Consider the following 72,089-nt stretch of genomic DNA (forward strand, 5'->3'; position numbering starts at 1 on the left):
AAAATTATTTTAATTTTTTTAAATTATAATAATATATAAATAGATTTTTATAATTCTATTTAATTTTATTTTATTTTTAAAAATTTTTCAAAATATTTCATTTAATATATTTAAAACAAGTATAATTAAAAAAATAATAAAAAATAATATTTTTATATAAAAATAAAATAAATAAAAATTATAAAATAAGAAAAGTAATTTACAATCTTGTCTATCTTCTTAACAATTATTATAATAAAGCACCAACTAGACTCTATAAAAATTTTTGATTAATATCCTTTAATTAAGACGATATAAAAAAAAATAATAGAATAAAAATTAAAAAATTTTAACGAAATATTTTAAAAATTAAAAAAGAGAGTTTTAAATAGTTAAAAAAAATTATTTATAATAATAATAAAAAAAATTAATATATAAAATTATAAAAATATTTAAAAATATAATTAAAATACAAAAGTGACAGTTATACCGTTCTCGTTATATATTTTAAAGTCATACATTTTAAATTTTTTTTTTTAAATTATCATAAATCTTCATGTCAACAATAAAAATTAAGTTGAATTTAAATTTATTATAAAATTTAAAATTAATTATTTCATTTTTTATTATAATTGCTTTGTGGCAAATCAATGAGCGATTATCAAACAGCTGACCTACGAATGTGCATCTGGCACTTCCATTGAAATTATTAGTATGAGATAATACCAATATCCATTATTAGTGTAAATTTAATAAAATAATAAATTAGGATAGAGATGGCACCAATATCTTTTTGTAGCTAGCTAGTTGCTAGATGTATAGATGTAATAATAAGACCAATTGACTATTATATATTGAAACTTTGAATGAACATTAATTTGATTAAGTAGCTTAGTGTGCAAAATTGAGAAATAAACTATGTTATATTATTATTTTTATAATATTAAGACAATAATTTTACAACCCGCAATACGCTGCTCTTCGGTTCAAATTGAAAAAACCGATCGAATCGAATTGATTTGAAAATTTAATTTGATTTTTTATACATTTCAGTTCGGTTTAATTTTTAATTTCAGAAATTTTGATTATTTCGGTTCGGTTTGATTTTACTCAGAAAAAAACTGAAAAAACCGAACCGAATCGATTAGTGATAATAATATATTTTTTCAATAATATAGAGAAATTAAATCATATTAAAATTAAAATATTTTAATTAAAATTTAAAATACTAAAAATAAAGTAAAAAAATAAAAAAATTATTAAAAATCAAAACCGATCAAACCGAACCGAATTAAACTGAATCATACCGGTTCAATTCGATTAGATTTTTAACTAAAATCGATTCGATTCAATTTTTATAAACACTAAAATTTTAATTTTTAATTTATTCGATTTAATTTAATTTTAAACCAAACCGACCGAATGATCACCTAACTACTCTGCAAAAGAAACAATTATTTCCCCACTTGAAACAATAATAATTGAGTCAAAGTATTACCATTCATACATGACAATTTTCTTTTTTTTTTTTTTAATAAAGAAAAGAAAAAAGGAGCTTAAATTGAAGAGTTTGGTCATAGTGATGCAACATTTTTCTTTATTTTATTAACTTTAGAATGTCTTGTCATTTTCCTCCTTCCTTGCATGGTCCAACTCCAAAATCATCCACAGTATTGGTCCTTTGTAGGGGACTTTGGCAGATGGAACAAACTTATGGGCCTAACCCATTACAATTTTCTGATGAACACCCATGAAATTAGCAATCTTTCATTTGATTTTGGAAGATCTTGTTTCACTTTTGAAAAGTTTTAGTTGAATTAGAAAGTTGATAAATATAAATAAGAAACTTTCTTGTTATTTTTTTCTTAAGGCCTTTGCATTTGTGAGAAATGCATGGATATTTTAGTTTTAAAAATATTATCTTTAATTTGTTCGAATTTATTTGAAATTTGATTATTTTAATTTTAATTATGATTAATTACATGAAAATCAATTCTAAAATTCAATCATATTTTACAAGAAATTCAATTACATTTCACATGTGAAATTAATTTGATCAAATATCCCTTTACTCGTTTCATGATTCTTTGTTATTCCAATTCCCTTCACAACAGAATCTTAAATACTCTCACCAAAAACTGAACAATCTCAGTTAAAACATTACCAATTTGCCACTATAATATTAAAAAAATACTATTTAATCCTTATGATATAAAAAAATTTATTAATTAGTCTATCAATTTTAAAAAATATATTAAAACATCTCAACGTTTTAAAAAGTTTATAAGTGAGTCTCTAGGTTGATTTTACCGTTAAATATTTTACTATTTAGTCCATATAATTTTAAAAAATTTATTAATTAGTTCTTCAAATTTTTAAAAAATTTATTAATTAATCTCTCTATATAAGGAGCATTTTAAACTTTTTTACAATATTTAACGGCTAAAAATTACGAAAAGACTAATTAGTATATTTTTTAAAATGCTAAAAATATTTTAATACATATTTTTAAACTTGAGAGATTAATTAGTGAATTTTTTCATATTATAAAGATTAAATAACATTTTTTTTTAAAATATCTCAATTAAAATTATAATTTATTAATGCTTGAATTTATAATAATTAAATATAAATTAATTTTATCATTTGATGACTTATAAAAAGGTCAAAAATAGTTTTAATTATACTATAGAGTAATGATAAAATTAATCTTGTATAACTTTATTAATTTATAAAAATATAAAATATATTCAACAAAATTTATAGTACAGTCAATAATATATATAATCAATTTTTTATTTTTTATTCTCAATAATAAAATTATTTTAATGCTTATAAATTCAAGCATTTAATTAATATATTACTATTTTAATTCAACTATTTGATAGGTTAATTTTAATTAATATAAGAATATAAATATGAATTTAATTTCAATCAATATATATTAATTTTAATTTTGATTATTATATAAATTCTATCATTTAAAAAAAATAAAAATCCGTCAGTTTTATATTATTATATTAAATTATTACATAAAATCTTTTATTAAAAAACTAAAATTTATAATTAAATATTTAAAATTAAGAGAAGAGAAAACAATTTCAAATCCAAAGTGAAAATATGTCTTACTCGAACTGTCTCGTGATGTGATGAGTTGGCATGGTAAAATTTCGTAATGTGATGAGTTGGCATGTTAAAGGGTTGAATATGTCAATTTATATAACAACCTTTGAATTATAGGCCATATGTTAACCGCTATAATTTTAATTGTCAAACATGGCTATGTTAAAAGCCCTAAATTCGTACAAAATTTTTATTTATAAAAAAATATTTGACATATAAGAAGAGATAAAACAATTTCAAATTCAAGATAAAAATTAGTCTTATTCGAACTGTCATGTCTGTCGAATATGACTCGTAATGTGATGAGTTGGCATGTTAAAGTGTTGAATATATAAATTTATATAACAACTTTTGAATTATAGGGTATACTAACTGCTATAATTTTAATTGTTAAATATGGTCATGTTAAAAATCCTAAATTCGTACAAGATCTTCGTTTATAAAAAAATATTTGACATTTAAGAGGAGAGAAAATAATTTCAAATTCAAAGTAAAAATTAATCTTATTCAAACTATCATGTCTGTCGATAATAAACTATCATGTCTGTCCAATCTGGCCAGTGATATGATAAATTGGCATGTTAAAATGTTGAATATGTGAATTTATATAACCACCTTGAATTGATAAGCCATGTTAACTGCCAAAATTTTAATTGTCAAATATGGACATGGCAAAAGCTATAATGTCAAAAGCCATAAAACGTACAAGATTTCCATTTATAAAAAAAATCTTTTTTAAAAATAAATTATTTTAAAAATATTGCATAATCATTATTAAAATGATTGATTAAAGATAGATAAATTCAATTACTTTAAAATTATTTTTATTTTTAAATGTATATAAATATAAAAAAATAAAATATTTAGTAAAATATAATTTTTAAAGAAAAAATATAAAAAAATTATATATTTTTAGAATTTATATTAATTATTTTAAATTGTGAATTAATAATTGTTTTAGAATTTCTAAAAATACTTTAAACTTTTGGAATATTATATTTATGAAAATAATAGAATAGATTTCTCGAAGTATATGAAAAAAAATTGCATAAAAATTATAAGAAAAATTGCATAAGAATTGCTAAGAACTTTTACTCGTACAAATTAACACAATTAAAAAAAATGATAAGAACTTTTGAAATTCTAAAAAAAAAAAATCATTCACAATTTAAAATTATTAATAAAAGTTTCAAAAATATATAATATCATTATAACAAATTCTTTTTTTCTCTCTATTTGCATATATCATTCACCATTTCTCTTCCTCTCCCTTATTTTTTATTTTTTTCCTAATTTTTACATGTATTTTGAAATTTTAGTAGTTTTCGTATTCAAGACTTGAACTTTATTTTATAGAAAATTTAAGAAATACATATTTTTAAGTTTTTGCACTCAAATATCATAAAACAATTAATATCATAACATATGATATGGAGTATATATAAAATAATGAAGCTAATATGGTATGTCAACATTATCAATAAATATTATATCAACGTCATCAAATAAAACTTATATTAATATGTCACATCATTAAAATTTAATATTCTTATTTATTAATTTTCATAGTTAGTTTTGTCAAAATGGATTGTCTAATTTGATTTGTGCAGACTCGATTTTAAAATGAATCAAACTAAAAAACTCGTTAAAAAATAGACTTTTAATATTTAGATTTGGCTCAACTCAGCAGGTCCAACAGAACGCATACAGCCCATTTTTTTCTAAAAAATGTATTAAAATTAAAAAAACTAATTAAATTCAAACTATTCATTAAAGTTACATATTATCCCAAACACAATTAATAAATAAAAAAAATATTATAATCAATAAATAAGTTTCAACTCTATGTTTTTTCTCTAAAATCTAAATAAAACCTATTAAAATAGTCTAAATAATAAAATAAATTTATTAAAAACTATACAAAATAAAGAATATCGATCAATAACGTCTTTCTCTTTCTCTGTATCAACGACATTTAAATATTATTTGAAAATTGATACATCTTCTCTATTTACCATTTTATTATCATCCATATTTTGATCTTTATCTATTGATAAATAAAACAATATTGTTTTGGTATTTCTAAAACAGACCGCACGAATTTGATCCAATGAGTCTCAAATCTCTGTTCAAATATAAAAAAATACAGATGATCCCAAACTGTTTTTGGATTCAAAAACATTTTGACAGTACTACTATTCATAGTATTAATGAACAAAATTACATACCTATTTACAACCTTGTTGGGAATAACAGAACGGTCGGATTACATTGATGAATGATAAAAAAAAAAAAAAGACATAAACATCCTAGGCTTACTAGATCAACTTAATGATTATAATTCTTCAACTAAACTACATAGACATCCTAGGCTTACTAGATCAACTTAATGATTATCATTCTTCAACTAAACTCAGGTGCCTAAACTCACTATAATTAACAAAAAAAAAAAAAAAAGAAAATTACTATGTAGTCCCCATGTCATGTAAAAATTTACTATTTGGTCCATCGATTTTGAAAAACACATTAAAAATCTATTACTTAATCTCTCTATTAATTTTAACCGTTAAATATTATAAAAAAAAATCTAAAATACCATCAACACGAAGGGATTAATTAGTAGACTTCTTATAAAATTGAGGGATCAACTAATAAGTTTTTTCAAACTATAGAGATTAAATAATAAAATACATAACAGTTAAAAAACCAACAGAAGCACTAACTAGTAGATCTTTTAAAATGTTAGAGATATTTTAATATATTTTTCAAAATCGAAAAATCAATTAGTGAGTTTCGTCATAATATAAAAGTTAAATAGTAAATTTTTCTTAAGAAAATAACTAATTAAACTCTAAGGATTTTCTATAAATTAAGTACCAAGCTAAGATGGCAACTTTAAGTTCAATATTATTGATGTTGTCGAATGTCCAGCTTGTACAGAAAAAAGAGGTGAAGTGGCTAATGCCTAAAGATAACCATTGCGGAAAAAAGAGGTGAAGTGGCTAATGCCTAAAGGTAACCATTGCGACATTCAAGTCAGTAAAATTGCTTAAATGGGCGAGTGAGTTTGTAAGCAAAAAGTAATATAAGTGAGTAATAGAATGTATACCTTGAACCAATATTCTGACTGGCTTTTATATGATAAGAAGATTAAGTTAGTTAGTGACTTTTCCTAAGAATCTAGTTTAAAAAGCTAAGGATGAGGAATCCCTCCATAATTGGGATTTTGCGGATTACTTTGTAACGTCTTACAATGGTAACAAGCTGTCCCTAAAGACTCAACCAACTCTCCTAGGTGAGTCTTTGTTAAACCGCACCTCTTAGATACGTTGCTTTTACTCCATGTGTTTAAGCGATCAATCCGGATCATCCGAGTATCTTAGTTATAAGGATGTCACCAAGTGGACCAATAGTAAGTCGCCGACATGTAATATATTTTGGGCGAGTATTGTGTTAGAAGTGCCCCAAAAAGTTTTTGATTCTTCAGATTCGAAAGTCTATAATTGACATACACTATCTAGACACAATGCCATCAGATTGGCTTCCTGTCCTACATCGCCTCACATGCCTAAGACGTGTTGTTTCTCGAGACTTATTAAAACTAGCTATCACATTGACAATATAAATCCTACCTTTTCCTAGGGATACCAAAGCAAGTGAAAATATTTTTGCTCATGAAGGAGATGGTTTGCTAAGTTGTGATGGACTGTACCGTTTCTACCTCTACCCACTTGCTAAAGTGGTCTACTGCAACGATTACATATTTTCTTAACCTGGCATTTTTTGAAATAGGCCAAGAATATCCAACTCCCACTAAAAGAAAGGCCAATGGCTACTTACATTTCTCTTGGTGTAGTAACCCTATCTAAAAGCCTTCCGGGAGATCATCCGAGCTCCTTGGCTTCCACAATCACCTTTATGAATGTCTTTGAGAATGCCTTTATCTTCATTTTTCACAACACATTATAACCATTGATTGGACGTAGATCACCTGTACAACTAACTATTTATTATTGCATATTTTTACGATTTTCTTATTACCTATTTGGCTGCCAAGTTGTCTACAGGTAGCTCATCCTCCATTAGGAACTTGTATATTAGAGTCATCCATGATCGACAATGCCTCTTCTTTCTCAGTTGCTAAGGCATGCAACACTTTAAACAGAACTAGATGAGTCAGATGTTCTCCTACTGCAGCCATTTTTGCCAACAAACTAGCTTTTTCATTGTCCTCTCTTGCCACACAGCAAAGTTCACAATTGCCCTGCATTCCTTTGATTTCTATCATTAGGGCTTGGACCTTCTCGTCGTACTTAGCTAGGATCGGGTGCTGAAAAATTTGAGAGGAATTTTTTATTCTATTCTTATTGAATTGATCTTTACAAGATTTGAGTATTTATACATAAAAAAATCAACCTAAATTAGGAATATTTACAATAATAATAAAATCAAGCCTCCTAATTAAGAACATTTTATGTTGGGTCAACACTCCCCCTCAAGTTGGTGTATAGATATCACATATGCCCAACTTACAAATCAAGTTGTGATAGGTCTTATTGCTAAGCCCTTTAGTAAATATATCAGCTAGTTGAAAATCACATGATCTAATCTCAAGACACCATTTATTAACTTCTCTTTAATGAAGTGTTGATCAATCTCTATGTGCTTCGTTCAGTCACATTGAACCAGATTGTGAGCTATACTGATCAGTACAATAGAAGTTTTTCCCTCTCTAACCGTTTCAATTCCTCCAACAATCTCTACAACCATAGGAGTTCACAAACACCTAGTGTCATTACTCTATATTCCACATCAACACTTAATCGAGTAATAACACTTTGCTTTTTGTTTCTCCAAGTAACAAGATTTCCTCCTACAAGTGTGTTGTAATTAGAAATAAATATAAAGATCACCGATCGCAATGAAGGTCGTACAGACCGAGCAATACTAGGTGAGACCAGAGCCAAACAACTGACCTTCCTGTGATAGTTAGCCCCTCTAACCTTCTCCGAGATATTAAATGTGTATGCGGAAAGACCGCTTAGCCGCCTGACACGCCTAACAAAAGGTACGGGCTCAACTGCTCCACATTGATTAGTCGCCTGCCAGTAACCTAACATACTTGCCGCACCATCAAATCCGATGAGACATAAAGCAAGGAATCAGAATACAAATATCTCTGAACCAATCTCGCCAAGTGGATCCATCGCTGATGGGAAAAAAAACCCTCTTTTCTCTACAACTCTCACTAGAGTTTCAGTCTCCTTGAGACAGAAAGCTCTCTAAAAGAACTAAGGCCCAAATATACCAATCACTCTTATACTCACAGAAGAACCCTCAAAATAAAGGCAATCTAGAGATTCCTCATGCTCCCTTCCTCATAATTAAATAAGGAGAGATCTAACAGAATCAATTATGGATTAATGGTCAACTCACTGAATTGAATTTCTGTCTAAGTGTCTACATCAAAACATTCCGCTGAATCTCAAATTATCAAATAAATAAGAAAGAAATTAACAGAATCAACTATAGATTAATGGTTAATCCACTTAATTAAACCGCTCTCTAAATATCTATGTGAAGACTTCTCGCTAGATTTGAGATCATCACTCATCAAATAATATCAGCGACATAATTTTAGTAATTATTGCCGTAGTAATTATTGCCGCTTGTCACTTGGTGCTATCGATGGCGAGAGCTCATACTAGGGGTGGCGGGAAAATGACAAAAGTTCTGGTCATATGATGACGGTGGTGATAATAATGTTGTCTTATATTAATTTTATTAGTCGGTAATATTGATGATAGGAAGATAATATTTGGATAAAGCGAATGTGATAAAAAAAAATTCTAGCAATAAAAAATAAATATTACAATTACATGTTTTGTTTGTATTTTTATGATAATCACATTAATTAGTAACAATATAATTAATTATGTAATATAATTATTACTTTACTATATTAAATATGTGGAGTTTCATATTTTCAAAAAATTAATATGTATTATTTTTTAATAATTGAGAAGTAATATGCGGATTTTTTAAATTTTAATTTAATTATATTTATTATTAATTTTATGGATACTTTATTAGTTTTAATTATTTATAATTATTTTATTTAATTAGAAATAAAAATACACAATTTAAATTATCATTACTAATATTTATTTATAATAAATATTTTAAATTTATAATTATAAATATAAATTTAATATATTTATATTATAAAATATTAATTTTATATTTATCCTAAATTTTCAATGGGTGCTTAGTTATGTTTGATATTTAAAAATAATAATATATGAATGCATATATTAGAAATTTTTAAGTTTGAAAAATATTTGTTTTCACCTATAAAAAAAATAATTTTTAAAACATCTCATAAAAGAATAATTTTCAGTAATTTAAAAATGAAAAAAAGTTTTTTAAATGAAAAAAATATTTCAATAGTGATCAATAAAAAACCTTCACATTTTCCCTTTTCTTTTTAATTTATTTAAATATTTTTATCAATTTACATTTATATTCTATATATTTAATTTTAAATAATTAAACTAAACTTTTAAAATTTATAACAAAATTTAATTAAGAATTTAACACTACACCAAAATTATTATACTAAAATATAAAATTTTATCTCAAAAAGTCATTTATTTGTCTCTATATTTATTTAAAAATAAATAAATATTTATTCTTCTTACCCCTATACTTAAATATAGTTAGTGACAAATATGAAGATAAATTTATATTAGTGTAAATTTAATAAAATAATGAATTAGGATAGTCTTTTTGTAGCTAGCTAGATGTATAGATGTAATAATAAGACCAATTGACTATTATATATTGAAACTTTTTTTTGAATATTAATTTGATTCAAGTAGCTTAGTATGCAATTCAGAAATAAATTATATTAAAACTAATCCCTCAAATTTTTAAAAAAATTATTAATTAATTTCTTTATATAAAAGGTATTTTATCCTTTTTTATAATATTTAACAGCTAAAAATCACGGAAGAACTAATTTATAAATTTTTTAAAACGCTAAAAATGTTTTAATGCATTTTTTAAAACTGAAATACCAACTAATAAATTTTTCTATATCATAAGAATTAAACAGTAATTTTTTCTTAAATATTTCAATTAAAATTATAACCTATTAATGTTTAAATTTATAAAAATTATAATAATTAAATATAAATTAATTTTATCATTTGACTTATAAAAAATCAAAAATAGTTTTAATTATTACTAATTATACTCTAAATTTTATTGATTGTAACATTAATCTTGTATAACTTTATTAATTTATAAAAATATAAAACATATTCAGCAAATGCAGTTAATAATATATATAATTAATTTTTTATTTTTTATTATCGATAATAAAATTAATATGTATTTAATTGTTTTAATGCTTATAAATTTAAGCATTTAATTAATATGTTACTATTTTAATTCAACTATTTGATAGGTTAATTTTAGTTAATATAAGAATATAAGTTTGTATTTAATTTCAATCAATATATATTAATTTTGATTTTAATTATTATATAAATTCTATGATTTAAAAGAAATAAAAACCTGTGGATTTCATATTATTATATTAAATTATTGCTTAAAACTTTAGATAAAAAATTAAAAATTTATAATTAAATATTTAAAATTAAAAGACAAAAAAACAATTTTAAATTCAAGGTGAAAATTGATTTTGTTCAAACGGTCATATCCGTCGAATATGAATTGTGATGAGTTGGCATGTTCAAGTGTTGAATATGTCAATTTATATAGCAACCATTAAATTGATAGGCAATGTCAACTACTCTAGCTTTAATTCAAATATAGCTATATCAAAAGTCATAAATTCGTACAAAGATTTTGATTTATAAAAAAATATTTGAAATTCAAGAGATAATACAATTTTGAATTTAAAATGAAAATTGATCTTGTTCAAACTATCATATCTGTCGAATATGACTTAGGACGATAAAAATTAATCTTGTTCGAACTGTCATCTCTGTCAAACGTGACTTACCATAAAAATTAATTTTATTCGAACTATCATGTCTGTTGAATACAGCTCGTGATGTAATGTTCGAACTGTCATTTCTGTCAAACGTGACTTACGATAAAAATTAATTTTATTCGAACTATCATATCCGTTAATCACAGCTCGTGATGTAATGAGTTAGGATGTTTAAATATCAATTTATATAACAACCATTGAATTAATAGGCCATATCAACTGCCATAATTTTAATTGTCAAATATGGCAGTGTCAAAAGCCATCAATTCGTACAAGATTTTTATTTATACAAAAATATTTTTTAAAAATAAATTATTTTAAAAATATTTCATGATCATTATTAAAATTATTGATTAAAGATAGATAAATTCAATTATTTTAAAATTATTTTTATTTTTAAATGTATATAAATATGGAAAAAAAATAAATATTTAGTGAAATATAATTTAAAAAATATAAAAAAATTATTATAATAAAATTATATATTTATAGAATTTATATTCATTATTTTAAATTGTGAACTAATATATGTTTTAGAATTTAATGATAGTAAAATATGAAAAAAAATTGCATAAAAATTATAAGAAAAATTGCATAAGAATTGCTAAGAACTTTTACTCGTACAAATAAATATAATTAAAAAAAATTGATTAGAACTTTTTAAATTCTAAAAAAAAAAATATTCATTCCCAATTTAAAATTATTAATAAAAGTTTCAAAAATATAATGTCATTATAACAAATTTTTATGCATTTTTAATTTTTTTTTTCGAATTAAATAAATTTATGTCAAATAATATTTTTTTAACATTGATTGCTCCAAATCATTAATTATTATTTATTTATTTTTATTTTATTTCATCATTAAATTTAATTTAAATAAAACTTAAATTAAAATTTACTTAAAATATTATTTAAATTTAGAAATAATAATAAAACTTATAAAAAGGAAAATGCTTCTCTACTTGAAGAGTTTTTAATATGAAATAAGGAGAGTTTTCATTTTCCTTATTAAAAGAAAATGAGGAAGTCTTTTTCATTTTTTATAGGGAGGCAAATGCCTCCTTATTTCTTTTGGAAACGATGTGGGACTTCAATCCCACTTAGTCCCAAATCGTTTCCTTTTTTATAATTTTTTATTTTAATTTATAATTTTATATTTCAATTCTTAAAATAAATTAATGATATATTAAAATTTATAAATTTTTAAGTATAATTTTAATTAAAAATATTTTTATGATATAAATTTAAGTAGCCATCTAATGAAACTAAAATATTTTAAAATTTTAAATTTATTATTATATATACCGATAACCGCTGGATTTCTCCACCCCATTATGAGGCCGGACCGATAGTAGCAGTCCACAATCAGGAGGCTTCTAAGCCCCTGAATAAGACAGACCCAACCCGTTCATCCTCCTGATCGGACTCCTATTTGAGTCACTCAATCAGACCGGCCCAGTCCATTTCAGTCTAAAGCCAGTCCTTTCCTAGGTTCCGGTCCTTTTCCCTTAAACCCGGTCATAAGAAGAAAAGACTGCGAGTCCAATTATTTCGCAGCCCTATCCACTCGCGTGCCGAAGGAAATTAAAATGCTTGCCTGACACAGGGAGGGTCCAGGGGTTATCCGTATGTACGAACCTGTACCAAGGGGTAGGTGGTCCTATCGCGGAGAGGCCATCTTGCGTGAGGGAGAAGGAAGAGGATAAAAAGGAGGAAACACTCTCCTCAAGGGCTAAACTTTTTCTAAGTTGACAGAACTCTTATAAAACCCTATTTTTTGAATTTTAAATCATCATATATATATATATTTTTTTGAAATGGATTATATATACATATCTGATTAGTTAAAATTTTATTTACCAGCAATAAATTAACTTTATTAATATAAATTTAATTATAATATAATTATAATAATTTATTTTAATATATATAAATAAAATGTCATAGAAGTATATATATATATATAACATACATATATGTGCATGTATAGATATATATTTGTATTGTATATTTAATTTTTTAAAATTAAAAAAAAACCTTTCTTATTTATTTTTTTTATAGTATATACATATTCAATACATTGTTGAATTTAATTCATTTATACATTAATTAGTTAACAATATATTTTTTAATGGGAAAGATGAATATTTTAATAATAAATTTAAAAGTGGCTTTATTTTAAAAATTTACTATTAAAAATAAATAATAAAACATTTTTAGACATTAATATATTTTTATTATAAAAAATTTATTATTAGAAACAGATAAGATAATATATAAAAATAAATTAATATATGTCTTAAAAAGTTAATAATTAGAAGTAAATAATATATAATATTTAGAGACTAATAATTATTTGTCTCCAAAAATTTATTATAAAAAACAAATAAAATAACTTTTAGGACAAATAAATTTTTAACTTAGATAAAAATATTTAGGACAAATAAAATTTTAATATTTAGATAAAAAAAATAAATCAAATTGATATATTTTTTTGAAAAAGGAAAAAATTTTAAATTCAGCTAGTCCCGGTCATAATTCAAAGGAATGAAGGGAAGCTTGTAAGCTGTTGTTTATTAATTCTCACTATAATAGAATTAAAATTAATAGTAAAAAAATTTATAATAATATTAATTTTTTTACTATATTAATTAGTATATAACAGCAATATAAATAATTAACTACTAATAATACATTAACAATATAATAATAATAAAAATTATAGACATTAATAAAGAGTTTTTTATCAATAATATTTATTATTATTATTATTAATTATTTTTTAATAACTATTATAATTTTATTATAAAATATGTATAATATCAATTTTATAATAATAATATGTCACAATTAAATATTATTACTATAAATTTAGCAGTAAACTTTATATTTTTTAACCAAAAAAGTTCTTATAGTTGATTTTAATATTTTCTGTAGTATGATTTTTGCCTAATTTATAAACCGAAATCATTTGACCGGTTTTAATTTTAGATTTGATTGATCAATTTTCAAGTTAATCTATAGTTTCAATCGGACCGCCTTCAGGTGTTATTATTATTATTATGGAAAAGAAGAAATTGAAATTTGGAATGTAGCGAGTGAGGATTATGATTACCTTAGATGACATAATTATTATTTTAAAATAATTAATTCCTGCATGGTCCCATTCCCAAAATAATTACAAATACTTACAGCCAACCAAAAAATCCAATTATTTGATATAAAACCTTTACATTATCCACTTGATGATTAAAAAATAAAATGAAAAATAATGAAGTTGGAGACTTCATCAGATTGCCAAGGCAAAGCTTGGGAACATGAGTTTAATAAAATATAAAATTAAAATTAAAATAAAAAGATTAAACTATTATAAAAATTAAAATTTGAAAATTAAATTATTATAATTTAATAGTAAATTTTAACAAAAAAACTTAATAGCAGAATGCAATTTTAGCTATTAAAATTAAGATGGTAAAAACTAAATTAGAGTTTTATTAAATTTTAGAAATTATATTATAAATTATCCTAAAAATTAATGGTATCATTCATTTTAAATGTTTTAACATATAATTTATTTGAAATTTAATTCAATTAAATTTTAATACTTTTATTTAAAAGTTAATAAATTTTTAATATTTTAAATTACAAAATATAATATTTATTATTAAAAATATTATATTAAGTTTAAATTTGTTTAACCATTAATAAAAATATATAAATTTAATAAATAAAAATAAATAAATTGGAGTACGACCGTTTAACTGGATATATATCCATTTTTATTTTGTAAAATTCATAATTAAGTTGTCATTTATTCACAGTTTTTCTTAAATTTTTAATATAAACTCTTAGTATGATTTATAATTACTTTTAGAAAAAAAATAGAAAATAAAGATTATTTTTATTTTCTAAATATTCTTCTTTACTAAAAGTATATAAGTGTAAGTCTTACCATCATTAAAACTTTGATAATTGTATTTTAAAAAATAAAATGATTCATCCATTTCATTAATTTTTACTGAATTCGGAATGTTATATCAATATTATCATTAAACTATAATTAATAATATAAAATCTTTCAATTTTAATTTAACAAATATATTAATTTCTCTTATCTATAGTAATTGATTTTTTAACATTTAATTTATAAAAATATTGAAATAAATATTAATGTGATATAATAATCATTCAAATAAGTCATATTTTTTATCATTCAAATGAGTCATCGGACAGGACTTATTCATAGAAAATAAAATCAGAACACTCAATTAGGGGTGAGCATTTGGTCGGTTTGATTTAAAATCGAACCGAACCGAATAAATTAAAAACCGAAATTTTAGTGTTTATGAAAATCAAACCGAATCGATTTTGGTCAGAAACCGAATCGAACTGAACCGATCTGATTCAGTTCGATTCGGTTCGTTTGATCGGTTTTAATTTTTAATAATTTTTTTTTATTTTTTACACTTTATTTTTAGTACTTTAAAATTTAATTAAAATATTTTAATCTTAATATGATTTAATTTCTCTATATTATTGAAAAAACATATTATTATCACTAATCGGTTCGATTCGATTTTTTCGGTTTTTTTATCAAAATCGAACCGAACCGAAATAACCGAAATTTTTAAAATTAAAAACCGAACCGAACTGAAATATATAAAAAATCGAACTAAATTTTTAAATTAATTCGATTCGATCAATTTTTTCGATTTGAACCGAATACTGCTCAGGCCTACCCTCAATCAGTAAATAAATATTTTCTAAATAGAAATCAACTCAAATCCATAAATAAACATCTTCTAAGTAGAGAATACCTCCACGTGGTAAAAGTAGATCTCAAGTCAATGAAGCACGTCTCCCTTCCTTGCAAACAGAGAAAGTCGAAAAGCATTTAGTTGAGCACCCAACCATTAGATGCAAAAACAAACACAACATGCTAAAATAAAAAACAAAAGTCAAAAGACCTCCTCTAGTTTATATTAGATTTACTATTTCAAAAAAAGAAAAATAATGGAAAAGAAATCCATCCCCTTCTTGCTGTCCAGATGGAGCATAGGAATATCGCTAAATGACAAAAGCTCTGGCTAAACTAAATTAGAGTATTGAGAATACAATTTACCATTTAACCTATATTTTTTCATGCATTTGAACCTTTTATATCTATTGGTTTGTATATTTAAAAAAAAAAATGATATTCTATCTATTCCATAAAAATATATTTATATTTATTTTTATATGGGTTAAAAATATAATTAACATATTTAAATTAATTAATTTTATATTATATGTTCTAATATATCATTTACTTATATTATTCTCTTACTATATTATTCTTAAAACTAAGAAATCTTATTTTTAGTACATATTAAATAGGATATAATAAAAAAGCTAATAGTAAATTACTCTTTTAAAAGGAAAAATGTTTTATAATTTGAGCTGAACAGAAAAAGAAAGTAAGCTTTAATTTATGGAAGAGAAGAAATATGTACTAATTTTTTATATTATAAGGTTTTTTTGGTCAATGTAATTTCACTATACGCAAGATTTTAGAATTAATAAAATTTATTATTAAAAAGTAAAATTTAGTAAATTAATTGTTACTGCAATTTTCTTTACTTTTTGTTCGTAATTTTTGGAGAGCAAAATATTTTCTTAGGTTGTCCAAAAAATAATTGAATTCGGTTGGGTCCAAAAATGGGACCAAATTTTCATAAAAACTAAAATTAAATCATTAAAAATTATAATAAAAATCATCAATGAACTGAATCAGAATTCGAAATCGAACCTTCTTAATCATTTAGCCTCCCTTTCGGCCCCTGAATTGTCGATTTCGGCCTGACTTGACTGGGGTGGTGGCCACTGGGCAGACCCTGTCTGAAAGAAGGCTAAAACCACAGAATTTACAGAAACAGCCATGCTATTTGCATCTTTATAGGGCTATTTCTGTCTTTGGACGTCGGGATCCCAGTATCGTAAACGTCACTTATTAGAGGCAACTTGGACTCCTCACGCTCACCCAGGGCCCAAATCCCCCCCAAAACAAATTAATTTTGTTTTCAATATTTGCCCTCGCTTTGTTATATTATTTCCAACTCATGCCCTCTATACTGTTTTCTCCTTCTATTCTACTCGTAATAAATTCAATGGTTAAGGGTATTTCTGTAATTGAAACCATCAGCGATGCCGCCAATTTCCTTCATCGTTCCTTCAATTCGCTGATTTCTAACTGAAAAACAGTTGACGCCTGAGTGAGAGTGCGAGTGAGTGTGAGATAGAGAGAGAGAGAGAGAGAGAGAGTGAGAGAGGGGGGGAGGAGGAGGAGGAGGAGGAGGAGAGGAGGAGCACCGTCGCGACACCAGAGAAAGAGTTATCATAGTATAGAATCTAGAGATAGTGAGTTTTGGTGCTTGTGCTTGTTTATTTCGAGAAGGTGATGGCAATCCCACAGGCGGAGTCACACCGAGCCAGGGCTCGCCCACCGGTGGTCCGGAGAGTCCCGTTGCGTCAGCTACTGCGCGTGACTTCAATCGCGGGTGGAATACAATTCGGATGGGCTCTACAGCTCTCTCTCTTGACACCTTACGTTCAGGAACTAGGAATTCCGCACGCGTGGGCCAGCGTTATATGGCTTTGCGGGCCATTATCGGGCCTGGTGGTGCAGCCCCTCGTTGGCCACATGAGTGATCGCTGCGCTAGCCGGTTCGGACGCCGCAGGCCGTTTATTTTAACAGGTGCAATTTTAATTGTTGTTGCCGTTTTAATCATCGGCCACTCGGCCGATATCGGATGGTTGCTAGGAGACAGGGGAAACACCAGACCAAGAGCTATTGGAGTTTTTGTGTTCGGATTCTGGGTTCTGGACGTGGCTAACAACACGACTCAGGGTCCCTGTAGAGCGCTTCTTGCTGATCTTACTGGTAATTATAGAGCTCAAATCCACTGTAAAATTTTCCCTTATTTGTGGAATGCTTTTTTCTCTTCCTTTTGAATTTAGATTGAGTTTGTCTGGAATAAAATCAAACCCTAATCGAGATCGTGATTTCGTTAAGATCATTTATTTCTTTATTTGTTTAGATTTGGTACTGAAATGGTGAAGTGTGGTTTTCACATAATTTGGCATTAATTTTCTTTATGAAAGATAAAGCAAAGGTTCAATGTGGGATGTTTATTATTATTTTATTTGTTTATTTTAATTTTGATTGATGTTACTTTATCATTTGTTTAAGGTCCTATTATTGCCTAACTAGTGGTTTGGCTGAAGGGAACCTTTCTAATTAAACGGACAATTATTTTTGGGTGTGATGTTTTATTTGTCTTGGAGTTTTTGAGTGGAAGGTGGGCTCGAGACTGATTGGTGAGCAATTGGTGTCTCCATCAGGATTTTCCGTGCTGGGTTTGGCCTACGTATAGACTAATGCGTTAACTTAGGTGGGATCCAGTTTAATCTTAAGATCGGTGCTTTTTAGGATAATAATTTGTGAGAGTCTCAAATATAATATTTGCAGGCTTGATTTATTTATTTATTTATTTATTTTTGAGCTTTAAAGTTTTTATATTTAGATATATTAAAGAGCAAGAGCTAGTACGCTATGACAAAGGCTTCTTATATTAGATCAAACTAGAAAAAAAATTACGAATAGGCATTATTTCTTAAGTTGATTGGATTAAATATTCTTGCAATTACTTAAAAAATTTATTTATCATATTACCAAAAGTTTTAAGAGAGAACCTTTAAATGTTTAAGTGTTCTTATGTTCCTATCCAATATGATTGAGTTGAATTCACATTAGATTTTTGGTAATCAATAAGTGAAATTCAATTATTATACATATGGCATGTCATTTGTAATAAATAGATATTCTACATAGTGTGCCATATGTGTAATATTTGAATTTCATATATGGCTAAAACTGCACCAAATCAAAATGTTAAAACAATAAATCAAAATTGAAATGATTGGATTAAAATGCAAAAACATGTAAATAGTGGGCTTTATTATCTATTTGCCTGTTTGAAACACCAGTTCTTACCACTTATTGAGCATACTGTTATTCTTTTCTTTAAAAAAGAAAAAGATGAGGGGAAAAAACAACAAATTTGACATTTTCCTTATGGTAATTTTCTGCCATGTTAGGAAAGGATCATCGGAGGACTCGAGTGGCCAATGCTTATTTCTCACTATTCATGGCTATTGGTAATATTCTTGGCTTCGCGACTGGAGCATTCAGTAATTGGTTCAAGGTTTTTCCATTTACAGTTACTACTGCATGTAACGTTGATTGTGCCAATCTCAAGTCTGCATTCTATCTTGACATTGTTTTTATGGTAATTACTTCGTATCTAAGCATTACAGCAGCTCAAGAATCACCTCTAGGTTTGTCCAACAGATCCACACCCTTGGCTGAAGATGTGTCAGTAGAGTCAAGCCAAGAGGCTTTCCTATGGGAGCTATTTGGGACATTTAGATATTTTCCTTGGCCTGTGTGGACGATATTGTTAGTTACTGCTCTAAATTGGATTGGTTGGTTTCCATTTCTTCTCTTTGATACTGATTGGATGGGTCGAGAAATCTATGGTGGAAAGCCAAATGAAGGACAGAATTATAATGTTGGGGTCAGAGCGGGTTCTTTTGCTCTGATGTTGAATTCGGTTTTTCTTGGCATAACATCTGTGCTCATGGAAAAGCTCTGCAGGAAGTGGGGAGCTGGTTTCATTTGGGGGCTCTCAAATATACTGATGGCTCTTTGCTTCCTTGCTATGCTTATAACCTCCTATGTTGCAAACCATATTGGCTATTTAGGTCATGATCTACCACCAAGTGGCATTGTAATTTCAGCAGTTGTTATTTTTGCAGTTCTTGGCGTTCCGCTGGCAGTAAGTTGCTGACTTTGTCCTACTCCTAGTCTATGTGTTCTTCAATTAAACTTTTCTAGTCAAATAGATTTGGAGCTAAACAAAGAATAATGTTCACGACTTAACATTTCTTGCGAACTTGAAATTGTCAAAGATACTGGATTTAAAAGTCACAATTTTTAATTTGAATTCAATATTCTTGATCTTCTTTGCTGTGGCCTATGTAATTGGACTACCTTTACCTTATCATCTGATGCCTCAAATGTGTGCTTCTAACAAGCAGCCCTTGAAATTAAAGGTAAAAAAGGAAAAAAAGAAAGATGTTAGGACATACATTTGGCCTGGGAATTCCTCTGTCAGAAATTATAACAGCCCCAAAATATGGTTGTTTTCAACCATGCTCTGTAGGCAAGGGGTTTCAATTGGTTGGTCACCTTACATTTTTGTCTAAATATTTCCTGTGTAATTTTGTTAGAAGAAACATTCTCATAGATTATTGCCTTGCAGATCACTTATAGTGTGCCGTACGCCTTGATTTCCTCACGGATAGAACCTCTAGGACTTGGTCAAGGTGGGAATTCTTAATGGTTTTTACTTCAAAGTCTTCTCTTGTTTCTAGCTTTTTCTTTTTTGGCAGTTGACCTGCTTGTCTTGATGACTCTTTCAGGTTTATCAATGGGTGTTTTAAATTTGGCAATTGTGATTCCACAGGTTTTTCTTTTTCCCTTATCTACTTTCTTCTCTCTCTCTCTTTATCTCTGTGTGTGTATGTGTGCACATGCATGTATGTTTGTGTTTTTGCTGTGCAATCTTAAACTAAACCTGCAATATCACAACAAGAACTCCTACAAAAATGACAAGCAAAAGTAAAAACAGTAGTTTCTTGATAGATGTAATTGTCCGAATATTATTTTGCAGCCTCGAATGTGAAAGTATGAAATTTTGTAATCATGCTACATATGAAGTACATTATTAATTACTTTACAAGCAAAGGTAATACTTTTTATTTCAACTCTATAAGGAACACAGTTAAAATGGAAAGTTGCAAAATCCACAGACTTAGCTCAAGTAGTTGGGTGGCTGGGGAAGAGGGGGATTGAAGGAGGTCAGGTTTGTATACAAATTCTAAGTTTGCGTGCATGGTGATAGCCATGCAACATGTGTTCCTCTAAATAATTTAACTGAATTGGTTTGGCCAGACTCAGAGCATGGTATCAAACAACGGCCGTTATGTGATGGGAAATGGAGAGTTGTTTCCTGGTATCCCGTTATTTAAAGGGTCCCCTAATTCATAGGCGTAATGTAATGGCCGTTATGGTGGTTAGTAAACGGTAATGACCGTTATCTAATAATAAAAGTTGTTACCAATAACTCGGTCCTTTTATTCACATTTCAAACGTGATGTATTCTGCATATTTTGAGGTTCCAATGAGTTCCAACAGTTTCAGTGCCCTTTTCCTTCAAAATCTCTCTTTCTTTTCTTTTAAAAACTCATTCTTTTTCCTACATCTTTTTCCTATAAGCCCATCATATACTACTCCTTTTAGTTTTTTCTTCTAAAAATGAGTTTTCTTTTTGCTTTTATTTTTATAATTTGCTGTTTTTTGCATTTCTTTTTTTGTATTTTTGTTGATTAAAGAACATTTTGATGTCAACTTTGAGTTAAAATTATACTTTGAGTTATTAGTTTATCCAATCTATAAGATTGTGTATTTTTTTTTCTAATTTTAAACTATATTTCGGAATTGATTACAAAATAACTTACATAAAATTTTATGCTTGGGTTGTATTAGTTATTTGTTGATGCTAATTGTAGTTTAATGTTTGGGACAAGTTATAAATTTAATATCTCTGTTAGTTATGGTAATAAGATATATAGGTTTAAGGTTAAAAAGTTGAAAAATAAATTTTTGTTAATAAAAATCGTGCTTTGTAAAAAGTAAAATTAATTGGAATTTATTGCTTAATTTCATTTCATTAATTTGCTTATGTTTAATTTAAGTTATATAGTCTATTACTTGATTTATTTATGCGTATTATATAGTCGTGTACATTATTCTGATCTATATCTATTAATGTCGATTCATTTTATAAATTTTGCAAATTGTTTTGAAAATTTTGCGTAGCACTAAGCCGTTACCATTACGTTATGGTTGTTATAGACTTATTTCTATTACCTGCGACCATGATTGTGAACATGGCTGCGATCATGACCATGAACACGACCATGATCACGATTTAAAACTATGACTCTTAGTCTTCATGTTCTTCATTTTAAGTCCTCCTGCAGGAATAACTCGAAAATTATTGTTAGATGCTAACAATATATGAAGCGTAGAAAGTCTCCCTTGGCCTCCTGACCAATGGAGAATCTGTTCACTGCTTCATTTGTAACTTGTGTTGCTCCTTTTCATGCATACAAAGGATGCATGAAGTCTGTTCGTGTGTGAGACTATCATATTCGTTCATCTGTAAGATTATCTGATTATGATTTCATCTGTAAGATTATCTGATTAGGTGGATGTGGAAGCTTTCTTCTGTTATGGCCTCCTTGTTTCCGTTAAAATTGCAACCTGGATTAGATCCTACACTTTGCTTCTTCATGAAGATATTCAACAAGTTGCTACATTATTTGAATTGACTCAAAGAGGATATGCAAATGCCTTTGTTTATGCTAATACTTTTCAATCTTTATTCAAATCATCAGATAAGTTGGATGTGTTGAGTGTGCATTTGAAATTTTAATACCTTGAGAAGTGAATCCACCTTTACAAATATTTGAGTATGATTGCTTTCCTCTTGCTGAAACTTCTGGAAGGTAACCAAATACTAATTTTAACCCCCTTTCGACCAGTGTCAGAAATCTGATTAATTGCTTACTTTTAATTATGCCTTTGATATATTTAAGAACTGGTGCACTGATGTGCATCATGAATATGTACATCTAGTTCAAATAAATAAAAATATAGTCTATGCACTATGGTCAGGAGAATATTATGATAATTTTTTTTTGTTTTTCTTATCATTTATTATGATTTTTGTGCTTTTCTTATCATTCAAAATATTGCAATCTTTCAGAAACTACAGCAAAATTACTTCTTTTGCTAGAAAACTATGATTAATTCACAGGATTGTGCAAGTTCCTATAAAATTACTGTGCAACTGTACTGAGCGAATTTCCTGCTTATACTTTCTTATGGGAATAAAAATTATCTTGAAAAACAGTCCATTAGCATGTCATTTTCTTTAGCCATTGGGTTTTAAATCTTTGTTCCCCAAAACAGGTGATTGTGTCACTTGGAAGTGGACCATGGGATCAGCTATTTGGTGGTGGAAACTCGCCAGCCTTTGCAGTTGGAGGTCTTGCAGCCTTAGCTGGTGGACTCATAGCCATTTTGGGTATTCCTCGATCTGGTACTCAGAAGCCCAGGGCCCTTCCATGAGGTACTGTTTTGTGCTTATTTTTTGCAAGTAACAGTCTATTGACAAAGCACACAAAATGCCTAGAAGTAGCACTAAATTGTGGATATATGTCCTTATCTCTATTGAATAAAAAATGCTGTTTTTTTTTTGTTCTCTTTGTGAATTCATTTAATATATTTTCCTTTCCTCTCTTTTGTGTTATGCCAAGTAGTTGAAGACTTGGTTGGAATTTCATCTGATTGGTTGTCCGTTATCATTGAGCTGCAGAAGGTGCTGTCATACTCAAAATGCAAGCCTGAGTGTGTAGAAATGTGAAATTTCATTGAAGTTTTGAAGGTTTGGAAATTCATCAATAATTCAGAGTTCAACTGCATAGTCAGCTCTAAATAAAAATAGTTAGAAGGATACGGGTTCCAGGTATAAACTTGTGCTTCCAACAGAATACATATATTAGGAAATGTAAAAGCTGTATATAAACACTGGTTGCATAATGGCAACTCGTATATTGTGAGATGAGTTTCATAGTTGTCGGTGAATGATGAGTGAAGAATTTCCTCCAATTAGAATAAGCCTACGTGCTGCCATGGAAAAGTGAAGCCCAGGATTGCTCTCGAGACTGCTTCCTCACCAACAAGATAAGTTGCTGCTGATTGGATTTATTCCTCATCAGAACATTTTAGAAAAAAAAAAAAGGCAAATAAATAAAAGAAATATTTGATTGTCCATTGGTGGTCCGGGCATGATGCGTTGGAATCTCTAGTAATTTTTTGTGCCTGAATTTGTTGTATGAATGTGGTGAACTTTGCTTGGTGGCCATCAGTTAGTATGTGAGTTGTGCTGATGGAAACTGTGATGGGGACATGTCTTTTATGCTTTGATTTTTCAAAAAGCTTGATTGATTTTTATGGAAGGTCTCCTTTATTATTTGTATTGATAATTTATATTAAAATTGTGGGTGTGTGTCTTTCCTAAATTTTATTGGTTAGTATCTGGACCTTGGAATAAATTCTTGTGTTTATTGGACTTATCAGTATCTATGAAAGCCTGTTTTGCTTTCAATGTTTCCATGCAGTGGTTTCTGCTGAGGACTTCAGAAAATCAATTGAAAGGGTCGTGTGCGGTGCAAATTGTTCGCTCTGGGAATTGTCGAGTTTGGAAGGAAGACATTGGAGAAGCACTATAAGAAATTCTATGCCAAACTAGCAGAATATGATTATAGGGTGGATTTGCTCTTCGTACAAGATAATGATGATGGTAATTCTAATACTTATAAAAAGTATGGCCTTAGGCCTATATGCTGAGACTGTAGAATGGATGCTTATATTTTATGTCAGAAATCTTGGGAATATAATCGATCATGGGGACGTTGTAGCTTACCCATGCAGAAGATGAGGCATTGAGTTTTAGTAGACAGGTCGAATCCAGCTACAAACTCACAAGCATGTTGACAAGTAGAGAGAGAGAGAGAGACCCTGCTAGTGACTTAGTTCTGATATTTAAGCATAAAGCTTTTTCAGGAAAGAAAGAGCGCAGGGTGAGGAGGATGGAATCTGTGAATTTGTTCTGGTTTTTAGTGAAGTATAATCTTTAATTAATGTCAAATCCTGAAAGGTGTTGTCGCTATTGCATATCCTTTTCCTCCATTGAAACTTGCATTTGGCATTGGATTTAGTTGATTATTATGCCAGAAAATTCCCTCTGCAACTCCACTATATCGCCAACTTGATGTAAAATGATTTTCTGATTGATACTGCCAGTGAATGGCATCACCATGTGATTCTATAAAAAAACTTGTCAATTAGGAAAATTGGTTTTCATTTTTATCTTACATTAGTTTTTGTATATTGGTTTCCATTTCATGACACGTACCTCTCATCTACAGCAGCTAATTGAGCTGGAGACACATGGAATCTGACATGGGTCGGTATGGACTTCAGAGAAGCTAATATTTTTACACAGGGAAACCGAGGAAAACTGATTTTTGAAGCCTTTGAAGCTGCTCAGACCTGGCACAAAAAATAAAAATCTAATTTCTTTTTTTTACTGTGTTGTATTTTGTTGGTGAAAGATGGTGGTGGTAGGGCTGATTGTGTTGCCTGGCAGACGCAGCCAAGGCAAGGCTCTCTCTCCCACCCGCAGAGAGACAGTCTCATCTCTGTTGTGAAAAAAGGGATACAAAGCAAAGGGTTGCAGTTGGAGCACGTAATTGTCTCTCAGTGTTCCCTTTTCTTCCATCTGCCGGTTCTCAATACGGCCATCTTCTGTCACCCCCCATTAACACTATTTTGTGGTCCCATTCATGTCAATAACACCTACCCCCACCTCCACACACGCATGAAAGATAATCTTTTTTTTTTTTTTAACCGGGAAAAAACCCCAACAACTATTTTTCTTTTAAAATGGATTTGACACTTGAATCCAATCTCTTGGAATTGAATAGCTAAGTGTTAATCCCTCCTACCTCCATTCTTTATTGGCTTTAAACATGGCATCATCATGTTCCCTCTTATCTCACAACAACGAAGATATCTAATACCCATTTCACCCCTCTCAACTTCCTTCATGCTTTCACCAAGTCGTAACCAGGGCGAATTAAGCTAAAGAAATTTTCTATTTCATTACGTTTCACTTCCAAGATCTATTATAATTAGCCTAATTTAAGATAGGGAAATTCATGTTAATGTTAAATACTCTACCCAAGTCTCTTGAGAACAGAAAATTTCCTGTTTAGGATAAATTTTACATGAGATTTGGATCTTAACAAGTTTCAGCCATTTCTCCTCCACTTTCTTAAGACAAAGAAACTCCACCACGAGTTTTTATTATTGTATTGCCCTTCCTTTCCTTCACACTAAACTTGAAACTTGAAAGCCCAAACAAGCAAAGGAGGAGAGAAGCCGAAAACAGATGGGGCCTTTTGGAAACAGAAAACTACAGAAAGATTGTCACTTGTTAAATTGGGCAAGTAGTTCAAGGGATGTTTTCCTGTTGAGTGTTGATGAGGAGCAGACAAGAAAGATGATGATGAGGGTGGATTTTTATCACATGGTTTGTGGATGTTTAAAGAATTTTCTGGCATGCATGGCAGCTGCCATAGAACATGCAAACATTTCTCTGCCCACAATAGAATAACAGGCCATTCTCTAAAGATACACAACACCATTATGCTCCTGTCATTTCACAACTAGCATGGAATTTGCTTCTCCCATCTAACTCCCACTTGGAACTCCAAGATAAACTTGTTTAATCTTTTTTCTTATAAAAATTCATTAAAAAAAACATTATCCACATGATCTAAAAGTTGTATTAATCAAAGTTAATGGTAGATTGGCAAAATGCCAAAAGGACCTCCATTATCATTTTCATGGACCAAGCAGCTATGGCGGTAAAAACTAATATATCTGCCGATCTCTCATATCAAAGATAAGACATAGAGCTGCTTCTCATCTTCACTAAACTTGAAAGCAAGAAGAATTTAATATGAAGTGGCCAACCTCATTTTTAAGAGATAGAAAGAGAAAAGTGGAGGCTAAAAGAGAAGAGGACGGCCCCCCCCCCCCTCTCCACTTCTAACTCTCATGCATTTTCTGTAGTAGGCACTTTTTCACAGCATTCTCTTCATAATCTTGACACGTTTCTTGGAACCCAGCAGTAGGACCCAGTCCCTTCATGTATATATAGCCACATCCCTCTTCCCTTCTCCGTCCAAGTATCCATTTTCAGAATTCCCTATAACAAACAAACCACACAAAGCTTGCACTAAGAGAGTTATATACATATATATATATATATCTTTCAACCTCATTAACAATATTTGTTTTGAAGTTCCTTTTTTTATTCCAATAAGATATGTGCAACCCAAAACCATCTTCTCAAACCTCATTCCTTTGTCCCAACAAAACCTGTTTCGCTAAATTCAACAACCCTATGGATCTTCTTTCTGATGATGAAGAGGAACTACATAGATTGCCAACTCCTTCTGAGGTAACAAAAGCAAAAACACCCATCAGCTGTTTTCATGAGCATATTAGCAAACACTTGCTGTAGACACTCATTTCTTTTCTTCTTCTTGTGTTGTTTTCATTCAGGTCTTAGAAGAAATCAAAGCTTTAGGGAAGATTTCAGGTCCTACAGCAATTACAGGTGTCATTCTTTATTCCAGAGCTATGATCTCCATGCTTTTTCTTGGTTATCTTGGGGAACTTGAGCTTGCCGGTGGCTCCCTTTCCATTGGCTTTGCTAATATCACCGGATACTCTGTTATTTCTGGACTGGCTATGGGAATGGAGCCCATTTGTGGACAAGCTTATGGTGCGAAGCAATGGAAGCTTCTCGGCTTAACTCTTCAAAGAACCGTGCTTCTCCTCCTCTCCACCTCTATCCCCATCTCTTTCATGTGGCTGAACATGAAGAGAATCCTTTTATGGTGTGGTCAAGACCAAGAAATATCTTCAATGGCTCAAACTTTTATTCTTTTTTCCATCCCTGACCTCTTCTTCCTTTCTCTTCTCCACCCACTTCGCATCTACCTTAGGACTCAGGGCATCACATTACCATTAACTTACTGTTCAGCCATCTCTGTTCTCCTCCATATCCCTCTAAATTTCCTCCTTGTTGTCCATTTCAAGTTGGGTATTGCAGGAGTAGCCATAGCTATGGTTTGGACTAATCTCAACGTCTTTCTCCTTCTCTTTTCGTTTGTCTACTTCTCCGGTGTATATAAAGATTCTTGGGTTTCTCCGAGCATGGATTGCCTCCGAGGATGGTCATCTTTGCTCTCTCTTGCAGTACCAACTTGTGTTTCAGTTTGCCTTGAATGGTGGTGGTATGAATTTATGATAATGTTATGTGGTCTTCTTGCTAACCCAAAAGCCACAATAGCTTCAATGGGAATCCTTATTCAGACAACCTCTTTAGTCTACGTTTTCCCATCATCTCTAAGCCTTGGAGTCTCAACCAGAGTTGGGAACGAGTTAGGGGCTAACCGGCCGGCGAAAGCTCGCATTTCCATGATTGTTTCTCTTGTATGTGCACTTGCTTTAGGCCTGCTGGCGATGCTATTCACAACATTGATGAGACATCAATGGGGAAGATTTTTCACAAGCGATTCAGAGATTCTCGAGCTTACTGCAGTAGCATTGCCAATTGCTGGGCTGTGTGAGCTTGGAAATTGCCCACAAACAACTGGTTGTGGAGTTCTAAGAGGAAGTGCTAGGCCTACCATTGGAGCCAACATCAACTTAGGTTCGTTTTACTTGGTTGGTATGCCAGTAGCCATCTTGATGGGATTCGTAGCTAAAATGGGATTTTCAGGGCTATGGCTTGGGTTACTTGCAGCTCAAGGCTCATGTGCCATCCTCATGCTATATGTTCTATGCAGAACAGATTGGATTGTTGAAGCAGAAAGAGCAAGAGAGCTCACATCATCATCATCATCATCATCATCAAAACCAGAAGCTATAACTAATAACAAAAAGGCTAATCTTGAAGAGATATTGTGTATTAATGATGAGCCTGTGAAGTCAACTTCACTTGAAACAGATCCTCTCATATCCACAGCATCAACTGTGCATTGATTAGCTTCCACTTCCCCACTATTTTTGCCCCCACTGTTGAGGAGCTGATGTGAATTTTATTTATTAAGAGTTCCTATTCTACTTGTACTGTAGATCAGAATTTTCTTTTTCTTTTAAATTTCCTCTTCTCCTTGTTGTATTAATAACATAGTAGAAAGGAGTAGACATACTTAACATTATTTTAGAGTTCTCCAAATTAGCATTGAGAGGACTAATAAGCATTCGGTGCACAGCTATATTAGTTTTAGATTTTACAGCAGATTTGGACCGAATTTAATTTTTAAGAAAAAATTATTAAATTGTATTAAATGCATCGGTAAGATCATCACAATCTTATAGAAATAATGGGTTTGATTCTGAAATAAAATAACACCTTTGAGAGAAAAGATAAGGAAAGAAATGTGAGATTGAGAGAGAGAGGAGAAAAAAAAAGGGGTTAAGCTGTCGGATGTTTTTAAAGCCTACCTTTCTTGTTGATCCTTTCCATATTAGGCAAAAACCTTGACTACTCAAAATAGAAATATTAGCATATTACCTTCTTAACTTTGTCCAAACCCTTCCCTTTTATTTTCTTAATACAACTCTATGAGCACCCTATTCTCCTCAACTTTGTGTTCCTTTAAGGGCAACCTATAGCCTCTAGACTCTTAACAAATATTAATAATAATATTAAACATATAAATTCTATTTTTCTAAAACGTAAAATTGATACTCTATTCTCTATCGGCGTCTCCATATTTTAAATTCGAACCCTAGTCAGAGTCAATTGTATTAGAGATGATCTTTTGATACGATCAATTATTTCTCTTTATATACAAAAATAACACTTGTGGATTCTTATCAATTTTATTTTTACCTTATCTTTTTTTAGAATATGCATTTGGTTCAACCATAAGGGCTGTACTTTAAACCTTGCTTTCAACATCTTTCATTTGTAAAAAGGGGTTATCCTTATTCTCTGTTTGTTTTTTCCTTATTCATTTTCTTTTTAATCTCCTTTTCCATCTTCTCACTTTTGCCTTTTGTTTTGTTTACCAAACCATTATATTTAATGGGTTTGGATATATTGGCTTCACTTTAACATTTCAATAACCTTTTAACTAAAATGGATGTGACTTTTTCAATTTTCTTCTGATATTTTTATTTTTTGGAAAAGCATATTGGTGATAGACAATCACTTCTTTTGTTAATAAAATTCTTGATTCTCTCCCACCACCACTTATATGCAGTTGTGTTGCTTTATCTTTGGATTTTTTTTCCTCATTTGTAAAGGAAATACAAAAAAATATTGATTCTCTCTTTTTTTTTCTAGCACTTCTTTTACATTATTTTTTTCTTTTTCTTTTTTCAAAAATTTCAAATAATGAAAGCAAAAAATTTATTTTTTTTTAAAAAAAAAAAAAACTATTTCTTTTGTATATATATATTTTTATTCATTTCATTTTATGATATGAAGTAATTAGTTTTATACTTTACGGCAGATTTGAATCAGATCTAACTTTTGCTGTCGACGTCCAATGGAGATTCACGATAACTTTTCGGAAATAAAATTTCGAGACGCACGATTTTCAAAAGTGTGATAAGGACCGTAGGCCTGTCGCAAGATTTGATATGGAAATTCTATTGTTTAGGAGTTAATTTTGTATTTTAATTATTTTTTTAAATATTTTCATAATTTTGCATATTAGGGTTTTGTTTTTATTATAAATAGTATCATTTCATTATTACAAACTCACTTTTCAATCTTTAAAAAATTTCAATAAGACTATTCGTATTTTCAATCTATATTTTCTCTTATATCGTTTTAGCCAAACGACATTAGTTAAAACTTCTGACGGAGTCTAATTAGTCATTTATCATTTTAATGAGTACATTGACTTAAGATTTTAATATTTTCAATGCTTATGTAGGTAAAAACATTGGAACCAACTCCACAATAGTTGAGAAATCATAAGGAATGTGAGTGTGAGATGGTGAAATAAAATTAAGGAAAAAAAGAGAAGTATCTACACTAGTAGACAAAGGAATAGTAAAGAATATGATAATGGGCAGTAGCAGTAGAGAAGGACGTATCTCTAAATGAAGAGCCTTGGATGGAGGGTGGAGGGGGGCCCTGCTTCAAACTGAAGAAACAAAATCCAGCTATTATTGCCTGTCTACTTCTCAGATGACAAAAATACTAGCAATATGCCTCTGCATTACTCAGTTCCCCACCACCCCCACACCCCACCATCTCAGCTTCTCCATTTGCTAACACCATGTTTGTATATACATGGCATACACTTATACCAACTATTATATATATATAAGCATTAAAATTCATTTGGATTTTAACTGCATGTCTTGCATGCTTTATAGAGATGGAATTGTTAGAGTTTACGTTCCTTTTCGAAGGGCAGAGTCGAAATATGATATCAAACAAGTAAGTATAATTGTTAAGTTCTACAGCGGCAAACTATGCAAAGAAAGAATTTTATCAGGGCTTGACATGCTGCAAATCCTTTTAAAAGAGTGGAATATTTTCAGAAACACAAATACAGGTAGTGCATTTTGATCGGAGAATTTGCAGTTTTTGTCATAAAAAAAAGGTTGATATTGAGTTCTAAATTGATACCAGAAAAAAAAGATAAAAAAGTAAAAAATTAGGATTAATAAATATCAATTAATTTATATATATCCATGATATGTCATCAAATAACAATTTTGATAAAAGACTATTTAGACTCCGTCAGGAGTTTTAACCAATATCATTTGATTAAAACGAAATAAGTGAAAATATAAGCTAAAAGACTAAGTCTTATTGAAATTTCTTAAAAATTGAAAAAGTGAGTTTTTAATAGATAAGAAAGATTATTTATAATAGAAATAAAACTGATGACTTCTGAGTTCACCTCACCCCAGTCTAGGGCCAGGCCCAAGAAAATAGCCCATTGCTTAGAGATCCTCAAGCCACTCACGCCAATTGGGTCCAGTCCGCTCAGCCTCACGACCGGGCTTCATCTGGCTTTCTCCACCAGGCCGGCCTCGTCTTCACTACACCTCGGGCCGATCCCATTTGGGCCCTACTTTGTTCCTATTCTCCGGTCCAGCCCGGAACCCGAAGGAGGATTCATCCATTCGCCTTGCAGACCCGCCTACCCGCGCACAGAGAGAATCAGAGACCGTTGAGCATGGGGCAGAGATCTGATTCTCTCGTACGTCCGTATCAGCGTAGCAGAGACAGGTGGTCTAATGATACTCGTTCTGTTGGCACGTCACTAGCAGACAAAAGGAAACCTATAAAAGGAGAAATACTCGCCTCTAGGTTTAAGCTTTTTCTAAGTTTTACAGAGCCCATTGTAAAAACCCTATTTCTCTGGATCTCAGGTCATCAATTGGCGCCGTCTGTGGGGACGAGGGAGATCTTTTCATAACCGGAGTTCCACTCTTAACAAAACCCACTGAGATCCACGATGGCTAATCACAACGAAAACAACCTTAACATCCCAAATGACCTGAGCTCTGCCCAAGAGGGGCAGCAGTTCTCCTTTTCTAGCCCTACAATACTAAACAACCAAACACCCATTCCTCTCAATCCCTCGCCAAGTTTGGCAGGGAATGCTCCCACTGCTACCTTATCCAACCAAGACCTTCAAACTATGGCCCTCCAACTACAGAACACCGCCCATTGTTTGGGGCAGATAATGCAACAAAGGGGTCTCAGCACCCCGATGAATACACTCCCAGTGGTAGAAGAACCCCAAACCAATGAGCCCCAACCTACCCCAGACCGCCTTCAAACCAGTAGCCGCGGTGCCGGGGAAAGGGAGAGAAGAGCCAGAGAAGAGGAAGAGCCGGAGGCCCGAATCCATGGAAGGAGGGTGAGGGTGTAATACCCGGCTAGACTCCGGTATCGGAATTCCTACCGTCCGGTGGAATTTGGGTGTCGGATACCTCTAGAAGGGTAAAAGCATGTTTTTATAAAATGTTTTCATGTATTTTAATGTTTTAAGTATGATTTTAAATAAATTTTTGCATGAAAATTCTTTAAGGAAAAACTCAGGTTCGGCCGCCGAAACTCACTTTCGGCCGCCGAACATGCATGGACTTTGGGAGGCACGTTAGGCCCCCGAAAGTCTAAGAGAGGGAAGTGCAGGTTCGGCCGCCGAACCTTATGTTCGGCCGCCGAACATTGCATGGATGCGGAGGCACATTCGGCCCCCGAACGTGGCCTGGCCAGCCACTATAAAAGGGTCCCCTTGGTCCGCACGGGCGAGCTTTTTCTCTCCCATTGTCGGCCAAGGTGAGTCTCCACCGTTCCTCCCTCGATCTTGAGTGTTTCCTCTAGATCTTTCATGGTTTTAACAAGTTTATAACCTTGTTTTGAAGATTTGTGAGCTTTGAGCAAGCTTTGAGTGCTTGGAGGTTCAAAGAGCTTAATCTCTCCATCTCCAAGCTAGGATCGCTTTCCTCTCGTTTCTTCAAGAGGTAAGGGTCGATCTTGAACCCTTTTTATGTTTTAAACAAGTTTTAAGTAAGATCTATGGGTAGAAATGCATGTTAGGACATATGTTGAGTTTATGGGTTTTGATGAAGTTTGAGCAATGTAGCTTGTTTGTGTGTGAATGAAGTGTTGTAGATGGGGTATATGCATGTTTGAGACCCCTAGGAACTTGTATGCGTGTTTTGGTTGAGAAATATGCATGATCTATGGTTTTGGGAGGCGGGAGGTTCATTTGAACCAAGTTTCTGCCGTTTGGCAGAAACCAGGTTCGGCAGCCGAAGGGAGTTTCGGCCGCCGAACCCCTCTTGTGAAGGCAGCTTTCGGCTGCCGAAGGTGCCCCCGAAAAGAGACTTTCGTCTCTGTCTGGCACTTTCGGCCGCCGAAGGTGCCGCCGAACCTAGCTGAGTTTCGTCTCTGTCCAGGACTTTCGGCCGCCGAAAGTGCCGCCGAAGGTGCCCTGTTCAGCCGTTTCATGCATATTTTCTGTGATGTTTTCATGATGTTTTAGGGGGTTTTTGGGGGATATATTAGAGTTGTGTTTATATATGTTTGGTCCCTCATTGGAGTCCACCTGTGTAGGTTCGGACCCGAGGAACCGAGGACCCCAGCAGTGAGTGAGCTGCTTCAGTGTCTGGACAGAGCTAGCCAGAGGTGAGTGGAAACAAGCTTAATGTTTTAAATCAAATAACTGAATGGTTTGGGCATGCTTCACGCATCATGATGATATGTAATAGGCTGATTGCATTAGTACACGAATATGTCGCATTGCATTTTATTTTGTGGTTGTGGGTGAATGCTGTATGATCCAATTAGTCCACGAGACTTTATGTATGTTATGACAGGAAGACCAGGACCCCATGCTACGGCCTGGCACGAGACTTTATGTATGTATGACAGGAAGACCAGGACCCCATGCTACGGCCTGGCACGAGGCTTTATATATGCTATGACAGGAAGACCAGGACCCCATGCTACGGCCTGGCACGAGACTTTATGTATGTATGACAGGAAGACCAGGACCCCATGCTACGGCCTGGCACGAGACTATGTTGGGACTAATTGGTGACAGGTTCACCCTTGATGTGGATTGTCTGTGATATGATGCATTTCATGAAAGCATGAACTTTAATATAATGTTTTCAGTTTCTGCTCACTGGGCTTTTAGCTCACCCCTCTCCCCTAACCCCAGGTTTGCAGGTACGGGATTGATAGAGAAGAAAAGAAGAGAAAAGTCATATGTATGTAATAGCTAGAGTTTGTGGACATGACAAATGATAAGAATGTAATTATGTTATTGAGGATAGAGTTGTGCTTGACCATAGTATATGTTAATCCCTTGGTATGTACATGATCTTATTTTATGATGTATATGTGAACCAACTCAACACAGGATATATATTGCCCATTGAGGCTTTGATGAAATCCCACAGAGGGATTAATGTTTATGTATATGATGAATACAGTGCATGCACAGGTTGAGTTTGGTATATGAAGAAAAAGAAAAAGTTTTTAATTCTTATGTATGTTTGTTGATCATGTATGGGATTAACAGGTAAACAGGATGTATGAAGGCTTGCTACGGGTTCCGGCGGCCTTAAGCCGACCTGAATCCTAGCGCCGGTAGCGGTCCGGATTTCCGGGGCGTTACAGAGTGGTATCAGAGCCCTAGGTTCATATGGTCGGACCTAGAGTGTCGGGCTCATAGATGTTATAGAAGGTCAAGCACAATAGGCAAAAATCATGTCCACTAGGATAGGATGTAGAGTCCTGTCTTGCTATGATTGTATGATATGCCATGATGATATGCTATGTGTGTAATGTAGCTGTGAGGTTCATGCTTGCCGACATGAACCATTTAATGCTAATGTTTATGTGATGTTTACTGTTTCTCAGAAAACAGGATGAGAGGAACCCGTCAATCTGCACGATTGACTGGAATACCACCTCAGGACGAGGGCATTGATGCCCGTCCTTCAACATTGCCTAGGGCAATGTCGAGTAGGTCCAACAGGGACCGAGCAGTGAGAGACCCTAGAAGGTCTTTAGATCTGGGAAGAAGCAGATCAGTCAGAGGAACAGTGCAGGGAGGTATGTCAGAGGATATGGGGGATCAGATGGATGTTGATCAAAGGAGGGATGGCAGTTTGGGCGTCAGTATGTCAGAAGAGGGTATGGGAGAATCCCAAGGAGGCACTCAGGCCTCGGGATTTGTTCAGCCACCTCACTATCCGCCCTACACCCAAAATCCCGGGTATTCGATGGGAGGTACATCGGATTACCCTAGTTTTAACCCCTACCCCACACAGATGCCATACCCACCATACTACCCACCATATCCACAGTACCCAGTGTACCCACCTCCACCATACTATCCAAATCCAGCAAACCCTACCTCAGGGGATGCTGTACCTCCACCACCACCAGCACCTACATGCCCAGATACCCAGATACCTCAGCCTAGCTCATCTGGGAGAAGTAAGGCTAAAATGACAGATTACATGAAGTTGGGTGCTCCCCAGTTTGAGTCAGGTGATGACCCGTTTGTGTATTTGGAGAAGGTCAAGATGATCACAGAGGAGATCGGAGCTGATGATAGTAGAGCCATTCAGATGGCTGGTTTCACCTTGAAATGCAAAAAGGCCCGTGAGTGGTTCAAAAACTATGTGAAGCCGAGAGTGGATAGCCTATCGTGGGAGGAGTTCGCTAATGAATTTGCAGGATGGGCTTTCCCTGATAGTTCAAGGGAATTGAAGATGATAGAATTCGAACAGTTGAGGCAAACCGATGACATGAGTGTAGACGAGTATACTGACAGGTTTATGGAGTTGCTGCCTTTTGCTGGGCAAGACCTTAGCACAGACCAGAAGAAGTCGAGGAGGTATATCATGAAGCTCCATCCTAGGTATTCCTCCTTGGTACAGTCAGCAGATAGAGAGAGTTTTCACGCCATAGTAGACATGGCTAGGAGAATGGAGGCTAGTGCCATCGTTCAGGGGACAGTCAAACAGACAGTGGCACAAGCTTCTGGTTCTAAAACTCCGGGAGGGGGAAGGTTAGATCCCTCTACCTTGAGTGCAGCAGCTTCAGGCAGTAAGAGATGGGGTAAGCCCAAGGGTAAGAAGAATAAGTTCTGGAACAAGGTCAAGTCTAGTCTGGGGTTTGGCAGTGGTTCTAGTTCTGGGGCGGATAATGCAGCTTGTGCGAAGTGTGGTAGGCCACACAGGGGTTTATGCCGGTATGGGACAACGACCTGCTACAGATGTGGGCAAGAGGGGCATATGTCATGGCAATGCCCTAAAGCAGTTCCTACGGCACAGACACAGCAGACAGCTTCAGGAAGTGTGGCACAGCCAGTAGCTCTAGCTGCTACACAGGCCAGTGGCAGAGGCAGAGGGAGAGGGTCAGCTTCTTCCTCAGCAGGATTCAGAGGTGAAGGTCCATCAGCTCCAGCCAGGATCTTCACCATGACACAGCAGGAGGCTAACACATCCAACACCGTGGTGTCAGGTAATCTCATCATTGGGTGTTCTGATGTGTATGCATTAATGGACCCGGGTGCATCTCACTCTTTTATTGCACCGAGAGCCGTTCAGAGGTTAGGATTGATGGTCTCTGGGTTAGAGTGTCCCCTATGGGTCAGTGGACCCAAGTGTGACCCGTCAGTTGCAGAGTCAGTCTGCCAGTGTAGTCCAGTTTTTATAGAGGGAAGATGCTTGTCCGCCGACCTTGTGGTTCTAGATTTGACAGACTTTGACGTCATTCTAGGGATGGATTGGCTATCTACCCATGGTGCTACCTTGGACTGCAGGGACAAAGTAGTTAAGTTCAGATGTCAGGATGGGTCAGAGGTCGTCTTCAGAGGAGACAAGAGGGGTACACCTAGAGGTCTAATTTCAGCTCTTCAGGCTCGTAGGTTGCTTAGGAGGGGATGTCAGGGGTTTCTAGCTCATGTGAGGGAGTTGGATAGTCATGTTAGAGAGCCCGCCTCAGTGCCTGTGGTGAGTGAGTTCTTAGATGTTTTCCCAGACGAGCTGCCAGGGTTACCACCTGCTAGGGAAATAGAGTTCGAAATTGAGTTAATGCCTAGTACCAGACCGATCTCTATCCCTCCCTACAGGATGGCACCAGCCGAGATGAAAGAGTTGAAGGAACAGTTGCAAGAACTGGTGGACAAGGGTTTCATCCGACCGAGTACCTCACCTTGGGGTGCTCCAGTACTCTTCGTGAAGAAAAAGGATGGATCCCTCAGGCTTTGTATCGACTACAGGCAGTTGAACAAAGTCACCATCAAGAATAAGTACCCATTGCCAAGGATCGACGATCTATTCGACCAGCTAGCAGGAGCGGGTTGTTTCTCCAAAATAGATCTGAGATCCGGGTACCATCAGTTGAGAATCAGAGAGGAGGACGTGCCAAAGACGGCCTTCAGGACCAGATATGGGCACTATGAGTTCCTTGTAATGCCGTTTGGGTTAACCAACGCCCCTGCAGCATTCATGGACCTCATGAACAGAATATTCAGACCATACCTGGATCACTTCGTTATTGTCTTCATAGATGATATCCTAGTGTATTCCAGGAATGCAGAGGAGCATGCCCATCATCTGAGGATAGTTCTGCAGACCTTGAGGGAACATGGCTTGTACGCCAAGTTCTCCAAGTGTGAGTTCTGGTTGAGGAGCATCTCATTCTTGGGGCATATAGTGTCAGAGAATGGAATAGAGGTAGACCCCAAGAAAGTAGAGGCTGTGACTAACTGGCCCAGACCCACCTCAGTGACAGAGATCAGAAGTTTCTTGGGTTTGGCTGGTTATTACAGGAGGTTCGTACAGGACTTCTCCAAAATTGCAGCTCCTTTAACCAGATTGACCAGAAAGAATCAGAGGTTCGAGTGGACCGATCGATGTGAAGAAAGCTTTGAGGAGCTCAAGAAAAGGTTGACTTCAGCACCAGTGTTAGCTCTGCCAACCAGCAATGAGGACTTCACAGTATTCTGTGATGCATCCAGAGTAGGCTTGGGTTGTGTGTTGATGCAGAATGGTAGGGTGATCGCTTATGCTTCTAGACAGCTAAAGAGGCATGAGATGAATTACCCCACACACGATCTGGAGATGGCAGCGGTTATCTTTGCCCTCAAGATGTGGAGGCATTACCTCTATGGGGTAAAATGTGAGATCTTCACAGATCATAAGAGCCTGCAGCACATCTTGAGTCAGAGAGATTTGAACTTGAGGCAGAGGAGATGGGTAGAACTGCTCAGTGACTATGATTGTAAGATACAGTACCATCCGGGTAAGGCTAATGTAGTAGCTGATGCCTTAAGCCGGAAATCACTTGGCAGTCTATCCCACATCACGGCAGAGAGGAGACCGGTGGTGAAGGAATTTTATAAGCTCATTGAGGAGGGTCTACAGATGGAGTTGTCTGGTACAGGTGCTTTGATTGCACAGATGAAAGTAACCCCCGTGTTTCTGGAGCAGGTGGCTCAGAAACAGCACGAGGACCCAGAGTTAGTGAAGATTGCCAGGACTGTTCAGTCAGGCAAAGATAGTGAGTTCAGATTCGATGATAAGGGGATCCTCCGCTATGGGAACAGACTATGTGTACCAGATGACATCGGGCTTAAAGGAGACATTATGAGAGAGGCTCATAATGCAAGATACAGTGTTCACCCTGGAGCCACCAAGATGTACCAAGATCTGAAGAGGGTGTATTGGTGGCCAGCTATGAAGAGGGAAGTGGCACAATTCGTGTCAGCCTGCGAAATATGTCAGAGGGTGAAGCTGGAACATCAGAAGCCGGCTGGAATGCTTAACCCGCTACCTATTCCAGAATGGAAATGGGAGAACATAGCTATGGACTTTGTAGTGGGGTTACCGGCAACATCCAACAGACTAGACTCCATATGGGTGATTGTGGACAGACTCACCAAATCTGCTCACTTCATTCCAGTTAGGAGCAACTACTCTGTGGATAAGTTAGCGCAGGTTTATGTGGATGAAGTCGTCAGACTACATGGGGTCCCGGTATCTATAGTGTCAGATAGAGGGCCCCAGTTCACCTCCAGATTTTGGCGGAGTCTGCAGAGTGCTATGGGTACCAGGTTAGATTTCAGTACTGCCTTCCACCCCCAGACTGATGGACAGTCAGAGAGGACCATCCAGACCATAGAAGATATGCTCAGAATGTGTGTGCTAGATTTTGGCGGTTCTTGGAAGCAACATCTACCTTTGGTGGAGTTTGCCTACAATAACAGCTATCATGCTAGCATAGGGATGGCTCCATATGAAGCTTTGTATGGGAGGAAGTGCAGGTCACCCGTTTGCTGGGAGGAGGTTGGAGAGAGGTCCTTAGCAGGGCCTGAGCTTGTTGAGATCACCAGCAGGGTGGTGCCCATTATCAGAGAAAGGATAAAGACTGCCACCAGCAGGCAGAAAAGTTATGCAGACATCCGCAGGAAACAGGTAGAGTTTCAGGAGGGGGATCTAGTATTGCTCAAGGTGTCTCCGATGAAAGGGGTGGTTCGATTTGGTAAAAAGGGTAAGCTAGCTCCGCGGTACATTGGACCCTTTGAAGTCCTGCAAAGGATTGGGAATGTATCATACAAGCTGGACTTGCCTGCTTCTATGGAAAGAATCCATCCGGTTTTCCATGTTTCCATGTTGAGGAAGTTCGTGTCAGATCCGGGCAAGGTTCTTAGCGAGCCTGATGTGGAGATCCAAGAGGATCTCACGTATGTTGAACAGCCAGTGCGGATTCTTGACACTCAGATCAGAAAGTTGAGGAACAAGGAAATCCCGATGGTGAAAGTCCTTTGGAACCACCACAATTTGGAAGAATGCACTTGGGAGACCCGGGAGTCCATGCTCCAGCAGTACCCCCACCTCTTCTAAGGTTAGTTGAGATGTGTTCCATGTGCTATATGTGTGTATGTTATGTTTGTTTCGCTATGCAAGTACTAGTTGAGGAACATTCGGGGACGAATGTTCTTAAGGGGGGGAGAATGTAATACCCGGCTAGACTCCGGTATCGGAATTCCTACCGTCCGGTGGAATTTGGGTGTCGGATACCTCTAGAAGGGTAAAAGCATGTTTTTATAAAATGTTTTCATGTATTTTAATGTTTTAAGTATGATTTTAAATAAATTTTTGCATGAAAATTCTTTAAGGAAAAACTCAGGTTCGGCCGCCGAAACTCACTTTCGGCCGCCGAACATGCATGGACTTTGGGAGGCACGTTAGGCCCCCGAAAGTCTAAGAGAGGGAAGTGCAGGTTCGGCCGCCGAACCTTATGTTCGGCCGCCGAACATTGCATGGATGCGGAGGCACATTCGGCCCCCGAACGTGGCCTGGCCAGCCACTATAAAAGGGTCCCCTTGGTCCGCACGGGCGAGCTTTTTCTCTCCCATTGTCGGCCAAGGTGAGTCTCCACCGTTCCTCCCTCGATCTTGAGTGTTTCCTCTAGATCTTTCATGGTTTTAACAAGTTTATAACCTTGTTTTGAAGATTTGTGAGCTTTGAGCAAGCTTTGAGTGCTTGGAGGTTCAAAGAGCTTAATCTCTCCATCTCCAAGCTAGGATCGCTTTCCTCTCGTTTCTTCAAGAGGTAAGGGTCGATCTTGAACCCTTTTTATGTTTTAAACAAGTTTTAAGTAAGATCTATGGGTAGAAATGCATGTTAGGACATATGTTGAGTTTATGGGTTTTGATGAAGTTTGAGCAATGTAGCTTGTTTGTGTGTGAATGAAGTGTTGTAGATGGGGTATATGCATGTTTGAGACCCCTAGGAACTTGTATGCGTGTTTTGGTTGAGAAATATGCATGATCTATGGTTTTGGGAGGCGGGAGGTTCATTTGAACCAAGTTTCTGCCGTTTGGCAGAAACCAGGTTCGGCAGCCGAAGGGAGTTTCGGCCGCCGAACCCCTCTTGTGAAGGCAGCTTTCGGCTGCCGAAGGTGCCCCCGAAAAGAGACTTTCGTCTCTGTCTGGCACTTTCGGCCGCCGAAGGTGCCGCCGAACCTAGCTGAGTTTCGTCTCTGTCCAGGACTTTCGGCCGCCGAAAGTGCCGCCGAAGGTGCCCTGTTCAGCCGTTTCATGCATATTTTCTGTGATGTTTTCATGATGTTTTAGGGGGTTTTTGGGGGATATATTAGAGTTGTGTTTATATATGTTTGGTCCCTCATTGGAGTCCACCTGTGTAGGTTCGGACCCGAGGAACCGAGGACCCCAGCAGTGAGTGAGCTGCTTCAGTGTCTGGACAGAGCTAGCCAGAGGTGAGTGGAAACAAGCTTAATGTTTTAAATCAAATAACTGAATGGTTTGGGCATGCTTCACGCATCATGATGATATGTAATAGGCTGATTGCATTAGTACACGAATATGTCGCATTGCATTTTATTTTGTGGTTGTGGGTGAATGCTGTATGATCCAATTAGTCCACGAGACTTTATGTATGTTATGACAGGAAGACCAGGACCCCATGCTACGGCCTGGCACGAGACTTTATGTATGTATGACAGGAAGACCAGGACCCCATGCTACGGCCTGGCACGAGGCTTTATATATGCTATGACAGGAAGACCAGGACCCCATGCTACGGCCTGGCACGAGACTTTATGTATGTATGACAGGAAGACCAGGACCCCATGCTACGGCCTGGCACGAGACTATGTTGGGACTAATTGGTGACAGGTTCACCCTTGATGTGGATTGTCTGTGATATGATGCATTTCATGAAAGCATGAACTTTAATATAATGTTTTCAGTTTCTGCTCACTGGGCTTTTAGCTCACCCCTCTCCCCTAACCCCAGGTTTGCAGGTACGGGATTGATAGAGAAGAAAAGAAGAGAAAAGTCATATGTATGTAATAGCTAGAGTTTGTGGACATGACAAATGATAAGAATGTAATTATGTTATTGAGGATAGAGTTGTGCTTGACCATAGTATATGTTAATCCCTTGGTATGTACATGATCTTATTTTATGATGTATATGTGAACCAACTCAACACAGGATATATATTGCCCATTGAGGCTTTGATGAAATCCCACAGAGGGATTAATGTTTATGTATATGATGAATACAGTGCATGCACAGGTTGAGTTTGGTATATGAAGAAAAAGAAAAAGTTTTTAATTCTTATGTATGTTTGTTGATCATGTATGGGATTAACAGGTAAACAGGATGTATGAAGGCTTGCTACGGGTTCCGGCGGCCTTAAGCCGACCTGAATCCTAGCGCCGGTAGCGGTCCGGATTTCCGGGGCGTTACAGAGGGAGAGGATAGAAAATGATGAGGCTGACAACTGTTCCGTCGGGACAACCAGGTGGACCAGAAGTGAAGCAGAGGAGGAGGAATATCGCCTGGAGAAGAAGCCTAGGCCGGAAGAGGAGGATGTGGACCAGAAGTTGCAGAAGTTGAGAGAATAGCTCTTGGCCGAGCTGGGAAAGAAGGATCAAAGCCAAACCTTCCTGCCCACTTCTTTGCCTTTCTCGAAGTGGGTGCAGCAGGAGACTGTCCCTAAGAAGTTTATGATGCCATCAATGGCAGCCTATGACGGAGCTGGTAACCCGAGGGAGCATGTCATGAACTACAAGACCTTCATGGAACTGCAAACTTTATCGGATGCCTTGATGTGCAAGGTATTCCCAACGACGCTCTCGGGGCCAGTGCGAGCGTGGTTCAACAGCTTGGAGACTGGAAGCATTGGAAGTTTTGGAGATCTGGCCACTCGTTTCATCAGCCGATTCATTGCCGAGGTGCCAGCGGATAGGAAGACGAGCTATCTGGAAATAGTAAGGCAGAGAAGGGAGGAATCGCTTAGAGAGTATGTAGCTCGTTTCAATATGGAAGCCCTGCAGATTCCCGAGCTCGATGAGGGAAGGGCGGTGGAGGCCATGCAGAAGGGGACGACCTCTGCCGAGTTTTTCAGCTCATTAAGCAGAAAGCCTCCGACCTCACTGGCCGAGCTGATGAAGAGGGCTGAGAAGTATATAAGACAGGATGATGCTCTGGTGACAAGCCGATTCGCCAAGGGAGTGGCAGGCAAGGAGAAAGCCCCGGAGGAAAGGAGGCCAGAGAAGCATGAAAAGAAACATGGCAAAAGGTCTGAGCCTTACAGACAGCCCTGGGAGCGAAGGGACCAAAGACCTCTTCCCCCTCGGGCCTCAGAGCAGAGGCTACTCCCTTCATGGGTTCCGGAGAAGCCGACCCCACTTAATGCCTCTAGAGCCGAAGTGCTCGTAGCCGTCCAAGACAAAGAATTCTTACAGTGGCCCAAGCCCCTGAAATCGGAAGCCGACCAGCGAAATCCTGACAAATACTGTCAGTTCCATCGTACTCATGGTCACGACACCAATAACTGTTTCCAGTTGATTGCAGAAATTGAGAGGTTGATAAAGAGAGGGCACCTGAAGAACTTTGTAAAGAAACCGGAAGGACAGAGACCTCAACCCAATCCGGCAGTCCCAACGCCGAGAAGAGCAGGAGCTAACGCTGTGAATGACGGGTCCAGTGGAACCATCAATATGATCGTAGGAGGCACATGAGGTCGGATGAGCCGAAGGGGGAAAAAGAGAAACCGAGAGGGAGAAAACAGCAGTGCTGAGGTCATGCAGATCGTCGAACACTCTTCAGCAACCATCACTTTCTCCTCAGAGGACGCTCAGGGTGTTCAGATGCCTCATGACGACGCCCTTGTCATTGAAGCTGTCATTCACAACTACTGGGTAAAGAAGATCTTGGTGGATGACGGAAGCAAGGTGAACCTGTTGCCTTATCGAGTCTTCCAGCAGATGGAAATTCCTGAAGAGCAACTGGTTTGGGATCAAGCCCCGATTAAAGGGATTGGAGGAACACCAGTGACGGTGGAAGGGAAAGTAAAGCTAGCCCTTACTTTGGGAGAGGCTCCGAGGGCTCGCACCCATTATGCGGTGTTCCTGGTGGCTAAACTCCCCCTGAGCTACAACGCGATCCTAGGGCGACCTGTGCTGTTCGACTTTGAGGCCGTCACCAGTATAAGATATCTGGCGATGAAGTTCCCAACAGAAGCAGGGGTGGGGATAGTTCGGGGAAGCCAAGAGGAAGCAAGGGCAGTATACCTGGCTACGGTGGCAGAGCCAAGCACAATAGAGGAAGGGCTGGATTCAGAAATCTTAGAGGTCAGGGACGAGAAAACAGAGGCCAGGACAGAGCCGGTAGGGGAACTGGAGACTTTTCCATTGTCAGAGGTGGAAACAGATAAAGTCTTCAGTCTCAACGCCGGCCTCACAAAAGAGCAGAAAACCGAGGTCATGACTTTGGTCCGAAGTCACGCACCAAGCTTCGCCTGGAAGCCTTCCGACATGCCCGGAATTGATCCCGAAGTGATGACACATAAGCTGAATGTCCTCCCCGAAGCCAAACCAGTAAAGCAAAAGAAGAGGGTGGTAGGAAGGGAAAAGCAACAGGCTACCAGGGAGGAAGTATAGAAGTTAGAAGAGGCAGGCTTCATTAGGGAAGTCATGTACCCGCAGTGGTTAGCTAATTCTGTACTAGTCAAAAAAGCCAATGGCAAATATAGGATGTGCATAGATTTCACTGACTTGAATCAGGCTTGCCCTAAAGATTGTTATCCCCTCCCTGATATTAATAAAATGGTCGATTCTACGGCCGGTTTTGATTATATGTCGTCTTTGGACGCAATGTCTGGTTATCATCAAATCCCAATGGATAGGTCGGATGAAGAAAAGACCTCGTTCATAACAGAAGATGGGACTTATTGCTATAGAGCCATGCCTTTCAGATTGAAAAACGCTGGGGCAACTTACCAAAGACTGATGAACAAAATCTTCAAAGAACAGATCGGCAGAAACGTAGAAGTTTATGTGGATGATATGGTGGTCAAGAGTCTAACTTTCCAACAGCACGTAGCAGATTTGAGGGAGGTGTTTGGAGTATTAGATCAGTACAGAATGAAGCTGAATCCAGCAAAATGCGCCTTCTTCATCAGAGGAGGAAAATTCCTGGGATACATGGTGAGTGGGAAAGGCATCGAGCCCAACCCGGAGAAGGTAGAGGCCATATTAAATATGCCAGAACCGACCTACGTAAGGGACGTCCAGAGACTGACTGGGAGAGTAGTGGCACTTAATCGATTCATGTCAAGGTCGGCAAAAAAGTGTTTACCATTCTTCAAGAAATTGAGGAAAGTGCCAAACTTCGAATGGACAGAAGACTGTCGAGAAGCCTTCAAAGAACTCAAAAGTTATCTCAGCTCGCCTCACGTGCTTAGTAGTCCCATAGAAGGTGAGAAACTTCTGATATACCTGGCAGCCTCTGAACAAGCAGTCAGCGCCGTATTGGTAAGGGTGGAAGAAGGAGAGCAGAAGCCTGTTTTCTATGTCAGCAAGGTGCTTAAAGATGCCGAGGTCAGATATTTGAATATTGAGAAGATAGCGTATGCTCTGCTACTGGCAGTCCGGAAGTTCAGGGTTTATCTGGAAAGCCACGAAGGAGTAGTGATGACAGATCAACCATTGAAGAAGATTATGCATAGACCAGAGACCTCAGGCCGGATGCTAGCATGGTCCCTTGAGATCAGTCCTTACTGCCTAGAGTACCGACCTCGAACAACTATAAAATCTCAGGCCCTTGCCGACTTCATAGCAGAGTGCACATTCAGTAAGGAACAAGGAGAATCATCTTCAGAAGTATCGAGGAAGGAGAGGAAGGAAGAACTCTTCCAAAAGTTCAACTGGAAGTTATATGTGGACGGGGCTTCAGGTGCCGGAGGCAGCGGTGCAGGAATAATGCTTAAGGGGCCTGGAGAATTTAAGGTTTGCTACGCCCTGCGCTTAGGATTCAAGGCCTCCAATAATGTGGCGGAGTATGAAGCCCTAATAAACGGAATGATGGTGGCAATGGAGGTAGGGGCAACCGACCTCGAAGTAAATAGCGACTCACAACTGGTGGTCAATCAGATAACTGGGGCATATTAGGCCAGGGATCCAACCATGCAGAGTTATCTGGCAAAAGTAAAAGCAATAGAGGCTGAGTTCATAGATCAGGGAGTTACCATCAAATTTCAAAGAATACCACGAGAAGAAAATGAGGAAGCAGACCTGCTTAGTCGGTTGTCCAAAGAAGAACTAGAACAGCTTCCCGACGAAGTGTACATACAACACGTCCTTACGCCTGCTTTTAGTAAAACAAACACGATGCTATAGGTGGAACAAAGCCCAACTTGGATGACCCCGTACCTAGAATACCTGGAGAAGGGAAAGCTCCCCGAGGATAACGACGAGGCCAGAAAGATAGCAACTCGTGCCGCCAACTATCAAGCAGTAAGAGGGACCTTGTACAGAAAAGGGAAGTCCAGCCCGTGGCTCCAGTGTGTGAGCCCGGAGGAGGCTACAAAGGTGATGGAAGAGATACACAGGGGAATATGTGGAGCTCACGAAGGGGCAGGGACATTAGCCAATAAAATATTCAGGTAAGGGTACTACTGGCCCACTGTTAAAAGGGAAGCAGAAGAGTTCGTCCGAAGGTGTGACGTATGCCAAAGATTTGCTAATGCCATCAGAGTCCCAGCCACTCCTCAAGCCAGCATATCCAGCCCATGGCCATTCTCACAATGGGGAACAGACATCCTGGGACCCTTCCCTAAGACCACGGGGCAGAGGAAGTTCATGGTGGTGGCTATAGAATACTTCTCAAAATGGCCAGAGGCAGAAGCAATAACCATGATCACAGCTCGCAAGATGATAGACTTTGTATGGGGAAACATCATCTGCAGATTTGGCGTACCAAGAGTGCTTATCTCAGACAATGACAGACAGTTCGACTGTAGTACTTTCAAAACATTTACGGTAAACGTGGGCATATGTCACAAATTCTCCTCCGTGGCCCATCCTCAGACTAATGGCCAAACAGAGGTTACTAACAGAGCTATCCTCCAAGGATTAAAGAAACGGATGGATGGAGCAAAGGCGAACTGGGCGGAAGAACTCAACAGTATCCTGTGGGCACTCCGAACTACCCCCAGAACGTCCACTAAAGAAACACCTTTTGCACTTGCCTACGGCACAGAGGCTGTAGTCCCAGTGGAGTTGCAAATCCCCACTCATCGAGTCCAATTCGTTAGCGAGAACACTAATGATGACAAGTTAAGAAGCAACCTGGATGCTCTCGAAGAAATTAGAGAAGAAGCTCAAGTCCGAACTGCCGCTTATCAACAACGGGCAGCACGATATTACAACCAAAAAGTCAGAGAAAGAAGCTTGAAAGTGGGAGACCTAGCCTTGAGAAACCTGGAGGCTACAGAAAAAAGAGCGGCAGCGGGCAAGTTAGCACCGACCTGAGAGGGCCCATTCAGGATAACAAAAGTGGTCAGGCCGGGAGTATACCGAATTGAAGATATGCAGGGAAATCCTGAGCCCCATGCTTGGAATATCCAACACTTGAAGAGGTATTTCCCTTAAAATATTTGTAAAGAAAAATATTATACTCTGAAAAACACAACTGAATAAAATAACGCCATTCTTTATATGATAATGTTATTTCTATTATGAATGTCACTTTTCAAAAGGAAAAACATAATATGAAGACCCTGTGGCAGAGAAACCTCAGGGGTAGAAGACCGGGATCCCTAAGAACTCCTAGGAAAACAAAACAAAAACGGCCGATGAGGATCTTAAAAGACCTCCCGGAGCATGAAGTCCGGGATCCCCTAGAACTTCCGGAAAAACAAAGAAGACCGGGATCCCTAAGAACTCCCGGGAAAACAAAACAAAAACGGCCGGTGAGGATCTTAAAAGATCTCCCGGAGCATGAAGACCGGGATCCCCTAAAACTCCCGGAAAAACAAAGAAGACCGGGATCCCTAAGAACTCCCGGGAAAACAAAACAAAAACGGCCGGTGAGGATCTTAAAAGACCTCCCGGAGCATGAAGACCGGGATCCCCTAGAACTCCCGGGAAAACAAAGAAGACCGGGATCCCTAAGAACTCCCGGGAAAACAAAACAAAAACGACCGGTGAGGATCTTAAAAGACCTCTCGGAGCATGAAGACCGGGATCCCTAAGAACTCCCGGGAAAACAAAACAAAAATGGCCGGTGAGGATCTTAAAAGACCTCCCGGAGCATGAAGACCGGGATCCCCTAGAACTCTCGGAAAAACAAAGAAGACCGGGATCCCTAAGAACTCCCGGGAAAACAAAACAAAAACGACCGGTGAGGATCTTAAAAGACCTCCCGAAGCAGGAAGACCGGGATCCCCTAGAACTCCCGGGAGAACAAAGAAGACAAATCCTAAGCTACCGATGAAAAATCAAATTCCGACCTCCCGAAAGAGCTCGGGGCACAATAGCCAAGAGCGCCACAACCCCAGGCCAATCTTCAAAAGTGAGCTCGGTACAGCATCAACCTCGCAAATTGACCTCTGGCGCTGAACTAGCTAGCCTAGAAAGAGGTCCGAACAGCAAAGAGTCCGGACAATACTCAGGGGTACAAGAAGCGTTGCAGATTGTAGGTATAAAAGCCTAAGCAAAAAGCAAAGAACCGATCTCCCAGCTCGGATAGACTCGCAACATGCAACACTCAGGAGGATAAATACGGGCAAAGGATCGTGTTCCTAGCTCGAGCCAGTTGGTCATGAACAAACATTTAGCAAGAACAACCCAAGCAGAAGCAAAATGACAAAAGCCGACCTCCCCGTCCCAGTGGAGCACGCAGATTAAGTGGCACCACCCGACGAAAGGTCACTTCGAAGAGGACCAGACAACCGAGCTCACAACTAAAAAAGCAAAGTAAAATCGCCTAAGAGGAGGCCATGCAAGTACAAATAAAATACAGGAATCCACTCCCTCACTATTCATGTAATAAATATTGAGGAAGTAAAGGGGCAATCCGAGGAAAATCTAATGGCACGAAACAGATAAAACCTCAGCTCCAGTCCCCGTCAAGACAGAACTAGAGGCAGAAAGGCGAGCCCTGCGCGTCATCACGATAGGTACATGATTCGACTCATTATTACTCAACAGAGGCTATGTGCCCGAGCTCACATTAATAAAGTAACAAGGATAAAAACTTATAAAATTGAACGACTCAAAAACAAAGCTCATAAAGCATGGTTAACCCAGCTCAGAAAGAGCTTACGGATAACTGAATTCCCGGTTAAAATTTTCAGTCTTGATTAGCTGAGCGCCAAAAGATGAAAAACGATGTAGTCAATTCTTTACAAAGCTTATTAAGCACGGCTTAAGCGCTTCTTATTAAAATTATCAAATTTAAACAAGTCAGATTGTTTAAACAGAATAAGTAGTCAAGCCTGATGAGGCTGAAGCAACAGGCAAAGTAAATGTAAGTGAAATTTCATTAAAGACAACAAGATATTACAACTTATTTATCTGATGAGTTTGAAGGACAAACAGTCCTTAAAGGACTTACATTTCTCGGAATGTCATCGCCTATAGTATCTTTATTTACATTTACATCCGAAGGAGATCTGGCACTCTCCAACTCAGATCTCCCAACGCCAATAACAGGCACAATCTCCAACCCTGGGCCGGGGTCTCCCTCTTCAGGCTCGGGGTCGTCACCTTCAGTTCCAAAGTCCTCCATATTGTCCCCCTGTTGCTCGGACTCTTCCCCAGAAGACCCAGCTGCAATGCGAGAGGTTCCTCTAGGCAAGGGGAAATCATCTTCCCCGTATAGCACATCCTCGCCATCAGAATCCACTTCTCTAGCTCGAAGTTCTGCCAGAGGAGTATCAGGAGCACGTCTGGCTTCTCTTAAACCCCTATTGTAGCCAGTCCTGAACATGCGGAAGGCTTTCTGCCAAATAGCAGTCTTCATCTCCGCAGAGGCTTTATACTCGTCCAGATGCGACTCACAGGCCTCAGCTATAATCGCCTTCAATTCAGAGGAATCCTTATAGTCTTGGAGGTGAGCTTCACAGGCCTGCTCAATCTTTCTTTTCAGCTCATCCGACTCCTGATACTCCTCCAGACGCTTCTCGCACTCCAGCTGGATCTTATCCTCAGCATGTCTAGCCACCTCAACCAGGGCCGAACATTTACGATCTAAAGTCCTGACTTCATGGCTAAGCTGCTGATTACGAAGTATAGACTCCTCTGCCGATGAAGCCAGGTCTCTGATACGTTCAGAACTCGTGCTCAGCTCCTGCTCAAGGACCTCCACCCGAACCAAGGCTCTCTCCTTTTGAATATTCACCTTATTCAGGTGAACTTGAAGCCCCTCAAAATCAGCCTTCAGGGCCTCATACTGGCGCTGGACCTCCTCCTTCTGGCTTATAGCCTCATCCCTTTCACGAAGGGTCTCCACCAGGGAGGACAGCTGCTTCAAAACTTCTTCACTTCGAATCTCTGCTGCAGCCGCCCTCTCATCAGACTCCTTGAGAACCCTGCGAGTATGAGACAACTCTGCCTCCAGGGACTTGGTATGCTCTTGCGCCTCAGCCGTTCTCTCGTCAGCTCTTTTGAGGGCCTCCAATGCAGAATGCAGCTCCGCCTGGAGGGACTGGGTATGAGCTCGAGCTGCTGTAAGGTTGCCCCTAGCATCACTAGTTGCGAACAAATTCTCCTCCAGACGCGCCTCCTCTATCCGGCGGTCCACAGATTCCCGGAGAGAGTGATCGCGGGCATCCACCTGAAGAGGCCCATCACCTAAAACAAAGGAAAAAACTGTTAAAACAAAGAAAACCAGAATGAAAACAAAAGAGGTAGCTTAGCTTACCATCAGAAGCATCTCCCTGATCGTGTCTCCGAGCTCCCCGCGAGGTCGGGAACGGAACGCTGCTTGCTCCCTAGTAGAGCTGGCTAAAAGACCAGTGAAAGCAAGCAAGCGTGGATCCAAAGCCTCCAAGATGCCACCGAACATCTGTTCCTTGACAATCTCAACAACCACGCTCGCTGGGGACTGATGAGTGATATCCTCTGCATTCAGAATGTCGTTATCAGGAGCAGACAGCAGTGGTATCACAGGGACTTCTTTCTCTTTTCCAATAGGAGGGAGAGCTGGAGCTGATCCCTTGGAAGCTTTGGATTTCTTTCGAGCTGGAGCTGGGGATGGCACTTCGAGGGAGGCAGGACGTTTGTCCCCTACCTTCTCTATGACATCCTCGTCCTTGGTAAGGTCCGACCCCACCTCTTCAGGGGCATCCCTGGTAGGAGCCTCCGAGACACTATCCTCAACAAGAATGATCTCCAGTCCTGTCCCGGGAGCCTCCTCTTCAATAATAGGGGATTCAAACCTTCCCCTTGGTGCCTCCTCAAAAGGAAGAGCAAGATCCGCCCTCGCCTGTTCGATGTCCCCAGCCTGCTTCACAACAACTAGGGGAGCTCCCTCTGCATCCTCCATAGAACCCTGACCAGACTCTGACTCCTGAACAGGTTTTAGGGCAGGAGCCGACCTGCCACGGCCAGACGGCCGAGAGGACTTGGCACCGTGGGAGCTCGACTTAGGAGCTTTAGAGGAAGCTCTGGCAGGAGGTCGCCTAACCTTCTTGGCAGAAACAACCTGAGCCACCTCTGCAGCGACCTCAGACACGCGGCGCCCAGCCAGAAGGGCATCTAAGGCGGAGTGCATACTCTCCTGGGACAAAACTAAGTTCTTCGGGGGCTTGATCTCATCCATTTTAACGTTAGAAGCTGCCAAAAAATACAAAACCAGAAAGAGTTATCGTACTTTCTAATATCACTTACGAGGAAAAAGCGGAGTTGCTAAACAAGGCATTATACCCGTGTCCCGGATATCCCTAAGATTAGACACAAACATACACCTCTCGACGTCATACTTCTTGTCAATAGAAGTCAGTCGAAGATACCCCACCTGCTCGGTGAGGCTTAGTTGGGGAAGGTCGTTGATGCCCGGGGGGACATCCTCCCAGTCTAGCCCCACTCCCCACGACAAGTCGGTCTCTTTTCTCAGCTCCGCCACAAGAAAATTCTCTACCCATCCCTTTATTGAGTCCTTGTAGCCCGTGAAAAGAGACAATCCACCACGGGGGGAGAAATAGTAAAAATTCTGAGTCGCCCTAACAAGGCGGAAGAAAGTGACAAATAGACACGCTGTGGGTGTAAAACCCCAACTCAAGCAAATGGATTCAAAACAAGCCATGAACAAAATGGAGTTTGGGGACAACATCTGGGGGGTTATCCCAAAGTATCGGAAAACCTCGATGAAGAAAGGGGTAAAAGGGAAAGTCAGACCGAAATCCCTCTGCTTAAGGAAGAAGATTATGCAACGACCCCTTTGGGGATCTATCAAGCCAGGAGGGGAAGGGTTTGGAAGAACTATCCTTTCATTTCGGAGAGGAGCTCGAATAAGGTAGAGCGGAGTGTCTAAGTAACTCCGAGAAATATACTTAGTTATGGAAGAAGGAGTAATGTGCGACTCGAGATTAGCAACATCGGGAAGCTTAGAACCCTCCATGGAAGAGTAAGGGAGCGTACCTGAAACGCAACAAGGTCGAAAAAGCAGAAGAAGTCGAAAGAAAACAGAGAGCAGACGAGAACAAGTTTCTTCCGAAGACAGAAAGAATTCGAAATGAAAGGCAATAATGAGACGAAGCATTGCTCTGAACAATTTTGTCTTGGAGCGGCGCGGTCATTAATTACTCTCGAAGTTTACCCCCTCATCAGTTAGACAATAACTGACGAGAAGGTAAAGGGGCAATGATGACCGCTGGATTCTCCTCACCCGGTCTAGGGCCAAGCCCATGGCAATAGCCTGTCACCCGAAGGCCCACATGCTATCTGCATAAAACAAACCCAACTCGCTCAAATCTTAAGACCGGGCTCCACTTGGACCTCTCACTCAGTGATAAAGACCAAGCCTGCTCATCACCTAAAAAGATCAGGAGCTTGGCTCACAGGTTAAAAACAGAGCTCATGGTTACGACTAGTCCAGCTCGGAAAAAGATAAATAAAAAGCTCAAAGACGCAAGCAGATGGAAGCATGATAAAGACCAGACCTGCTCATTACCTAAGAAGGTCAAGAGCTCGGCTCACAGGTTAAAAACAGAGCCCACGGGTACGACTGGTCCAGCTCGGAAAAAGTAAGTCAAAAGCTCAGTTGGCTAAATGAACTCTAGTCCTGAACGACTAAGGGGGCGAGAGGGAAAAAGCAATACAGCAGATCCCTCGGGAAAAGTTACGGAGCAAGCAATCTAAGTACTTCATTTATGACAAGGAAAGAACAGCTCGAGTATGAACGCAAAACAAAAATTTCATTAAAAGAAAAACACATTACAACATGTCACAAATACCAACACTACGGGATAAAAGGCTATCCTTAAAGGATTTATATGCCCAGATACATCATCATCTACGTTTACATCACTGTCGCCTATCCCACTATCCTAGCTTTCGATTCATACGAATTCTCATAGTTCGGAAGATGAGCTTTGTAGGCCAGCTAAGCTCTGTCTCGTTATTATAGGGGAACTGAACAGGCCGATCCCCATAAGCACCCCTCACTGTTCCGTCATAGGTAGGCGTTCTGAAGAGCAATGGACCAAGTGAATGTTGCAAACCTACGCCCAAGTGTGATGCACGATACACTCGTGCACACCCAGGAAAACCAGCGAAATATTCTGAAGAGCAATGGAACAAGTTAAACTTTCAATATCTTGAAACATATGTGGAAAGGCATCATCAGGAGGTGGGGCAAGCTTTATTCCTGTCGACCTGAAGTTCTCGATTGATCTCAAAGTTCGAGAGGACCTGAGAGTTCGAACAATTAGAGCAGCTAAGACTGACTTGACACTGATGTACAGCCTTGAAGATTCGGAACATCGAGAGCTCAGCATGGAAGCCCGAGCTGGAGCAAAGGAAGGGCAAACCATACCCCTTCCACACAACAAAGAAAACTAAACCCGCATTTTTTGGGAGATCGGTTGAACAAGAGGAAGGAAGATCGAAAAGAGAAATCTCGCTGTTTCGTTAAAGATCCCAAGGATGAGAAGGAAATGTCAGTAATATATAGTCAGAGGCTGAGCTTTTAATGTGAAACAGGGCGACTTTATACTCTAGGCTAGCAGCATCAGAATCCTTAAAGGCTATTCACCAGAAAGGAAAGAAAGCGTACCGGGAAGATAAAAGTAAGAAAGCGAGGATAACAGCGCGCACAAAGAGCAGAGGAAAGCTAAAAATAGAAAAAAGACAGAGAAGATTTAAAGCTACAAGTGACAATAAGATGAAAGGGCAAGCCGAATTCAAACAGACGCGGTCATAATGATTCTAGGGGTTTACCCCCTCGACAGTTGGGGCAATAACTGCCGAGAAGGTAAAGGGGCAATTGATGACTTCTGAGTTCACCTCACCCCAGTCTAGGGCCAGGCCTAAGAAAATAGCCCATTGCTTAGAGATCCTCAAGCCACTCACGCCAATTGGGTCCAGTCCGCTCAGCCTCACGACCGGGCTTCATCTGGCTTTCTCCACCAGGCCGGCCTCGTCTTCACTACACCTCGGGCCGATCCCATTTGGGCCCTGCTTTGTTCCTATTCTCCGGTCCAGCCCGGAACCCGAAGGAGGATTCATCCATCCGCCTTGCAGACCCACCTACCCGCGCACAGAGAGAATCAGAGACCGTTGCGCATGGGGCAGAGATCCGATTCCCTCGTACGTCCGTATCAGCGTAGCAGGGACAAGTGGTATAATGATACTCGTTCTGTTGGCACGTCACTAGCAGACAAAAGAAAACCTATAAAAGGAGAAATACTTGCCTCTAGGTTTAAGCTTTTTCTAAGTTTTACAGAGGCCATTGTAAAAACCCTATTTCTCTGGATCTCAGGTCATCAAAAACCTTAATATGCAAAATAACGAAAATATCTAAAATATCTAAAAAAATTAATTAAAATATAAATTTGACCTCCTAAATGATGGAATTTCTATATCAAACTTTGTGACAGGTCTATGACTTTCGTTACACTTTTGAAAGTCATGTGTCTCGAAATTTCCTTTTCGAAAAGCTATCATAGGTCTCTATCGGACGTCGACAGCAAAAGTTAGGTTCGGTCCAAATCTACCGTAAAGTTCAATACTAATTGTTTCATATCAAATTTATATTAGGAATCTTGAAACTTTACTCAATATTCACTAACCTCGTTATTATAACTCCAAAGATACTACACATATTACTCACGATAGATATATATATATTTTTTCTTTGAGTAGGGGATTGAGAGTATGAAAACTCGAAATTAAATATTTCATATGAGTAATATGCTTTTATCCATTTTGACTAACACAGGATGGACAACTTATCCCTCTTATTCTCATTGGATAACTACTATTTTCTATTACAACATTTACACCCTGATCAATTCCTCTTAAATTATATCGTTTTTAATTATATTATCTAAATTTAAATAATTAATTTTCAGAGGAAAGCACAAAAAAATACATGTAATTTTATTTTAGAGTCTGTAATTCACTTCAAAATCTGCGGTTTAATTTGTACTAAAAGTAATATCTCCTAATATGAGTTTGCATCAAAATATTTTAAATTTTTACAAACATCATAACACCATGAAATGCTATTTTAACACAAAATAAACGACAGATCCTGAAGTAAACCATACCCTTTGAAATGAAAAACCGATAAAATCAGTATTTTTTCTAATTTCAATATAAATCATACTTAAATAGGAATAACACTAAAATATGAATTACATATATCATATAGAAAATAATCTTGTATAAAGAAGTTAACATACTAATGTGAATCACATTGTGTTGATATTCATTAGCGGTTACAAGGGATAGAAATAAAGTTTATGTACAAGTGATATACAACATATACAAAATAAGAATGGAGAATTCTTGCCACCCCCACAGACTTCTTGCAACATTTGGTTTGAATTGTTAGTTTTCGAAAAAGCTAAAAGGTAGTGTGTCCTTGATAGAGTTTGGTTTGGTTTGAATTCTTGCCACCCCCACAGACTTCTTTCCTCAACGTAATAAATTCTGTTGAACATTAGGAGAATATAATATATTATCAATAATAAAAGAACGACCATTAACATGAGAAACAAAAGACCCACAAGATGAGATTGAGAGAGTTTTACCATCTACAATAGTGAGAGAGGTGTTGTCTAGCACAGGAACAGCATGAGAGATGTTCTTCTGATTCGTAGCCAAATGATAATTTGCCCCAGAGTCAACTGTCCAAGCCGGCATGGGAGGAGAATCTGTGTGAACAGCATGAGCTTGAGGAGGAGGTTTAGGTGATGGACACTGTCGACTCATATGACCACTGCCATTGCAATTGTGGCACAAAATAGTTGTATTCTGCCCAGAGAAAGAACCAGAACCACATCCATGGGTATAATTAGTAAAATGTCCAATACCATTATTTCGGCCACCATAACTTGAATTCTGGCCACCATGTCCTCGTCCACCCCTTCCACGCGATCGCCCACCGCCACGATTAGCATTACTATAATTAGCAGTCGACGGAACAGTAGACGAAATAGCCAAGGTATCCATTTTCAATTGAGTTTCTTCACTCAATAACAACACATACAACTCATCAAAAGACATCGCAGAATTTCGGGCTTCCATAGCCCGAGCAAAGGGTCGATACTCAGTGCCTAGGCCCTCCAATACATCAGCAATAAGTGAATCCTCATCTACAGAACTGCCGAGAGACTCCAACTGATCAGCAAAGGATTTGGCTCATTTCATATAAGCATCGATTGAATCAAATCCTCGAGACAAGTGCTTAAGTTGCTTGCGAAGTTGCTGAATTTGTGTTCTTGCGTCTTTGGAATAGACAGTTACAATCTTATCCCAGGCTTCCTTGGCAGTCTTACACCGGAGGATTTGGTTCATAATAAACTCAGACACAGAACTGTTGATCCAACTTTGCACAATTTGGTCCTGACTAAACCAGTCAGAATAAGCAGGATTCGGTTCACCATTTGCAAGAGTTTGAGAAGGAGCTTGAGACGATCCATCAATATGAGATGCAAGTTTATAACCATGTAATAGCGGCATAATTTGTGCCTCCCAGATCAGAAAGTTAGACGAGTTTAATTTGAGGGATAGGAAAGGTGTGACATTCGGAACAGAAACGGATTGAGAAGCAGAGATAGCAGCAGTTGCTAGAGAAAGAGATGAGGATGTAGTAGACGAAAGGGATTGTTCTGTAGAACCCATTCTGAGATTCGAGAAACAGTAGAGATGAGAAAAAGAAAATCGCAATGGCAGAGAGTCCTTTAGGGCTCTGATACCATAAAGAGTCACACAGTTTTGGAATTTTAACACTACTTGTATGACTGTTGTTGTATGTATATATACACAAGAGTTTTGTGTAGTTTGTTACAAGAGATTAGCCTACAGATAGATTACAAGCTGTATAACAAAATAAATTGAAAATATAACTTATCCTTATTAATAATACCATGAAGTGCTATTTTAACACAAAATAAACGACAGATCCTGAAGTGAACCATACCTTTGAAATGAAAAACCTATAAAATCAGTATTTTTTCTAATTTCAATATAAATCATACTTAATTAGGAATAACACTAAAATATGAATTACATATATCATATAGAAAATAATCTTGTATAAAGAAGTTAACATACTAATGTGAATCACATTGTGTTGATATTCATTAGCGGTTACAAGTGATAGAAATAAAGTTTATGTACAAGTGATATACAACATATACAAAATAAGAATGGAGAATTCTTGCCACCCCCACAGAATTCTTGCAACATTTGGTTTGAATTGTTAGTTTTCGAAAAAGCTAAAAGGTAGTGTGTCCTTGATAGAGCCTTTGTTAGAGTGTTGGAAATTTCCTCCCCGATAAAATATAGTGAATTTCTAGCTCACATTTAGCGAATTTGTGAGCGAATTTGTCAAAAAAAAAAAAATGGAAATGCACTTTTATGCTTGAAAGATTAGGGTAGCCGAAATATATGTTGTGCCAATATTAAAGCAACATAGGATTTGAAGCATTATAAATGAGTAGTTGACAAGGTCTTGCTTTTAATCCTTGAATGCGAATTTCATATTTTTGTTAGGTATTGAGAAATCGTGCGAGGAATAGAAGAAAATTTTGGAAATCTCATTATCTTTTTCAATGCTTAGTAGTAGTTGCATCCTCAACATTTCTAAAGGGTTTACTATGATCTCTCTTCATTGTAATCTGTTAACATTGAAAAGAACGTTTTGAACCCTCGGGAATGCTTGTAATTTTGAATTATCAAATTCAATTCTAAGGTTGTAATTGAATTAAGTGGAACCAAATTTAAAAGTTTGAATTCAAATTCGAACTCGACTCGAAATTCATTTATAAGTTCAACCTTAATTTATAAAATAAATATTAAACTTGAACTCAGTTTTAACTCGATTCGTAATAAACCCGTTTATCACATTAACGAGCCAACTCAAACTCCATTCAAAAAGTTCGAATTTGAACTCATTTAGACTCGAATTTGAGATCGATTATATTATAAACAAACTCAATATAATTAAATTCATTTAAATTATAAATACATTTAAATTAAAAATAAATTTTAAATTATAAAGTTATTAAAAGACTTTTAAATTAAATTTTTTTATTTAATTGGAATCTCTCAAACCCAAAATTAATGAAAAAAATATAGAATGATTGTCCTTTTATAGAGAAGTCACAATTCTTTATATCCCTTCAACTTTCGATGTAGGATTGATATTAGTTCGCGAGCCTGCTCACGAATTTGTTCCCAAGTCTACTCACGAGCTTGTTCATAAACTTAAAAACGAGCCGAATACTGCTAACTTCAAACTCGGCTCGTTTATTAAACAAGTTTAAAAAGTAAGCTCAAGTTTTATTTATAAACTTGAAAACGAGTCGAATACTGTTAAGCTCAAACTCTGTTTGTTTATTAAATGAGTCTAAAAAGTGAGCTCGAGTTCGACACGTTTAAAAAACGAGCCGAACCCTATCAAAATTTTATTGAGTTGAGTCTCGACTAACACAAATAATTTAGTTCGCTTACACTTCTATTCAGTTCTCTTGTTCCGATGGAAAGATGAACTCAACAATAAACCCAAATAAGATCCTCAGGAATCCTGGAAGAAATACTAATGTGGAGCCTATAGTTTCCATTTTTAATTTCCTTCTTTTTGCATAATTTTGTGTAAAAATTAGAATAGAATATTTTAATTTAGGATTTTCTGACCATGAGAATAAAAATTACAAACATATTAAGAAATAACCATAGTTGCTTAGGTGTCAAAATGAAAATCACTTTTAATAATTAAAAATGCTACCTGGCATGGCAAGACAACTCAGCAATGGCACACTTCTCCTAAATATATTTCAAATTAATATACAATATTTGTAAGAGTTTTAATTTTGAATATTTTTTAATAATATATTATTTTTATTTATTTTATATTATCATTATTTAGAATATTTATGCATATTTTATTTTATATATATATATATATATATATATATTGAAATGAAAATTGGTGATTGAGAGGTAAAACCTGAAATCACTCGAATTTATTTCGATACACGTATTATCATATTAAATATGTGAGTGCTATATATTTATTTTAATAATATAAAATATTTAAATGTTTATTATTTTTATTACCAGAATGAATAATAGTGTGAACCCTAATTAAAAATATATGGATATATTTGTTTTATATAATGCCATGCAAGATATATATAAGATCCACAGCAATGCTGACGAAGGAAGAAGCAAAGGGAAAACCCTAATGTTTTCTTAATAAACAAGAGAGGCTTTTTGTTTTGGTAAGTGTTTGTTTGTTTCAAAGAACGACACGTTTCTTTCAAAATTAATTATGTAGCGTCAAGGGTCCTAACCCTTGATCTTAATCATTTAAAAACTCTAAAATTTTAGAGTCTATTCCTCATGAAAAATAATTTTCTTCTTTTTTTTTCATTTTTTAAGAGAATTTCAATTTTCATTTGCATGAAACAAAAGGCAAGAAGTACAACCAAAAGGAACGAAATCTTGTGTTGTGGTTAAGCTTAGTAGGATAATGGAGATGATGATGACGACGATGATGATCAACTCTTTATGAATGGAATCTTCTATTATATGTTATGTCGATCAAAACCCATCATTTTCCAGCACATCAATGTTGTAAACTTTGAATCGAATAAGCATAGGCCACGTGTAACTGCCACCATTTTTCAAACTTATATTCGGTATATGGTTGATGACAATTTGACGTGTGTCTCCCAACACAACCCATCTTTTCCTCAACTTGCTTTTTAAAAAAATAATAATAATAAAACAAATTGCTAGTGTACGCAATAGACTCAAAATATAAAGATTAAATAATAAAGTTTTTAAAAAATTACCTTAAAGTTAAAATCATCAAATATTTATATTGACTTTTATATGTAGACGAAGAGAATTAAAGCTTAAACCAGCTTGGTTGATTTAGAGATCTTGAAGTTTAAATATTAAAAATATGATAAAAAAATAAAAATTTTGTAAAGAATTCAGCAAAAGGGAACCCTAAAAAATAAAACAATTGCTTTAGCTTTAAGTTAACGTGGAATTGAGCAATAAGACAGATGAAATCCTCAAATCAAGTATCTAAAACTGGCATTGAGGTTTGTCCTTTTTCCCAAATTTAAATGTCTTTTCAAAAACCAACCCACAATATCCTTACAGGGAGCAATTTCAAGTGGCCTTTATCATCTTCATATTGAAGTGAAAAAGGAAGAAGGCTATGTGGCCACTACGTGTTTTACCATAAACAACCGTTGAAGTCTTGTAGGACCTTTTTCTTTTTTTTTTTTTTTTTTAAAGGAAAAAGAAAAAACGGTGCGGTTTATGCATTGTTATCAGAAAGCAAACAGACTAACCCTAGCTTAGGTCAAATAGGGAAGTGGATGGTCAATTAACGTGTAGCATTCAAAGATGCTAATCGGGTGGGCATGAGAGTTTTGGTCACACAAGGACAGAGTCAGTGCCGTAATGGCTTTATTTCTTAGTAAAATCTAAAAGGGTCCCCTATTCAGATAGATATGTATTGTTTCATTGTGCTCTTTGGACCATTTTGAATAATTTTCATTTGTCGTTCAATGGCACATGCACTAGGAGACTGACACGTCCTGTAGCTTTGTGACCTAAAAATTATAATGCATGGTGGGCTCATAGACCTTATAATTTTTGTTCTTACAATGTCACCTTGACACATTATATTTTCGATTTTGATTGAGGATTCCAAAGTTTAACTTCAATTTTAATTGTCAAGTAAAATCAGCCGTTTGCTTCTTTTGCTTGACAAAGATAATCAACACTTCTCTTCTTATAACACTCTTGTTTGTTCGGTTGTCTTCACTCGTTGAGAAAATCTAGATATTTTCATTTGCTACATAATAATTTTTACATTAAATTATAATCATAAATTAATAATAATAATTTAAAACATATTGCATACGTTTTCGCCGGGATAAAAAAATATAATTAAAATTATAATTTTATTAGATATTAATATAAATTATTTATTAAAATACATTATTATATACCAATCAAACTGTAATTTAATTCTTCTCTCTAATTGAAAAGATATTTTTATTTACTAATTTTATTAAGACCCATTTATATGCTGATATGTTTTGTCATTTTAATTTAAATGTTTTAATTTTAAATTTATTGTCCTGATTTTTTTATTTGAATATAATTTTAATTAAATTTTAAAATTAATATATAAAATTTAATTTTTATAAATATAATATGGCGTAAATAATAAGTAGATATTATGCGTATAAAATTAAATTTTAAATGTTGTATTTCAGATATTAATTTTAAAATTTTGATTAAAATTTAATATAAATAAAAAAATTGAGACAATAAATCTAAAATAGAAACGTTTGAACAAGAATATAAATAGGTGTAAACATTTGACTTTGGTGTCCGATTAGCCTTTTATTAAGTGTCTCAAAATCAAAGATAACACACAAAGTAATGAGTTGATAGAAGATGAGCCACGCCATTTGCCACTAGTGGCACTAGGGTTTCAGACAGATTAATTTTCACTTGTTTATTAGAAAGGTAGACTAGTCAGACAAAACTATATATACTATACTAGTAATGGCTTTTATGCAAAACACGTGTACGATGATAAAAAAAAAGAAAAATTACTATTTAGTTTCTGAATATTGTTATTATTAACAAGTCAGTTTTTACATTTTTAAAAATTTATTAAAATATTATTATATTTTTTCTCCGTCAACGAAATAGTTTTTTCATTCTTTTTTCTGTTAAAAATAGATAAAGGATAAAAGATAAATTTTTTAAAATCTAATTTTGCACTCAAATAAAACTTCTTATTTAGTTCTTAAATATTACTATTATTAACAAATTAATTCTTACATTTTAAAAAATCTATTAAAACGTTCTTATCTTTTTCTCATATCAATTAAAATATTTTTATCGTTTCTTTCTATCAACGAAATAGTCTCTCCTCTCCTCCTCCTCCTCAGAAAAGAAGAAAAAGATGATGATGGTGAAGGAGAAGAAGAAGATGATGATAATGATGAAGGAGAAGAAAAAGAAAAAAGAAGAATAAAAAAAGAAGAAGAAGATGATAATGAAGAAGAAAAAGAAGAAGAAGGGGAAGAAAAAGATAATGATGAAGAAGAAAAAGAAGGAGAAAGAGAAGAAGAAGAAGAATCGTCTCCTCCTTAAAAAAAGAGAATAAAAAGAAGAATCAAAGAAGAAGAATAAAAAGAAGGAGAAAGAGAAGAAGAAGAAGAATCGTCTCCTCCTCTTTAAAAAAGGAGAATAAAAAGAAGAATAAAAAAAGAATCAAAAAAGAAGAAGAAAAAGAAGAGGAAGAAGAATCAATAAAGGAGGAGGAGGAAGAGAATAATGAGGTAATTTGGTTTTTTGCTATATTTTTAAATGTAAAAATAGACAGAAAGACTATTTTGTTGACGGAAATAAAAGATAAGGATGTTGTAATAGATATTTGAAAATGTTGAAACTGACTTGTTAATAATAGTAATATCCAAAAATTAAATTGTAAATCTCTCAAAAAAAATTAAAAAAATTATATATATATATATATATGCCTCGTTGTAGTATTTTCAATTTTCATATGAAATTTATTAATTTAATTAATTTATATTTATGTTGATTAGATTTATTAAGAAAATAGTGTGTTTTTAAAATTTTTAAAGTATTTTATATTAAAAGTTAAAAGTTAAAATTTAAAATCTTTAACTAAAAAAAAGAGACTAGTGTGATTTCATCACCTTTTCTAATAAATACCATTGCTTTCAATTCAATGAAAATAAAACATGTATAAACTCTCTCTCCTTTCGTCTTAGTGGTGTTTGACATTTTTGTTTTGTTATGAATCTATGCCTTTAGTGTTTGACCCATTTTCCATTTTCCCATTTATTTTTTAGGTTTGACCATATAGACCCTTTATATATATATATATATATCTTTTTATTATTTTATAAACATATGCTGGCTTAGCTGGTCTTCAACTTCTGTATATTTGGTCATTGTTAATTGAACAACCAATGGCAGATAGAGAATGGAGAATCCCACCAATGAGAGTGCATGTCAAATGGGTTATGGAACTAGCGAGTCCAAGAAGCTATAAAATTCTATGGATTTGAAGGAATATATAGATTCTTAATAAACACTCACAGCCATCAACAACATTCCTTTCTTTTTCTAGTGGGGTTTGCATTTTATTTATTATCATTCCACTGGTCAAATTCCCTGCTGAGATGGTTAACTACTTGAAAAGCGAGTCAAAAAAGAACACTAATTAATCCGTTGCGAATCATATTACTAAATTTAACGATACAGATTTCTCGTAATTTTGAATTTGAATTCTGAATATGAAAATAATAATTAATAAATTTATTTAGAATTAATCGGTTTGTTTTTGTTAAAAAAAGACGAAGGATAAAGATTAATTACCTTGTGATTAATACAAGTCATTGAAAGTGCAGCAATCCCAAATTTCCTATTCCTTCACACTTCTTATTATGTATGTACACATGCTTGAGTACTTTTCTAGAGGATAATGATTATTTTCCATTGATATATATCTTTAGTTTATGCTGACTGACTCTGCCCTTGACCTTTGAATTTTTTAATGTTTTGCACTTTATCAAAAAAAATATCGGATATATTTTTTTAATATATCAACAATTTTTATAATTAACGTAGTAAATATCGTTAAAAATATTAGCAAAAATTTCTGTTTTTGATTATAGTTGACGTCTTAGAAACCAACATCTCTATATAAATTCATGAACAAGGACTCGTTATGAGGAGACTGGTCCATTTGCATTGCATTAACCATAATTAATAATCATCATCATCATCATCATCTAGTTTTTGTTATCTTACGAATTAATAACGTATAAGCAATTATGCATAGCCAAAAGGGTTAATTCTACAAGCTTCTGCTTCTTCAAGGATTTCTATTATTTTCTGTAAAATATTCTTTATATTTATCACAATATTAAGATTTTCTCTCTTTTTTTTCTTTCAAAAAATAAAAAATTATGTCCCTTTCTAATTGGCTTCTGATCTTGTACTCTAAACAGCTTGACTGACCCAGTCAAATTGAGAAAGCAAATACGATAGACAATTGGTTTCTGAAAGTAACAAGCAATTAGATAATCCAGTATTGCTGATTAACTGGGTTTATACACCTGATGTAACTAAGATTTATCTTGGATGTGTTCGGATTTATCGTAATTTTAGATAATCGGATATTTTAAATTAGTTAGGTGTATGTATTCGGATATATATATCCGGGTGTATGTATTCGAGTATCGTAAAGATTTTATTTTTTTTTTATATATATATAAAGGTTAGACAATGATATTGGTGGCCAAAATGCGTAGTCATGCAAGCAAAATTCATGTAAAGATGGTCATAAATTGTATCCATAAACTTCACGCAATAACAAAATCCCTTCCTTATTAACCAAGTCATATATGGCATTGGCAGAATCCACCTTCAGGAATATGACCAGAGGAAATGTATATTGCCTTATATTAGGATATTAAAATTATTATATATATATATTTTTTTATAGATAGCTGAGATTTTAGTTTTAAAAATATGTAATTTTATAATATAAATAGCATTTTACTTTCATATTTAGATCACCATATATAATTGAACTTTTTTTCTAACACTCAATTGCATATTTACCATTAACCCTTTTTATCGAACGAGTAAAATTTATCATTAAGATCGTGATAAAAATTTATGATATTAAAAATTTTAGTGACGATTTTTAATATTTAATAATGAAATTTGATTATTGTATAATAAATTTTAATGTATTTTTACTGTGTGTTTTTTATTTCATCGTAAAAAAATTTTAAAATTCGATTTTTTTTTTCGATTCGTAATATTATGCGAAAATATGTAAATTATAAATTACTGATGGAAATCTCCCTAGATAAATGGGCGCCATGGAAAAGGGATGGTTACTAACAAAGGGAGGGTGGAATAAGAGAGGGAGGGTAGCTAGCTAGCTACTCTCCTCCATTTCATATGAAACAATAAAGACAAGAAGTACCATCTCCATGGAAGTAGCTTATTTCACTATTTTGAGGGTGGGCAGACCATTGAGAGAAATTGGTGGTCTTTTTCTAATTATGGGATGATGGAACTAGTAAGAAATTCCTTCTTCATGTATAGATAAGTATTGAAAAAAAAAAAAAAAAAAAAAAAAAAAAAAAAAACCCTAGACCCACATATATAGGAACCATTCAGTGATGCCCTAATCAAAATCTATATTCTAGCATTATTGAATTTTAGCTCATTGGTACTTGACAAATCTCAAATTCCAGTGTTGGTCAAAGTCAATAATAATAAAAAAATCATACATTCTACTTACCTATCAATAAAGAAAGCTTAACATGGAAAATTATTTAGATATTTCAGTTTCATTTATTTAAAAAAGTGCTATGCATGTATAAATTAATTTTTGTGAAAATTAATTTTAAGAAAATAATTTATTTTCTAAAATAATTTTCTTTCCAACAAAATTTTCAACATCTTAAGTTAAATATATTTTAGATATAATTCATTTATTAATAATTTAATTAACTTAAAATTCATTTTTGTCCCCAAATTTCTATCTCTCTCATGAGTTGTTCAAACCAGGAACAGTGACAACGCCAACTCAGTTCTGCATCCGACGTCAAAATGGGCCATTTTCTGAAGTGAGCCCAACGAAATATTTTGAATAGCTAGAAGACAACTGGGCCCAGATTCAGAATTTCCCTTATAGGATGGGCCTTAGCCCACCTCACATTTTTAAACTTTTGCAAGCAAAATATATATATATTAGAAATTGAGGTGAGCATCCAAATCGAAAAAATCGATTGGACCGAATTAATTTGAAAATTCAGTTTGATTTTTTATTCAATTCGATTCGATTCAGTTTTTAATTTCAGAAATTTCGATTATTTCGGTTCAGTTCAGTTTCAGAAAAAAATTAAAAAATTGAACCAAACCGATTTGCGATAATAATATGTTATTTTCAATAATACAGAGAAATTAAATCATATTAAAATTAAAATATTTTAATTAAATTTAATAATATTAAAAATATAGTGTAAAAAATAAAAAATTTATTAAAAATCGAAACTGATCAAATCGAACTGAATCGAATTGAATCAGATCGATTTAATTTGATTCGATTTCTGATCAAAATCAATTCGATTCGATTTTTATAAATACTAAAATTTTAATTTTCAGTTTATTCAGTTCGATTCTCAATCAAACCGACCGAATACTCGCCTCTAATTAGCAACTTATAATTTATAATATATATAAAAATAGGAGAAGAGAATAATGTCATTGTTATTTTCAATTTTTATTATGTCAATTAATTTTTAAAGTTTGTGCAAATTTAAATTTTCTAATTTTATTTGCATTTAAATTTTATTTTTATTATATTTCTAAATAAAATTTTATAAAAAAGTATAAATATTTAAAATATAAAATAATTGTATTTAAGATGTCATTTGAAGATAAATTATTTTTACTTCTTTGAATTATTTTAAAATTAATATATATTTTTATTTTTAAAAAATAATTTATTTCCTATATTTTCACTCCGTTGAATTGAAAATTTCTCATTCTAATTTTTTTAATTATATTTGAAATAACTAAATACTCTTAAATATATAATATTAATTAATCATTTGATTATTTTAATACAATCCTTAAACTTTTTAAAAATAAATATTTTCGGATTCTGTCAAAGAAGCATGTAAAATATACAGAATGCTTGAATGACCTCCTCAAGCAAAGTCGACTCCAAAACAATCGTGATATGGAACGGTTAGACTCTTATTAGGATTAGGATTATTTTGCATATTAGGATTATTTTGCATATTAGGATTTTATTTCTATTGTAAATAGTCTCCCTTGGCTATTAAGATTTTAGACTCCTATTAGAATTAGGATTATTTTTGCATATTAGGATTTTATTTCTATTATAAATAGCCTCCCTTGGCTATTAGGAACTCACTTTCCAATTTTTAAGAAATTTCAATAAGACTTTTCGTCTTTTAGTCTATCTTTTCTCTTATTTCGTCTTAATCAAACGATATTGGTTACAACTCCTGACGGAGTCTAAATAGTCATGTATCAGATTGGTATCAGAGCGAAGTTCGACCATGGCAGATAACCAAGAGGCGCGACTTGCAGCGATTGAGGCATCTTTGACAGAATTGAGGGAGATGATTGGACAATTGACCTTGCAGCAGGGAATCCACCAACCCGCCGCCACCGCACACCCCCAACCAGTCGCCAATCATGTGGCCGCCAATCTTGTGGTCGACAATAAGGGAAAGGCAGTCACCTATGTAGTAAAGAAAATCTTATGCTCAACTAAACAGGAGGATGAGACGCAAAGGAGGAAGATTTTCCAAGCCAAGTGTCGAGTATGAGAGGCAATTTGCAGGATAATTATTGATAGCTGTAGTTGTGAGAATTTGATAGCTAAGCAATTGGTAAAAAAATTACAGTTGCCTACACAGCCTCACCCCTCACCATACAAAGTCGGATGGATTAAGGAAGGACCGACAATTGAGGTCAACAGAATCTGTAGCGTGCCTATCTCGATCGGTAAATTTTATACTGAACCTGTTAATTGTGATGTTGTGGATATGGATTGCTGTGGAATTTTGCTAGGTCGCCCTTGGCAGTTCGATGTTGATGCTTTGCATAAAGGGAAGGAGAATTCATACATGTTCACGTGGAATCAAAAGAAGATTACTATCTTACCTTCCGGTTCTGCGAAACATTCTAAAGTGAAAGAGAAGAATGTTGTTGTTATTTCTACGGGAGTGCATAAACTATCAGGCGCAGTTGAGAAATCTGGAGGCACACTAGCTTTATTGGTGAGAGCAAAAGGTACAATGGAGGATGCACCATCTTTACCACTGCCCGTCAAAGAGTTGTTAAATGAGTTTCCTAAGATAGTGGAGGAATCATCAAAGCTTCCACCCCTGCGGGATATCCAACATCAGATTGATCTCATTCCTGGATCAAAATTACCGAATCTGCCTCATTACAAGATGAGTCCAAAGGAGAGTGAAATTCTCCAAGAACAGGTGGAAGAATTACTAAAGAAGGGGCATATTTGGGAGAGCATTAGCCCCTGCGGAGTACCTGCCCTATTAGTTCCAAAGAAAGATGGGACTTGGAGAATGTGCGTGGATAGCAGGGCCATCAACAAAATTACAGTTCAATATCGATTTCCTATCCCACGATTGGATGACATGCTAGATCAGCTATCCGGGGCTAAAGTCTTTTCTAAAATCGACCTCAAAAGTGGCTATCACCAAGTTCGGATCAAGGAGGGAGATGAATGGAAGACTGCCTTCAAGACTAAGGAAGGCTTGTATGAGTGGCTGGTTATGCCCTTTGGTTTAACAAATGCACCTAGCACTTTTATGCGACTCATGAACTAGGTTTTGCGTCTTTTCTTACGCAAATTTGTGGTTGTTTATTTTAATGACATTTTGATATTTAGTCGCAGTGAGGAAGAACATCTTCAGCATCTCCATCAAGTCATGACAGCCCTACAAGAAAGTGAGTTGATTATTAATCTTAAGAAGTGCATCTATATGACAGAGCGCGTTCTGTTCCTGGGATTCGTTGTTAGTGTAGAAGGGATACATGTTGATGAGACGAAGGTAGAAGCAATACGGAATTGGCCCATCCCCAAAACTATTTCTGAAGTTCCCAGCTTTCATGGCCTTGCCACTTTCTACCGACAGTTTATCAGAAATTTCAGCAGCATCATTGCCCCTATCACAGATTGCTTGAAGAAAGAGAGAGTGCAGAAATTTGCATGGACTGAAGCTGCCAACAAGAGCTTTGAAGAGATTAAAGATAAGCTTACTTCTGCCCCTATTCTTGCTCTACCTGATTTTGATAAACTGTTCGAGATTGAATGTGATGCTTGTGGAGTTGGGATTGGAGGAGTATTGTCACAGTCTAAAAGGCCTATTGCCTTCTTTAGTGAGAAACTGAATGAAGCTAGAAAGAAGTGGTCTACTTATGAGCAGGAACTATATGCAGTATTCTGGGCTTTTAAAACTTGGGAGCAGTATTTGATGGGACAAGAATTTATTATTCACACAGATCATCAGTCTCTGATCCATTTTAAAACTCAAAAACATGTGAATAAGATGCATGCCCGATGGGCAGCTTACTTTGGAGCCTTTCATTATGTCATCAAATATAAGGCTGGCCATAGTAATAAGGTGGCAGATGCTTTGAGTAGGAGGGCTGCTCTGTTGATTACAGTTAATCAGGAGGTTGTAGGTTTTGAATTCCTGAAGGATTTGTATTGTACAGATGATGATTTTGCTGATATATGGGCTAGAGTCCAGACTCACCAGCCTACTGATGGGTTCTTGATACATGATGACTTTCTTTTTAAGGAGAACAAGTTATGCATCCCTCGATCTTCCTTGCGGGAGAAGTTGATTCGCGAGATCCATGGAGGAGGTTTGAGTGGTCATTTGGGGCGTGACAAGACTATTGCTGGGTTGGAGGAGCGTTTTTACTGGCCTCAATTAAAAAAGGATACAGGTCGAATGGTTCAGAAGTGCCCAGTGTGTCAAACTCAGAAGGGACATTCGCAGAATACATGCTTATACACTCCACTGCCTATTCCAGCCCATCCTTGGGAGGACTTGTCTATGGATTTTGTTCTTGGTCTTCCACGTACTCAACGTGGATCTGATTCCATTTTTGTTGTTGTTGACAGGTTCTCTAAAATGGCGCATTTCATTCCCTGCAATAAAACTAATGATGCTTCCCATGTAGCAAAACTGTTTTTCCAGGAGATTGTTCGCTTACATGGTGTCCCCAAAACCATTACTTCTGACAGAGATGTGAAGTTTCTAGCTCACTTCTGGGTGACTTTATGGAAACGCTTTGGGATTGAACTTTGATACAGCAGTGCTGCTCACCCCCAAACTGATGGACAAACTGAAGTGGTAAACCGCACGCTTGGCAGTCTTCTACATTGCATCTGCAGTAACAAGAAAACTGCTTGGGATCTTGCTCTTGTCCAAGCAGAATTTGCTTACAACAATGCGATTCACAGGTCCACAAAGATGTCACCATTTGCTGTTGTGTACAGGAAAGTCTCAGCGCATACAGTTGATCTTATCGCACTTCCCACAGGTTATCACAACCGTCTTGCAGCAAGCAACCTGGCAAAGCAGCACGTGGATGTTTTCAAGCAAGTACAATAATGCCTTACGGAAGCCAATGATAAATATAAAGCTACAGCTGATAAACATAGGTGTTTCAAATCCTTCAATATCGGTGATCAAGTTATGGTGTATTTACACAAGGAGCGTGGTGGAGGACAGAAAAAGCTTGACGCCAAGAAGATTGGTCCATTCCGGATCATTCAGAAGATTAATGACAATGCCTATGTTCTTGACCTTCCACATGAGATGAAAATTTCCAAGACGTTTAACGTGGCGGATCTATTTCAGTACTATCCTGCTGAAGACAACTCGAGGTCGAGTTCTTTACAAGTGGAAGGGAATAATATGGAACAATTAGACTCCTATTAGGATTAGGATTATTTTACATATTAGGATTTTATTTCTATTGTAAATAGCCTCCCTTGACTATTAGGATTTTAGACTCCTATTAGAATTAGGATTATTTTTGCATATTAGGATTTTATTTCTATTATAAATAGCCTCCCTTGGCTATTAGGAACTCACTTTCCAATTTTTAAAAAATTTCAATAAGACTTTTCGACTTTTAGCCTATCTTTTCTCTTATTTCGTCTTAACCAAACGATATTGGTTACAACTCCTGACGGAGTCTAAATAGTCCTGTATCAAATCGGGTGGCCCAACTAGAGAACCAACTTGCTAAGGAACGTTTTGAGGCCAAAGCTCAGTTATTACAAGAGAAAATTGATGGGGAGCTACGAATTCAGGTCTTTCTTGCTTGAGTTACTTATTTAGAGAAAGAATTTGAAAAAATGTCTGAGAAGCTAAAGTGTACTTAGCAGAACTTGGAAGGAGCTTGTGAGGAGCTCACAACAGTGAAGCCCTAAAGAATCAGTTCCAGCTCAAGGTCACAAA

The 72,089-nt window shown here is 35.8% G+C and overlaps 2 protein-coding genes across 2 annotated transcripts; both read left to right on the top strand.

Moving 5' to 3' along the window:
- The first annotated feature begins 17,393 nt into the window (after window positions 1-17,393).
- On the top strand, window positions 17,394-24,311 carry LOC110615121 (sucrose transport protein SUC4). Its single transcript, XM_021756833.2, has 6 exons — window positions 17,394-18,047; window positions 19,265-20,004; window positions 20,491-20,554; window positions 20,651-20,694; window positions 23,268-23,427; window positions 23,674-24,311. Exons 1-5 carry the CDS (start codon window positions 17,564-17,566, stop codon window positions 23,424-23,426), a joined length of 1,491 nt encoding a protein of 496 aa, XP_021612525.1. The 5' UTR covers window positions 17,394-17,563; the 3' UTR covers window position 23,427; window positions 23,674-24,311.
- A 2,668-nt stretch (window positions 24,312-26,979) lies between these two features.
- Window positions 26,980-29,161, top strand: LOC110614900 (protein DETOXIFICATION 48). Its single transcript, XM_021756588.2, has 2 exons — window positions 26,980-27,390; window positions 27,495-29,161. Exons 1-2 carry the CDS (start codon window positions 27,256-27,258, stop codon window positions 28,980-28,982), a joined length of 1,623 nt encoding a protein of 540 aa, XP_021612280.1. The 5' UTR covers window positions 26,980-27,255; the 3' UTR covers window positions 28,983-29,161.
- Window positions 29,162-72,089: the final 42,928 nt, after the last annotated feature.

The sequence above is a fragment of the Manihot esculenta genome, chromosome 5, assembly GCF_001659605.2.
Source record: "Manihot esculenta cultivar AM560-2 chromosome 5, M.esculenta_v8, whole genome shotgun sequence".
In the NCBI taxonomy this organism is placed as follows: domain Eukaryota; kingdom Viridiplantae; phylum Streptophyta; class Magnoliopsida; order Malpighiales; family Euphorbiaceae; genus Manihot; species Manihot esculenta.

Coding starts and splice junctions, on each gene's coding strand:
- LOC110615121 (XM_021756833.2), top strand. CDS start 17,564: ATGGCAATCCCACAGGCGGAGTCACACCGAGCCAGGGCTCGCCCACCG. Junction 20,555..20,650: donor ACCTCTAGGACTTGGTCAAG/GTGGGAATTCTT, acceptor TGACTCTTTCAG/GTTTATCAATGGGTGTTTTA. Junction 20,695..23,267: donor TGGCAATTGTGATTCCACAG/GTTTTTCTTTTT, acceptor TCCCCAAAACAG/GTGATTGTGTCACTTGGAAG.
- LOC110614900 (XM_021756588.2), top strand. CDS start 27,256: ATGTGCAACCCAAAACCATCTTCTCAAACCTCATTCCTTTGTCCCAAC. Junction 27,391..27,494: donor GATTGCCAACTCCTTCTGAG/GTAACAAAAGCA, acceptor GTTTTCATTCAG/GTCTTAGAAGAAATCAAAGC.